The 72,089-nt window shown below is 44.7% G+C and overlaps 3 protein-coding genes across 3 annotated transcripts; 2 read left to right on the forward strand and 1 right to left on the reverse strand.

The window, feature by feature from the left end:
* Positions 1-23,427: 23,427 nt before the first annotated feature.
* LOC123161727 (OVARIAN TUMOR DOMAIN-containing deubiquitinating enzyme 11) lies at positions 23,428-27,528 on the forward strand. The gene is made up of 10 exons (XM_044579533.1): positions 23,428-23,556; positions 24,672-24,911; positions 25,200-25,273; positions 25,422-25,476; positions 25,633-25,707; positions 25,835-25,908; positions 26,009-26,057; positions 26,511-26,595; positions 26,736-26,792; positions 26,957-27,528. Exons 2-10 carry the CDS (start codon positions 24,741-24,743, stop codon positions 26,998-27,000), a joined length of 684 nt encoding a protein of 227 aa, XP_044435468.1. The 5' UTR covers positions 23,428-23,556; positions 24,672-24,740; the 3' UTR covers positions 27,001-27,528.
* A 7,899-nt stretch (positions 27,529-35,427) lies between these two features.
* On the reverse strand, positions 35,428-36,861 carry LOC123162840 (F-box only protein 8-like). The gene has a single exon (XM_044580595.1). It carries the CDS (start codon positions 36,822-36,824, stop codon positions 35,679-35,681), a length of 1,146 nt encoding a protein of 381 aa, XP_044436530.1. The 5' UTR covers positions 36,825-36,861; the 3' UTR covers positions 35,428-35,678.
* A 10,582-nt stretch (positions 36,862-47,443) lies between these two features.
* LOC123156206 (conserved oligomeric Golgi complex subunit 7) lies at positions 47,444-53,233 on the forward strand. The gene is made up of 10 exons (XM_044574364.1): positions 47,444-47,918; positions 49,098-49,187; positions 49,301-49,420; positions 49,502-49,603; positions 49,698-49,945; positions 50,127-50,272; positions 50,390-50,588; positions 50,753-51,419; positions 52,056-52,388; positions 52,725-53,233. The coding sequence occupies exons 1-10, from the start codon at positions 47,631-47,633 to the stop codon at positions 53,001-53,003; spliced, it is 2,472 nt and encodes an 823-aa protein (XP_044430299.1). The 5' UTR covers positions 47,444-47,630; the 3' UTR covers positions 53,004-53,233.
* Positions 53,234-72,089: the final 18,856 nt, after the last annotated feature.

Here is a 72,089-nt window from a genome sequence, read left to right on the forward strand (position 1 = left end):
CAAAGTGTTTATGTGGTTTGTACATAAACAAGTTATCTTAACGAAAGATAATCTGGTTAAGCGAAATTGGACAGAATCTACTAGGTGTAGTTTCTGTGATCGGGATGAAAATATCAAGCACCTCTTCTTTGTTTGCCCGTTGACGAAGGTCTTATGGCGTTCGGTGCAAGTTGCCTTTAACATTCCTCCTCCGCATTCGGTCAGGTCGTTATTTGGAACGTGGCTGGTTGGGATAGAGTCCGAAACAGCTAGACAAATTCGCGTAGGAGTGTGTGCGTTGTTATGGGCAATTTGGAACTGCAGAAATGATTTGGCTTTTAACAGAACAAACAACTATTCATTTTTTGCAGGTTTTATTCCGGGTTACTGCGCTAATCCGTATGTGGTCCTTACTCACTCCGACGGAGGCCAGAGAGCGTTTGGTTACTGGATCTCTCAGGTGGGAGATGGTAGCGCGAGATATCTTCAACCGGTTTGGATGGCGATCATGTAATCGGATAGGCGACTAGTTTACCTATTCATCTTTTGCCAGCCGGTTGTGACTTTTGGGCCTTATTTGCTTTTGTTGCTCTTTGTGAGCCAGCTCTTTTTGGAGCAGACCGCTAGACTCTGTTGAACTTATTTATTTATATAATTGTGGCCGTATGCATCTTTCTGATGCAGAGGCTGGGGAGTCCCCCTTTTCGAAAAAAAAATGATATCAAGTAGCTCCAGTTTCCTCTAAACTTCCTTAGCATGGATACAATCAAACAATTTATACCTAGTATCTTGACGGTGAATCATACATCAAGGACATTGGCTCGACAATGGTATGTGTAATATTTGCCAAACGTTGAAGCATGGAAGAATTCCCTGCAGTTCCTTCCATGAAAAAAACCAACCTTCACGAGAAGCTCCACAAAGTGCTCCATACATGATTAATAGTGTGTCCTTTCACAGTGAACAAACCGGTCCTAGTAAATCGCTATGCTACCAAATCTTCTAGACCATGACTCGATAGAGGGATCGTCAGGATTTTGTTGGCATCCATTGGCTAGAAGATGCCGCGTACTAAGATCTCATCCCATAAGCCAGTAGCAGGATTTCTCAAGTCATACGCCTAGCTCAACAAACACGTACCTTGCGGTGTTATGATCTTAGCTGTGGGGCTGTTTGGGAGCCACCTATCTTCCCAAATATATAATTTCGTTCGGTCTCCGACTCTTCAAATACATCCTCTATTAAAAGTAGCACCCCCAGCTAGTATCTTTGTGCCTAGTGAAAGATGCACCCTTTTTCATCTTTGCATTCAAAAGTTTACTATCTGGATAATATTTCGCCCTAAACACTCTAGCACACATAAATTATGGATTACACAATACCCTCCAAACTTGTCTTGCAAGCATTGCCAGACTAAAACTGCTTGGATCACAAAACTCCAAACTGCCTCGCTTCTCTTGTACACAGATTTTTCAACAGGCAAACCAGTGAATTTTCCTTCCATTAGCATCGTCACCCCACCAGAACTATGAAATTTCATCAGTGATTCCTTTGCACATGTTTTTTGGAAACTTGAGTACAAATATCGTGTAGGACGGTATGGCTTGTGCCACGACTTTCAGAAGCACTTCTTTAGCTCTGGTAGAAAGTATTTTCTCCTTCCATCCACTAGTTACTTTAGTAATTGCTCCAACCAGATGTTTAAAACATTCACTTCTATCCACTCCAATCAACAAGGATAACCCTAGATATTTGTCGGACAATTCCTCCGTGCGAATACAAAAAACAATATAAACCTTCACTATAACACCAACGATGGTATTCAACCTGAATATATACTAGATTTTGCATTACTTACTTCAGGTTAAATTTCGGTCACAATAGCAACTTATAGTGCTTTAGTTTTATCTATATGATGTTAGCTGCATTTTGTGTGACTTCGTCTTTTGGGCTATTGCATGCATCTTGAATTTTTCCAAGAAATCTAATCCAATACCAAGATGATACTGGACGGCCCGATCTTCTCAATGAGTGAGCTCGGATAGCTACTACAATGATGCAAATCTTTCGGCTAGTCTGCCGCCAATGCAACGAACTTGCAACTCAATAGAAATCCGCACGACCACACTCTAGTGTCGCGGCCCGCAGACCACGAGCGGTTTTGCCAACCTTCAATTCCGCGGAACAATAGAAGCTTCGGTTTTCTTTTATTTTTCTTTTTTGCAGAAAAGAGGCTTTAGTTTGTTGGAAATATGCCCTAGAGGCAATAATAAAATGGTTATTATTGTATTTTCTTGTTCATGGTAATTGTCTATTGTTCATGCTATAATTGTATTAACTGGAAACCATAATACATGTGTGAATACATAGACCACAACATGTCCCTAGTGAGCCTCTAGTTGACTAGCTCGTTGATCAATAGATGGTTATGGTTTCCTGACCATGGACATTAGATGTCATTGATAACGGGATCACATCATTAGGAGAATGATGTGATGGACAAGACCCAATACTAAGCATAGCACAAGATCGTGTAGTTCGTTTCCTAAAGCTTTTCTAATGTCAAGTATCATATCCTTAGACCATGAGATTGTGCAACTCCCGGATACCGCAGGAATGCTTTGGGTGTGCCAAACGTCACAACGTAACTGGGTGGCTTTAAAGGTGCACTACGGGTATCTCCGAAAGTGTCTGTTGGGTTGGCACGAATCGAGACTGGGATTTGTCACTCCGTATGACGGAGAGGTATCTCTGGGCCCACTCGGTAATGCATCATCATAATGAGCTCAATGTGACTAAGTAGTTAGTCACGGGATCATGCATTACAGAACGAGTAAAGTGACTTGCCGGTAACGAGATTGAACGAGGTATTGGGATACCGACGATCGAATCTCGGGCAAGTAACATACCGATTGACAAAGGGAATTGCATACGGGGTTGCTTGAATCCTTGACAGCGTGGTTCATCCGATGAGATCATCGTGGAACATGTGGGAGCCAACATGGGTATCTAGATCCCGCTGTTGGTTATTGACCGGAGAACGTCTCGATCATGTCAGCATGGTTCCCGAACCCGTAGAGTCTACACACTTAAGGTTCGGTGATGCTAGAGTTGTTATGGGAAATAGTATGTGGTTACCGAAGGTTGTTCGGAGTCCCGGATGAGATCCCGGACATGACGAGGAGCTCCGGAATGGTCCGGAGGTGAAGATCGGTATATTGGACAAAGGGTATTGGAGTCCGGAATTGTTCCGGGGGTACCAGGTGATAACCAGCGTGTCCGAAAGGGGTTTCGGAGGCCCCGGCAAGCGTTGGGGGGCCTTATGGGCCAAGGGGAGAGGGCACATCAGCCCACTAAGGGGCTGAGCGCCCCTCCCACCCCATCTCACGTAACCAGGAGAGGTGGGGGCGCCATCCCTAGGGCAGCCGCCCCTTCCGGCTTGGGGGGCAAGTTTCCTAGGAGGTGGGGGCGCCCAAACCCATCTAGGGTTTCCCCTGTGGCCGCCGCCCCTCCCCTAGGGAACCCTAGGGCGCCTCCCCCTCCTACCTTCCCCCTATATATAGTGAGGGAGAGAGAGGGCAGCCGCACCCTTCCCCTGGCGCAGCCCCTCCCTCCTCCAACACCTCCTCCTCCTCCGTAGTGCTTGGCGAAGCCCTGCCGGAGAACCATGAGCTCCATCACCACCATGCCGTCATGCTGTCGGAGTTCTCCCTCAACTTCTCCTCTCCCCTTGCTGGATCAAGAAGGAGGAGACGTCCCCGGGTTGTACATGTGTTGAACGCGGAGGCACCGTTGTTCGGTGCTTAGATCGGATTCGGCCACGATCTGAATCGCTTTGTGAACGACTCCACCGACCGCGTTCTTGTAACGCTTCCGCATCACGATCTTCAAGGGTATGAAGATGCACTCCCCTCTCTCTTGTTGCTAGTCTCTCCATAGATTGATCTTGGTGATGCGTAGAAAATTTTGAATTTCTGCTACGTTCCCCAACAGTGGCATCATGAGCTAGGTCTATTGCGTAGATTCTATGTACGAGTAGAACACAAGTTGTTGTGGGCGTTGATTTTGTTCAATATGCTTACCGTTACTGTTGGGGAACGTAGTAATTTAAAAAAATTTCCTACGCACACGCAAGATCATGGTGATGGCATAGCAACGAGACGGGAGAGTGTTGTCCACGTACCCTCGTAGACCGTAAGCGGAAGCGTTATGACAACGCGGTTGATGTAGTCGTACGTCTTCACGATCCGACCGATCCAAGTACCGAACGTACGGCACCTCCGAGTTCAGCACACGTTCAGCTCGATAACGATCCCCGGGCTCCGATCCAGCAAAGCTTCGGGGATGAGTTCCGTCAGCACGACGGCGTGGTGACGATGATGATGCTCTACCGGCGCAGGGCTTCGCCTAAACTCCGCGACGATATGACCGAGGTGGAATATGGTGGAGGGGGGCACCGCACACGGCTAAGGAACGATCCGTAGATCAACTTGTGTGTCATGGGGTGCCCCCCTGCCCCCGTATATAAAGGAGCAAGGGGGAGGGGGCGGCCGGCCAAGGGAGGGCGCGCCAGGGAGGAGTCCTACTCCCACCGGGAGTAGGACTCCCTCCTTTCCTAATCCAACTAGGAGACCTTCCATGTAGTAGGAGTAGGAGAGAAGGAAAGGGAAGAGAGAAGGGAAGGAAGGAGGGGGTGCGGCCCCTCCCCCTAGTCCAATTCGGACTAGGCCTTGGGGGGGCGCGCGGCCTGCCCTAGGCAGCCCCTCTCTCTTTCCCGTATGGCCCAATAAGGCCCAATACTTCTCCTGGCGAATTCCCGTAACTCTCCGGTACTCCGAAAAATACCCGAATCACTCGGAACCTTTCCGAACTCCGAATATAGTCGTCCAATATATCGATCTTTACGTCTCGACCATTTCGAGACTCCTCGTCATGTCCCCGATCTCATCCGGGACTCCGAACTCCTTCGGTACATCAAAACTCATAAACTCATAATATAACTGTCATCGTAACGTTAAGCGTGCGGACCCTACGGGTTCGAGAACTATGTAGACATGACCTAGAACTATTCTCGGTCAATAACCAATAGCGGAACCTGGATGCCCATATTGGTTCCTACATATTCTACGAAGATCTTTATCGGTCAAACCGCATAACAACATACGTTGTTCCCTTTGTCATCGGTATGTTACTTGCCCGAGATTTGATCGTCGGTATCCAATACCTAGTTCAATCTCGTTACCGGCAAGTCTCTTTACTCGTTCCGTAATGCATCATCCGTAACCAACTCATTTGGTCACATTGCTTGCAAGGCTTATAATGATGTGCATTACCGAGAGGGCCCAGAGATACCTCTCCGACAATCGGAGTGACAAAACCTAATCTCGAAATACGCCAACTCAACATGTACCTTCGGAGACACCTGTAGTACTCCTTTATAATCACCCAGTTACGTTGTGACGTTTGGTAGTACCCAAAGTGTTCCTCCGGTAAACGGGAGTTGCATAATCTCATAGTTACAGGAACATGTATAAGTCATGAAGAAAGCAATAGCAACATACTAAACGATCAAGTGCTAGGCTAACGGAATGGGTCATGTCAATCACATCATTCTCCTAATGATGTGATCCCATTAATCAAATGACAACTCTTTTGTCCATGGCTAGGAAACATAACCATCTTTGATAAACGAGCTAGTCAAGTAGAGGCATACTAGTGACACTATGTTTGTCTATGTATTCACACATGTATTATGTTTCCGGTTAATACAATTCTAGCATGAATAATAAACATTTATCATGAAATAAGGAAATAAATAATAACTTTATTATTGCCTCTAGGGCATATTTCCTTCAGTCTCCCACTTGCACTAGAGTCAATAATCTAGTTCACATCGCTATGTGATTTAACACCAATATTCACATCTGCATGTGATTAATACCCATAGTTCACATCATCATGTGATCAACACCCAAAGGGTTTACTAGAGTCAATAATCTAGTTCACATCGCTATGTGATTAACACCCAAAGGGTTTACTAGAGTCAATAATCTAGTTCACATCGCTATGTGATTAACACCCAAAAGAGTACTAAGGTATGATCATGTTTTGCTCGTGAGAGAAGCTTAGTCAACGGGTCTGTCATATTCAGAGCCGTATGTATTTCGCAAATATTCTATGTCCACAATGCTCTGCACGGAGCTACTCTAGCTAATTGCTCCCACTTTCAATATGTATCCAGATTGAGACTTAGAGTCATCTGGATTGGTGTAAAAGCTTGCATCATTGTAACTTTTACGACGGGCTCTTTTATCACCTCCATAATCGAGAAACGTCTCCTTAGTCCTCACTAAGGATATTCTTGACCCATGTCCAGTGATCTACTTATTAGATCAAAATTGTATTCCTTTGCCAAACACAGAGCAAGGTATACAATAGGTCTGGTTCACAGCATAGCATACTTTATAGAACCTATGACTGAGGCATAGGGAATGACTTTTCATTCTCTTTCTATTTTCTGCAATGGTCGGGTCTTGAGTCTTACTCAACTTCACACCTTGTAACACAGGCAAGAACTCCTTCTTTGACTGTTCCATTTTGAACTATTTCAAAAATTTATCAAGGTATGTACTCATTGAAAAATCTTATCAAGCGTCTTGATCTATCTATATAGATCTTGATGCTCAATGTGTAAGCAGCTTCACCGAGGTCTTGCTTTGAAAAACTCTTATTCAAGTATCCTTTCATGCTATCCAGAATTTCCATATCATTTCCAATTAACAATATGTCATCCACATATAATATTAGAAATGCTACAGAGCTCCCACTCACTTTCTTGTAAATACAGGCTTCTTCAAAAGTCTGTATAAAACCATATGCTTTGATCAACTCATCAAAGCGTATATTCCAACTCCGAGATGCTTGCACCAGTCCATTGATGGATTGCTGGAGCTTGCACACTTTGTTAGCATCTTTAGGATTGACAAAAACTTTCTGGTTGCATCATATACAACTCTTCTTTAATAAATCCATTAAGGAATGCAGTTTTGACATCCATTTGCCAGATTTCATAAAATGTGGCAATTGCTAACATGATTCAGACAGACTTAAGCTTCGATACGAGTGAGAAAATCTCATCGTATTCAACACCTTGAACTTGTTGAAAACATTTCGCAACAAGTCGAGCTTAGTAGATAGTAACACTACTATCAATGTCCGTCTTCCTCTTGAAGATCCATTTATTTAACATGGCTTGCTGATCATCGAGCAAGTCAATCAAAGTCCATACTTTGTTCTCATACATGGATCATATCTCAGATTTTATGGCCTCAAGCCATTTCGTGGAATCTGGGCTCATCATCGCTTCCTCATAGTTCGTAGGTTCATCATGGTCTAGTAACATGACTTCCAGAACAGGATTACCGTACCACTCTGGTGCGGATCTTACTCTGGAAGACCTACGAGGTTCTGTAGTAACTTAATTTGAAGTTTCATGATCATCATCATTAACTTCCTCACTAATTGGTGTAGTAGTCACAGGAACAGATTTCTGTGATGAACTACTTTCCAATAAGGGAGCAGGTACAGTTACCTCATCAAGTTCTACTTTCCTCCCACTCACTTCTTTCGAGAGAAACTCCTTCTCTAGAAAGGATCCATTCTTAGCAATGAATAACTTGCCTTCCGATCTGTGATAGAAGGTGTACCCAATAGTTAACTTTGGGTATTCTATGAAGACGCACTTCTCCGATTTGGGTTTGAGCTTATCAGGTTGAAACTTTTTTCATATAAGCATCGCAACTCCAAACTTTAAGAAATGACAGCTTAGGTTTACTGCTAAACCATAGTTCATACGGTGTCGTCTCAACGGATTTAGATGGTGCCCTTTTAAACGTGAATGCAGCTGTCTCTAATGCACAACCCCAAAACGATAGTGGTAAAACCGATAAGAGACATCATAGATCGCACCATATCCAATAAAGTGCGGTTACGACGTTCGGACACACCATAACATTGTGGTGTTCCAGGTGGCGTGAGCTGTGAAACTATTCCACATTGTTTTAACTGAAGACCAAACTCGTAACTCAAATATTCGTCTCCGCGATCAGATCGTAGAAACTTTATTTTCTTGTTACGATGATTTTTCCACTTCACTCTGAAATTCTTTGAACCTTTCAATTATTTCAGACTTATGTTTCATCAAGTAGATATACCCATATCTGCTCAAATCATTTTGTGAAGGTCAGAAAATAACGATACTTGCCACGAGCATCAACACTCATTGGATCGCATACATCGGTATGTATTATTTCCAATAAGTCAGTAGCTTGTTCCATTGTTCCGGAGAACGGAGTTTTTAGTCATCTTGCCCAAAAGGCACGGTTCGCAAGCATCAAATGATTCATAACCAAGTGATTCCGAAAATCCATCTTTATGGAGTTTCTTCATGCGCTTTACACCGATATGACCCAAACGGCAGTGCCACAAATAAGTTGCACTATCATTATTAACTTTTCATCTTTTGGCATCAATATTATGAATATGTGTATCACTACGATCGAGATCCAACAAACTATGTTCATTGGGTGTATGACCATCGAAGGTCTTATTCATGTAAACAGAACAACAATTATTCTCTGACTTTAAATGAATAACCGTATTGCAATAAACATGATCAAATCATATTCATGCTCAACGCAAACACCAAATAACATTTATTTAGGTTCAACACTAATCCCGAAAGTATAGGGAGTGTGCGATGATGATCATATCAATCTTGGAACCACTTCCAACACACATCGTCACATCACCCTCAACTAGTTTCTGTTTATTCTGTAACTCCTGTTTCGAGTTACTAATCTTAGCAACCGAACAAGTATCAAATACTCAGGGGTTACTATAAACACTAGTAAGGTACACATCAATAACATGTATATCAAATATACCCTTGTTCACTTTGCCATCCTTCTTATCCACCAAATATTCAAGGCATTTCCGCTTCTAGTGACCATTTCCTTTGCAGTATAATCACTCAGTTTCAGGCTTTGGTCCAGCTTTGGGCTTCTTCGCGGGACTGACAACTTGCTTGTCATTCTACTTGAAGTTCCCTTTCTTTCCCTTTGCCCTTTTCTTGAAACTAGTGGTCTTGTCAATCATCAACACTTGATGCTCTTTCTTGATTTCTACCTTCGTTGATTTCAACATCACGAAGAGCTCGGAATCGTTTTCGTCATCCCTTGCATACTACAGTTCATCACAAAGTTCTACTAACTTGGTGATGGTGACTAGAGAATTCTGTCAATCACTATCTTATCTGGAAGATTAACTCCCACTTGATTCAAGCGATTGAAGTACTCAGACAATCTGAGCACATGCTCACTAGTTGAGCGATTCTCCTCCATCTTTTAGCAATAGAACTTGTTGGAGACTTCATATCTCTCAACTCGGGTATTTGCTTGAAATATTAACTTCAATTCCTGGAACATCTCATATGGTCCATGACGTTCAAAACATCTTTGAAGTCCCGATTCTAAGCCGTTAAGCATGGTGCACTAAACTATCAAGTAGTCATCATATTGAGCTAGCCAAACGTTCATAACGTCTACATCTGCTCCTGCAATAGGTCTGTCACCTAGCGGTGCATCAAGGACATAATTCTTCTGTGCAGCAATGAGGATAAACCTCAGATCACGGACCAAGTCCGCATCATTGCTACTAACATTTTTCAACATAGTTTTCTCTAGGAACACATATAAAAAACATAGGGAAGCAACAACGCGAGCTATTGATCTATAACACAATTTGCAAAATACTACCAGGACTAAGTTCATGATAAATTCAAGTTCAATTAATCATATTACTTAAGAACTCCCACTTAGACAGACATCTCTCTAGTCATCTAAGTGATCACGTGATCCAAATCAACTAAACCATGTCCGATCATCACGTGAGATGGAGTAGTTTCAATGGTGAACATCATTATGTTGATCATATCTACTATATGATTCACGCTCGACCTTTCGGTCTCCGTGTTCCGAGGCCATATCTGTATATGCTAGGCTCGTCAAGTTTAACCCGAGTATTCCGCGTGTGCAACTGTTTTGCACCCGTTGTATTTGAACGTAGAGCCTATCACACCCGATCATCACGTGGTGTCTCAGCACGAAGAACTTTCGCAACGGTGCATACTCAGGGAGAACACTTCTTGATAATTAGTGAGAGATCATCTTAAAATGCTACCGTCAATCAAAGCAAGATAAGATGCATAAAGGATAAACATCACATGCAATCAATATAAGTGATATGATATGGCCATCATCATCTTGTGCTTGTGATCTCCATCTTCGAAGCACCGTCGTGATCACCATCGTCACCGGCGCGACACCTTGATCTCCATCGTAGCATCGTTGTCGTTACGCCATCTATTGCTTCTACGACTATCGCTACCGCTTAGTGATAAAGTAAAGCAATTACAGGGCGTTTGCATTTCATACAATAAAGCGACAACCATATGGCTCCTGCCAGTTGCCGATAACTTCGGTTACAAAACATGATCATCTCATACAATAAAATATAGCATCACGTCTTGACCATATCACATCACAACATGCCCTGCAAAAACAAGTTAGACGTCCTCTACTTTGTTGTTGCAAAATTTTACGTGGCTGCTACGGGCTTAGCAAGAACCGTTCTTACCTACGCATCAAAACCACAACGATAGTTTGTCAAGTTGGTGCTGTTTTAACCTTCGCAAGGACCGGGCGTAGCCACACTCGGTTCAACTAAAGTGAGAGAGACAGACACCCGCCGGTCACCTTTAAGCAATGAGTGCTCGTAGCGGTAAAACCAGTCTCGCGTAAGCGTACGCGTAATGTCGGTCCGGGCCGCTTCATCTCACAATACCGCCGAACCAAAGTATGACATGCTGGTAAGCAGTATGACTTATATCGCCCACAACTCACTTGTGTTCTACTCGTGCATATAACATCTACGCATAAAACCTAGCTCGGATGCCACTGTTGGGGAACGTAGTAATTTAAAAAAAAATCCTACGCACACGCAAGATCATGGTGATGGCATAGCAACGAGAGGGGAGAGTGTTGTCCATGTACCCTCGTAGACCCTAAGCGGAAGCGTTAACACAACACGGTTGATGTAGTCGTACGTCTTCATGATCCGACCGATCCAAGTACCGAACGTACGGCACCTCCGAGTTCAGCACACGTTCAGCTCGATGACGATCCCCGGGCTCCGATCCAGCAAAGCTTCGGGGATGAGTTCCGTCAGCACGACGGCGTGGTGACGATGATGATGCTCTACCGGCGCAGGGCTTCGCCTAAACTCCGCGACGATATGACCGAGATGGAATATGATGGAGGGGGGCACCGCACACGGCTAAGGAACGATCCGTAGATCAACTTCTGTCTTCTGGGGTGCCCCCCTGCGCCCGTATATAAAGGAGCAAGGGGGAGGGGGCGGCCGGCCAAGGAAGGGCGCGCCAGGGAGGAGTCCTACTCCCACCGGGAGTAGGACTCCCTCCTTTCCTAGTCCAACTAGGAGACCTTCCATATAGTAGGAGTAGGAGAGAAGGGAAGGAAGGAGGGGGTGCGGCCCCTCCCCCTAGTCCAATTCGGACTAGGCCTTGGGGGGGGGGCCTGCCCTAGGCAGCCCCTCTCTCTTTCCCGTATGGCCCAATAAGGCCCAATACTTCTCCCGGCGAATTCCCGTAACTCTCCGGTACTCCGAAAAATACCCGAATCACTCGGAACCTTTCCGAACTCCGAATATAGTCGTCCAATATATCGATCTTTATGTCTCGACCATTTCGAGACTCCTCGTCATGTCCCCGATCTCATCCGGGACTCCGAACTCCTTCGGTACATCAAAACTCATAAACTCATAATATAACTGTCATCGTAACGTTAAGCGTGCGGACCCTACGGGTTCGAGAACTATGTAGACATGACCTAGAACTATTCTAGGTCAATAACCAATAGCGGAACCTGGATGCCCATATTGGTTCCTACATATTCTACGAAGATCTTTATCGGTCAAACCGCATAACAACATACGTTGTTCCCTTTGTCATCGGTATGTTACTTGCCCGAGATTTGATCGTCGGTATCCAATACCTAGTTCAATCTCGTTACCGGCAAGTCTCTTTACTCGTTCCGTAATGCATCATCCCGTAACCAACTCATTTGGTCACATTGCTTGCAAGGCTTATAATGATGTGCATTACCGAGAGGGCCCAGAGATACCTCTCCGACAATCGGAGTGACAAAACCTAATCTCGAAATACGCCAACTCAACATGTACCTTCGGAGACACCTGTAGTACTCCTTTATAATCACCCAGTTATGTTGTGACGTTTGGTAGCACCCAAAGTGTTCCTCCGGTAAACGGGAGTTGCATAATCTCATAGTTACAGGAACATGTATAAGTCATGAAGAAAGCAATAGCAACATACTAAACGATTAAGTGCTAGGCTAACGGAATGGGTCATGTCAATCACATCATTCTCCTAATGATGTGATCCCATTAATCAAATGACAACTCTTTTGTCCATGGCTAGGAAACATAACCATCTTTGATAAACGAGCTAGTCAAGTAGAGGCATACTAGTGACACTATGTTTGTCTATGTATTCACACATGTATTATGTTTCCGGTTAATACAATTCTAGCATGAATAATAAACATTTATCATGAAATAAGGAAATGAATAATAACTTTATTATTGCCTCTAGGGCATATTTCCTTCAGTTACTAGTCCTATCTTGTTTCGACGGTATTGTGGGATGAAGCGGCCCGGACCGACCTTATACGTACACTTACGTGAGACAGGTTCCACCGACTGACATGCACTTGTTGCATAAGGTGGCTAGCGGGTGCCAGTCTCTCCCTCTTTAGTCGGATCGGATTCGATGAAAAGGGTCTTTATGAAGGGTAAATAGCAATTAGCATATCACGTTGTGGTTTTGGCGTAGGTAAGAAACGTTCTTGCTAGAAACCTATAGAAGCCACGTAAAAACTTGCAACAACCATTAGAGGACGTCTAACTTGTTTTTGCAGCATATGTTGTGTGATGTGATATGGCCAAGAAGGATGTGATGAATGAAATATATGTGATGTATGAGATTGATCATATTCTTGTAATAGGAATCACGACTTGCATGTCGATGAGTATGACAACCGGCAGGAGCCCTAGGAGTTGTCTTTATTTATTGTATGACCTGTGTGTCACTGAATAACGCCATGTAATTACTTTACTTCATTGCTAAACCGTTAGCCATAGTAGTAGAAGTAATAAGTTGGCGAGACAACTTCATGGAGACACGATGATGAAGATCATGATGATGGAGATCATGGTGTCATGTCGGTGACGATGATGATCATGGAGCCCCGAAGATGGAGATCAAAAGGAGCAAAATGATATTGGCCATATCATGTCACTATTTGATTGCATGTGATATTTATCATGTTTATGCATCTTATTTGCTTAAAATGACAGTAGTAAATAAGATGATCCCTCATAATAATTTCAAGAAAGTGTTCCCCCTAACTGTGCACCGTTGCGAAAGATCATTGCTTCGAAGCACCACGTGATGATCGGGTGTGATAGATTCTAACCTTCACATACAATGGGTGTAAGCCAGATTTACACACACGAAACACTTAGGTTGACTTGACGAGCCTAGCATGTACAGACATGGTCTCGGAACACAAGAGACCTAAAGGTCGAGCATGAGTCATATAGTAGATACGATCAACATGAAGATGTTCACCGATGATGACTAGTCCGTCTCACGTGATGACCGGACACGGCCTAGTTGACTCGGATCATGTATCACTTAAGATGACTAGAGGGATGTCTATCTGAGTGGGAGTTCATTAGATGAACTTAGTTATCATGAACATAGTCAAAAGGACTTTGCAAACTATGTCATAGCTTGCGCTTTTGTTCTACTGTTTTAGATATGTTCCTAGAGAAAATTTAGTTGAAAGTTGATAGTAGAAATTATGCGGACTGGGTCCGTAAACTGAGGATTGTCCTCATTGCTGCGCAGAAGGCTTATGTCCTTAATGCACCGCTCGGTGTGCTGAACCTCGAACGTCATCTGTGGATGTTGCAAACATCTGACATACACGTTTTGATGACTACATGATAGTTCAGTAATGTTAAACGGTTTAGAATTGTGGCGCCAAAGACGTTTTTGAAACGTCGCAGAACATATGGGATGTTCCAAGGGCTGAAATTGGGATTTCAGGCTAGCGCCCACGTCAAGAGGTATGAGACCTCTGACGAGTTTCTTAGCCTACAAACTAAGGGAGAAAAGCTCAATCGTTGAGCTTGTACTTAGATTGTCTGGGCACAACAATCACTTGAATCGAGTGGGAGTTATTCTTCCAGATGATATAGTGATGTTTCTCCAAAGTCATTACCACCAAGCTACTAGAGCTTCGTGATAAACTATAACATAATATGATGGTCCTTGAAATATTCGCGATGTTTGACACCGCGAAAGTGGAAATCAAGAAGGAGCATCAATTGTTGATGGTTAGTGAAACCACTAGTTTCAAGAAGGGCAAGGGCAAGAAGGGATACTTCATGATATGGCAAATCAGTTGCTGCTCTAGTGAAGAAACCCAAGGTTGAACCCAAATCCGATACTAAATGCTTCTATAATGAGGGGAACGGTCACTGAAGCAGAACTACCCTAGATACTTGGTAGATGAGAAGGCTGGCAAGGTCGACAGAAGTATATTGGATATACATTATATTGATGTGTACTTTACTAGTACTCCTAGTAGCACCATGGTAATAGATACCGGTTCAGTTGCTAAGTGTTAGTAACTCGAAATAAAAGGCTACGGAATAAACAGAGACTAGCTAAAGGTGAGATGACGATATGTGTTGGAAGTGTTTCCAAGCTTGATGTGATCAAGCATCGCATACTCCCTCTACCATCGAGATTGGTGTTAAACCTAAATAATTGTTATTTGGTGTTTGCGTTGAGCATAGACATGATTGGATTATGTCTATCGCAATATGGTTATTCATTTAAGGAGAATAATGGTTACTCTGTTTATTTGAATAATACCTTCAATGGTCTTGCACCTAAAATGAATGGTTTATTGAATCTTGATCGTAGTGATATACATGTTCATGCCAAAAGATATAAGATAGTAATGATAATACCACATACTTGTGGCACTGCCATTTGAGTCATATTGGTATAAAACGCATGAAGAAGATCCATGTTGATGGATCTTTGGACTCACTCGTTTTTGAAAAGATTGAGACATGCGAACCATGTCTATTGGTATATACGCATGAAGAAACTCCATGCAGATGGATCATTTGGACTCACTTGTTTTTGAATCACTTGAGTCATGAAAATCATACCACATGGGCAAGATGACTGAAAGGCCTCGTTTTCATTGAAATGGAACAAGAAAGCAACTTGTTGGAAGTAATACATTTTGATGTGTGCAGTCCAATGAGTGTTGAGGCACGCAGTGGATGTTGTTATGTTCTTACTTCACAGATGATTTGAGTAGATGCTGAGTATATTTACTTGATGAAACACAAGTTTGAATTATTGAAAGGTTCAAGTAATTTCAGAGTGAAGTTGAAGATCATCGTGACAAGAGGATAAAATGTCTATGATATGATCATAGAGATGAATATCTGAGTTATGAGTTTGGTATACAATTAAGACATTGTGGAAATTGTTTCACAACTAATACCGCCTGGAAGACCATAGTGTGATGGTGTGTTCGAACATCATAGATGCACCCTATTGGATATGGGGCATACCATGATGTCTCTTATCGAATTACTACTATCGTTTATGGGTTAGGCATTAGAGACAATCGCATTCACTTCAAATAGTACACCACGTAATTCCGTTGAGATGACAGTGTATGAACTATGGTTTAGAGAAACCTAGGCTGTCGTTTCTTGAAAGTTTGGGGCTGCAATGCTTATGTGAAAAAGTTTCATCCTGATAAGCTCGAACCCAAAGCGGATAAATACATCTTCATAGGACACCCAAAACAGTTGGGTATACCTCCTAATTCAGATCCGGAAGCAAATGTAATTGTTTCTAGAAACGGGTCCTTTCTAGAGAAAAAGTTTCTCTTGAAAGAATTGAGTGGGAGGATGGTGGAGACTTGATGAGGTTACTGAACCATCACTTCAACCAGTGTGTAGCAGGGCACAGGAAGTTGTTCCTGTGGCACCTACACCAATTGAAGTGGAAGTTGATGATAGTGATCATGAAACTTCGGATCAAGTCACTACCAAACCTTGTAGGACAACAAGGACGCGTACTGCTTCAGAGTGGTATGGTAATCCTGTCTTGGAGGTCATGTTGCTAGACAACAATGAACCTACAAGCTATGGAGAAGTGATGGTGGGCCCGGATTTTGACAAATGGCTCGAGGCCATAAAATCCGAGAGAGGATCCATGTATGAAAACAAAGTGTAGACTTTGGAAGAACTACTTGATGGTCGTAAGGCTGTTGGGTACAGATGGATTTTAAAAGGAAGACGGACAATGATGGTAAGTATCACCATTAAGAAAGCTCAACTTGTCGTTAAGATGTTTTCCGACAAGTTCAAGGAGTTGATTATGATGAGACTTTCTCACTCGTAGTGATGCTAAGAGTCTGTTGGAATTATATTAGCAATTACTGCATGATTTATGAAATCTTGCAGATAGGATGTCAAAACATTGTTTCCTCGACGATATTCTTGAGGAAAGGTTGTATGTGATACAACCAGAAGGTTTTGTCAATCCTGAAAGATGCTAACAAGTGCGCAAAGCTCCAACAATCCTTCTAAGGACTGGAGTAAGCATCTCGGAGTTGGAATATACGCTTTGATGAGATGATCAAAGATTTTGGGTTTATACAATGTTTATGAGAAACTTGTATTTCCAAAGAAGTGAGTGGGAGCACTATAGCATTTCTGATGAGTATATGTTGTTGACATATTGTTGATCGAAAATGATGTAGAATTTCTGGAAAGCATAAAGGGTTATTTGAAAAGTGTTTTTCAATGGAAACCCTGGATTAAGCTACTTGAACATTGAGCATCAAGATCTATAAGGATAGATCAACAATGCTTAATAGTACTTTCAAATGAACACATACCATGACAAGATTTCGAAGGAGTTCAAAAATAGATCGGCAAAGAAGGAGTTCCTGGCTGTGTTATAAGGTGTGAGTATTGGGTAAGACTCAAGACATGACCACGGCAGAAGAGAAGAAAGGACGAAGGTCGTCCCCTATGATTCAGACGTAGGCTCTACAGTATGCTATGTTGTGTACGGCACCTGAAGTATGCCTTGCCATGAGTCGGTCAAGGGGTACAAGAGTGATCCAGGAATGGATCACAGGACATTGGTCAAACTTATCCTTAGTAACTAGTGGATTAAGGAATTTTCTCGATTATGGAGGTGGTAAAAGAGTTCGACGTAAAGGGTTACGTCGATGCAAACTTTGATACTAATCTGGATGACTATGAGTAGTAAACCGGATTCATATAGTAGAACAGTTATTTGGAATAGTTCCAAATAGCGCGTGGTAGCTGCATCTACAAGATGACATAGAGATTTGTAAAACACACATGGATCTGAAAGGTTCAGACCCGTTGACTAATAACCTCTCTCACAAGCGAGATATGATCAAACCCCATGGGTGTTCAATTCATTACAATCACATAGTGATGTGAACTAGATTATTGACTCTAGTGCAAGTGGGAGACTGTTGGAAATATGCCCTAGAGGCAATAATAAAATGGCTATTATTGTATTTCCTTGTTCATGGTAATTGTCTATTCTTCATGCTATAATTGTATTGACTAGAAACCGTAATACATGTGTGAATACATAGACCACAACATGTCCCTAGTGAGCCTCTAGTTGACTAGCTCGTTGATCAATAGATGGTTATGGTTTCCTGACCATGGAAATTAGATGTCATTGATAATGGGATCACATCATTAGGAGAATGATGTGATGGACAAGACCCAATACTAAGCATAGCACAAGATCGTGTAGTTCGTTTGCTAAAGCTTTTCTAATGTCAAGTATCATTTCCTTAGACCATGAGATTGTGCAACTCCCGGATACCGTAGGAATGCTTTGGGTGTGCCAAACGTCACAACGTAACTGGGTGGCTATAAAGTTGCACTACGGGTATCTCCGAAAGTGTTTGTTGGGTTGGCACGAATCGAGACTGGGATTTGTCACTCCGTATGACGGAGAGATATCTCTGGGCCCACTCGGTAATGCATCATCATAATGAGCTCAATGTGACTAAGTAGTTAGTCACGAGATCATGCATTATGGAACGAGTAATGTGACTTGCCGGTAACGAGATTGAACGAGGTATTGGGATACCGACGATCGAATCTCGGGCAAGTAACATACCGATTGACAAAGGGAATTGCATACGGGATTGCTTGAATCCTTGACATCGTGGTTCATCCGATGAGATCATCGTGGAACATGTGGGAGCCAACATGGGTATCCAGATCCCGCTGTTGGTTATTGACCGGAGAACGTCTCGGTCATGTCTGCATGGTTCCCGAACCCGTAGGGTCTACACACTTAAGGTTCGGTGACGCTAGAGTTGTTATGGGAAATAGTATGTGGTTACCGAAGGTTGTTCGGAGTCCCGGATGAGATCCCGGACATGACGAGGAGCTCCGGAATGGTCTGGAGGTGAAGATCGGTATATTGGACGAAGGATATTGGAGTCCGGAATTGTTCCGGGGGTACCAGGTGATAACCAGCGTGTCCGAAAGGGGTTTCGGAGGCCCCGGCAAGCGTTGGGGGGCCTTATGGGCCAAGGGAAGAGGGCACATCAGCCCACTAAGGGGCTGAGCGCCCCTCCCACCCAATCTCACGTAACCAGGAGAGGTGGGGGCGCCACCCTTAGGGCAGCCGCCCCTCCCGGCTTGGGGGGCAAGTTTCCTAGGGGGTGGGGGCGCCCAAACCCATCTAGGGTTTCCCCTGTGGCCGCCGCCCATCCCCTAGGGAACCCTAGGGCGCCTCCCCCTCCTCCCTTCCCCCTATATATAGTGAGGGAGAGAGAGGGCAGCCGCACCCTTCCCCTGGCGCAGCCCCTCCCTCCTCCAACACCTCCTCCTCCTCCGTAGTGCTTGGCGAAGCCCTACCGGAGAACCACGAGCTCCATCACCACCATGCCGTCGTGGTGTCGGAGTTCTCCCTCAACTTCTCCTCTCCCCTTGCTGGATCAAGAAGGAGGAGACGTCCCCCCCTGTACATGTGTTGAACGCGGAGGCACCGTTGTTCGGTGCTTAGATCGGATTCGGCCACGATCTGAATCGCTTTGTGAAATTCTCCACCGACCGCGTTCTTGTAACGCTTCCGCATCGCGATCTTCAAGGGTATGAAGATGCACTCCCCTCTCTCTTGTTGCTAGTCTCTCCATAGATTGATCTTGGTGATGCGTATAAAATTTTGAATTTCTGCTACGTTCCCCAACATAGTTTTCAATAGAACGATTCACCTTATTTCAAAGAACTCGGTGTAGAGGAAAACCAGATGGATGCTTGCGCAAGCCCTGGCAATATCCATTCTTATTGCAACATGGTCTGACCTCGAAGCCACAACTTAGAGCATCTCCAGCCGCGCCCCCAGAACGCCCCCCCAGGCGATTTTTCCACGCCGACGCCAGAAAAACGGGCTAGTCGCGCCCCCAGGACATCGAATTCCGCCGGCTCAGCCCGTTTTTGCGCCCGGCGATCGCAGGCCGAACCCGGCGCACTCGAGGGCGCTCGGGGGCACCAGCGCAAGAGAAAAGTGCTCCTGGGGCCACATTAGCAGGCGAAAAGTCAAGCCACCCGTCCAGATTCGCCTCCTACCCCCCACGCTCGGCCGCCACCCTGCGCCATCCTACCGATCCCGGCGCCGTCCACCACCCACCGCAGCTAGGTACACCATCTCCCGCCTGGAAAAAGAAGGGGTTTCGTCGAGGCAGCCTCTTCGCCGCCGTCCAGGCAACTTTTCCAGCGTTCTGGCCGCGCAGGGTCTGTACACCGGCGGGCTTGCGCCCACCTCGCCCGCAAGGTGTTCGCTGAATTGCCCGGCCTAGCGATGGACTCCGAAGATGAGGAGGCGCTCGCGGCGTTGATGGAGGAGGAAGCCGAAGCCGACATCTAGGAGCAGGAGCATCTCATGGTGCTCGCCGCCCTTGTCGGCCTGCTCGCGAGCAGTTAAAAGCCACGGTGAGGTGGCTCGGCGGCTGGGCGGGTGAAAGCAAAGAATCGGCATCGTCTGGAAGGCTACTGCATGCTCTACTCGGACTACTTCGCCGACACTCCATTGCATGATGAGAAAACATTTCGGCACCGTTATCGGATGAGACAAAAGCTTTTCCTCAGGATTGTGAATTCCATCCGGGAGTTCGACAGCTACTTCAAGTGCAAGATGGATTGCACCGGCACACTTGGATTTACCTCGATCCAGAAGTGCACGACAACTATGAGGATGCTTGCATACGGAGCTCCCGGTGATTCACTCGACGACTATGGGTGCATGGCCGAGTCCACCACCATTGAGTGTTTCTACAAGTTCTGCAGGGCAGTGGTGGCAGTGTTTGGACCGCAGTACTTGCGAACACCCAATGCGGAAGACACTGCTCGGATCCTAGCACAGAATGCATGCAGCAAGATGATTCCCTAGGATGCTTGGAAGCATTGACTGCATGCATTGAAAATGGAAGAACTGTCCATTTGCTTGGCAGGGGTTGTACAAAGGCGCCAAAAGCGGTTGCAGTGTGGTACTTGAGGCAGTGGCCACACAGGACCTCTGGATTTGGCACTCTTTCTTTGAGATGCCAGGAACTCACAATGACATCAACGTCTTGCAGTGCTCCCCAGTTTTTGCCAAGCTTGTTGAAGGTCATTCTCCTCCGGTGAACTTCGAGGTCAATGGGTGACCGTACAACAAGGGGTACTATCTAGCTGATGGCATTTATCCGAGATGGTCGACATTTGTGAAGACCATCTCAAACCCTATGCCAAGAGGCAAGAAGGCATGATTTGCGAAGATTCATGAGGCTTGCAGGAAGGATGTCGAGCGGGCATTTGGTGTGCTCCAATCTCGATTTGCTATTGTCCGGTTCCCTGCTCTGACCTGGTCGAAAGATCAAATGTGGGAGATCATGACTTGTTGTGTCATCTTGCACAACATGATCATTGAGAGCAAGCAGGAAGAGCCAATGTTTGACACTGAACCATATTACATGCAGGGTCCTCTTGCCCAAGTTGATCACCAGCTACCGTTAAACTAGACTAACTACCTCAATATGCATCAGGAGATCCGAGACCCACAGGTGCATCAAGAACTGCAACACGATCTGGTGGAGCACCTATGGAGGCTCAATGACGAGGCTGGGAATGACGTGTGATGAAACTTGAGTTTTTATTTGTTCAACTATATAATTTGTATTGAACTATTTGATTTATGTGATGAAACACGCCGAAACACGCCGAACCATGCCGAACTATGTGACGAACTAATTGATTTCTATTTGTATGCAAAAAGTCACGCCGAAACACGCTGAAACACGCCGAATATAGGCCGATTCACGCAGATATCGGGCCGTTTTTGGACATAATTGGGCCGAACATTGGGCCGAAATCGGCACCTGGGGGCGACCTGGGGGGCGACGGCTGGGTGCCGAACCGCTCCCAGCGCCGAGTTTATCGCCAGCTCACCCCCAGGCCGCTCTTTTTCGGCGCCCTGGGGGGCCGAACGGCTGGAGTGCTCTTAAAAGGGTGTATAAGGACTTTTGGACGTCCAACATATCGTTTGAGTTGAAAATAAACCGAACTTGTATTTTTACCAAGCCATTTGATTTTTTTAAGGACCAGCTCATATGATTCAACTTTGGAAGCTCATGGTAAAAACCGTAGTGGTGTTTTGAAGATTTTGACTTAACCCTTTTTCCCAATATGAGGATGGTAACATATAGTTTGGAAATCACACATGCTTAGTTTTCCAAAGTGCAACTTTTATTTGAAGCAAGTATGCGGATTTTACAACCTTTTCAATTCCAGAGCTATGAAGGGCAATCCGAATACAAAAGGGAATATCTCGTGTTTCCATCTTTGTTTCTCCTTACTCGATGACGGTCCCCCCTTCCCACACCTCCCTCGTGCTCAGGGCCGGTCCTGAGATTTGGGGGGCCCGGGGCGAAACTAAAATCTGGGGCCCCTTAATATAAAGATCAAGATAACATATTTTTCATTTACTTTGATACTGCTCTAAGTTGAAATTGTTTACAGCGAAAGAAACATTCGAATGCCTTTAAGATAGAGCTTTTGCAACATCACTATAATACCATGAAATTGATCATTGAGTTAAGCTGATAAGTTCATAAAGATTTGACGCAACTTAGAGGTTAATACTTTTCTGTAGACATCGTCTCATAATCAAGGAACACAAACTATGTACATTATTTGTCTTTCTTTATATTCGGTAGGTGTTATATCCTACCACATTTTCTTGATTTACCCTTTTTTTAGTTTCTGAATTACAAAGTGTACATATGGCCAATTACTCAGAAGTGCATCGGAGGCCGTGGTCTTGCCGTGTTGGGGACTGGAATTGGGCGCTGGCGGCGGTGTGTACAATGGGAAAAACGAGGCGTCGGCGTCTTGCGCTACTATCCGTCAATGATGGTCATGCATGCCGCTGGGCAAGGCCTGGTATCTTGGCGTGATTGATGTCCAGTACTTGCCATCTCAAGGAAAAAGAGGAATGATCGTGTGCTGTTGCGTGCGGGGCTGCCAGCTGACTCCCTGGGCCATGGCCTACCTGCGAACCTGGGCGGGGGCCCCTAGATTTTGGGGGCCTGGGGCGGCCGCCCCCCCTGCCCCTCCCCAGGGCCGGCCCTGCTCGTGCTTTGATCCTTGGCGTTGCCTATCTTCAGCCTCTATGAACAGAAATCGTACACACCATCATTGCCAAACATGTTCTATTGAGAAGGAACAGAATCCTCCTATAACACGCCTTGTTTCACTCGATGCACAGGTCGTGTGCATATCAATCATGCAGAAGTTGGGGTGGGTATGCTCACTGTGCATGTAGTATCTCCTTAATGCTTCACCTTGAGTTAATAAATCCACTGTATTTTGAAGGAAAAAATCACTCAATGATGCAGGGACCGGAAGCAGTTCAAACTTTTTTCTTAAGAAATACTCACTCTGTCCCAAAATATAAAAACGTTTTTAACACTACACTAGCGTCAAACAGCCCGCTCCATTTGGAAGGTAGAATAGTTTGGCACGAAAGCATGGAAGATGTTGGGCTTCGCTGAGAATCTGGCCGACCGAGGGGTGTAAACTCACAAATTCCCCGAATTAAAAACGTCAAAGAAAGTGAAGAAAAGGCGGCGATTTCTATCCCCTCCCCTCGCTCCCCCTTCCGACAGCAAGTGCGAGCTACTGAGCTCTGCTCTGCTCCGCCCCCCCACCCTCCCGTCGCGCGCGCGGCGGCCGCCGCCCTCCCTGATCCGAGCGCCAGAGAAGCCGGTAAGTCCCCTCCCCTCGCCCGATCGTCCCACGCGGCTCGCGAGCTAGGGCTCCGCGCGCTCGATCGCCGCTCCCGCCGCGCGCAGCCGACCTCCGCAGCTCCGCTTGTTCGTTTTATTTATTTATTTTTCTTAAAAGGGAAGCTCTCTTCTCTACCCTCTTGATTGGCTTGATTGTTTCGTGTGGTGTCCTCGTCCTGATTAGTGGGTGTTATCTATCGTCTTTGAGCTCGATTCGAAGAACCCTTGAGGAAAGATCGCCTGTCTACACTGTAGCTGGTCCTGGGCTCTGACAGAAAATGTAGAAAAATGACCCGTTTGGTCTTCAGGTTGACCCATCCAAGATCCGGTTCCGGTCAACTAGTTATTTACCCAGGTGAACTTGTTGGATAGTGTTTTTAATCCTTGTCTGACAGGAGGGATGTAGTCTGCAGCTTATCTGCTGCTACGTGATGTGCTTACTTTACTGATTGGTTCATAGTCTGTTCGACTCCTCTGGAGAACATCCCTTTTGATTGTTCCGGGTTCAGTTCACCCACTGACGACTGCTCTGATCACCTTCAGTGTTGCTTTGGTCTTATAAAAGTATAGCATAATTCTTCAGTTTTGGATAGGGAGAAAAGAGGCACTGGGATCTGCAAGTGTCTGAAATTCTCACTCATCCGAGGCGGAGGAATTACAGCGAGCATATGCACGCTTTGCTATGCTTCTGTGTTGGTGGTTCCTTATCCATCCCCATTATTGCTAGTCGCTCTCATGTGCCATTTGGCTTGTTGGGATTGGTATGCAGTGTCCGGAAGTATCCCACGTGTAGGTATTAACTACGAGAGACAAGGGCTGACGAAATGGAGTAATTAGAAACATTCTCCGGATATCTCCCTACTGGGTGGTTAAGATCTGCATATGCATCTCATAGGGTACGCTATTAAGAGCTAGGAATTTGTGTGTTCCAACATCACTCTCCCCGTAAGGTTTGCTGTATTTCCTAGTACAATCAGGTAAACATCTAATGCTAGTATGCTAGTAAAAGTCATCTTGTTGGTTGCAAAAAGTTGGTATTACATTTCATCTGCTGTTTCTTGCTGTGTTTAAATGCTTGTTCTCTGTTTCTTGCAGTAACTTTCTGTCTTTGAAGCCCATTGGAGGTCCAAGATCTTGTCGATGTTCATCTGGAGATAGCATGTCATGTCTGAACAACAGGATCATGTCAGTAAAAGCTCCAGCTCAAGCATCAGCACCAGCACTCAGGAAAGCGAGGAGGAGGTGTCCGTAACTATCGGTAGCCTCCTCGCTCACGCAAGGAACGACAAAGCACATAGTCTTGGGAGGCGTCTCTTGCATTTGGGTTCAGTCCCGGTAATCAAGAGCCAATCAACATTTGTTACCTTTTAATCTTCTAGTATTATTTGCTTCCTTGGGCTTTACCTATTGCTGAGTCATAGTTACTTTGATGAACTGTCTCTGAAGTCTGAACTGAACATGATTTGTCGGTGTAGTGCTCAATACTGTAATAACTAACATGCAGTGTAAATTTATAATTCTGAATTGCACATTGCCAAATGAAATAATAATTCTGTGAAGTTATTGGCTTTGGTCTTTGCCCATCTTTTATAACAAAACTAGTAACACCCTGTTTTGCGGCAGCACCGTCCTCGAGTTAATGGAGAGATCCCTAATGTTGATAATGCAACCTTGGATCATGAAAGACTGTTGGAAAGGTAAATATGATATTTACCCCTTCCCTCCACTTGAATGTGGAGATCATTTTGTAGGATTGATCTTGCAGCATATATGTGCTGTTGCACCTTCTTCTGAAGTTGCATCTTTTGCATGTAAAGTTCATTTAGCATTACCTTTTATTTGCAGGCTGGGGACTTATGGTCTGGCCGAGTTTCAGATAGAGGGAGATGGAAATTGTCAGGTTTGTTTACATGTTTACCCCCAAAAAGTAAAAAAAAGTGCATGAGGCTTAATAAAAAACACTGTTCCATTTCTTGAAGATAACATGTTAATAAACCTATTGTAGCTTTCAGTATGTTCTCACTTTTTAAACCCTACCAATGACCTATTGTTACAGTTTCGAGCTCTGGCAGACCAGATTTTTCGCAATCCTGAATATCACAAACAAGTGAGGAAGGCAGTCATGAAGCAGGTAGCCTGTTTGTCTCAGTCCATGGACATTCTGTAGTAATCTAAATAAAAGCATTGATCATCTTGCAGACTTGATAATACAATTTCATTGATATGCAACTATGCTGAAGCCTGTCTCTGCTTTTTAGCTAAAGGAATTCAGAAAACGCTATGAAGGCTATGTACCAATGGAATATAAGGTGTACTTGAAGAAAATGAAAAGGTAGCACAGATTGTGCTGCTTAAATGATCATGTTCACTGTTGACAGAGACAGTATACTAGGCTTCAAATATATTCATAGCTTCGTATATACGTCCTGCAGATCAGGGGAATGGGGGGATCATCTGACCTTACAAGCGGCTGCAGACCGGGTAACATGCACCTCTAGTTTGATGATGGTTGAGTGGTTTCTGTAGCAAAACCTTGTAATTGCAGCATTTTGACATTAATGTTCCTGTTGTTTCTAAAACTCTGACTATAGCTCAAAGGCCTGAGGCACAAAAAAAAAGTCCCACTTCGAGTCTATGCAGTAATATGTGTGTCTGATGTCATTGTTCACTATTCATGTAAGTTGATATAGCATTCCCTGTCTAAGATGGCCAAAATAATGTTACCATTAACATCTGTTTGTAGTATTGTGTTGAATCTTATAAAAAAAAAGTTTAGTGATCAATCAGGTTTCTGTCTATATTAATGCTTCTCTTGGAACTGTCATGTTCTTGTCAAGTCATCAACACACACTATCATGGCATTAGCATGTGTCATTACTCATGTTTTTTATCTTCCTGACTCCTTTCTCCCTTTGTATGTCTACTTGCTCACAGTTTGGTGCCAAAATTTGCTTACTGACGTCATTTAGGGACACCTGCTTAATCGAGATAGTCCCCAGGGACCTGACTCCGACAAGAGGTGAGAGCCGGTGCACTAGTATCTCTTATGCTCCTGTGTTAAAATCCTGAATTCTAGAGAGATTCGCCTTTTCCACGGCGCCCCGCGAAGATTTCGCTGGAAACATGCTAACTAATATGTTTCCTTGGCATGTGTTTCAGAGCTTTGGCTTAGCTTCTGGTGTGAAGTACACTACAATTCCTTGTATGCGACTGACGGTGAGCGTTTGTTTTGCTTAGACATGCTGATTTGGGGAACTACCAATGTTCATTTGCATCATTACAGGCCATTAAAATTTTAACAATCCATTCCAGTTACTGCATTATCCGGTCATTGATCAGTTCTATCTTCTAAAAATGAGCTCCTGTTGTGCGCACTGCAGATCTCCTGACTCGCAAAACTAAGAAGAAGCATTGGTTGTTCTAGGGCGGTACCGACTTCCGGGAGAGAGGAGCTTCTCTTTGCTGCAGCTGTTCTTCTCCCTTGAGCTTAGCAGGGTCTGCAATACTTTACTAGCGCTTACTGTTACTTTGTAAAATCCAAGTTGAGACTGTTTTAGCACGCAGGAATTTTACGGGAACACATCCGCAAAAATATCGAAGCGTGGCCCAGGTTTGTGTAGGATTATGAGGCAATGTACAGTAAACTTCGATGTACTCCCTCCGTCCGAAAATACTTGTCATCAAAATGAATAAAAGGGGATGTATCTAGATGTATTTTAGTTCTAGATACATCCCCTTTTGTTTATTTTGATGACAAGTATTTTCGGACGGAGGGAGTAGTATTTAGCAAGGAAAAAACACATGGAATGTCCAACTCTCAGCTCCACGAGTCTTATGTTCTACAGTGGCAACTGTGTTTCCTTTTTCTTTTTTCTTTGCGGTGTTATCAGTCAATGATCATTAATTTGTTGGTCAATGATATTTCCATGCCGTAAAATATATATTTGAATCATGACTGTGATTGTGGAGTGTCAAATCTTTCACTGTTCTACGTTGGCACTGAGAAAATTATATACTCCATGTGTCTCAAAATAAGTGTCGTGGCTTTAGTACAAATTTGTTCAAAACGGAAAACAAACAACAGAGTGTAATTAGTACAAATTTGTTCAAAACGGAAAACAAACAACAGAGTGTAATTACAAATCAGTATCATGCTTTTAAGAGCAAGTAGAATAACTAATCAGTATCATGCTTCTAAGAGCAAGTACAAGTGTAATTACTAATCAGTATCATGCTTTTAAGAGCAAGTAGAATAACTAATCAGTATCATGCTTCTAAGAGCAAGTACAATAAGGTGACATAAGCGGGCTATAAGACTTAGAATAATATATTTTTGCTGACGGGGTGTAAGACTTAAAATAGTATATTTTTGTTGACGGGCTGTAAGACTTAAAATAGTATATTTTTGCCGAATTGGAAGAGAGAGAAGAGAAATGGGCTACAAACTAACAGCGGCTGTAGCAGACACTCCTACAGACTTTGCGAGAGAGGAAGGTGGACCATGTATCAATAAAATAGTACTTATTTACATCTAACTATTGTACCTGCCGGCTATAAGCTTGACTATAAATAACGTGGCAACATCATATTAACCATGCTCGAATAAAAGGCCGATGACCATACGGTGGCTTTATTCTTTGCTTACGTCCGATATCCACAGCCTGCAAATGCTTTTGTTGTTACTGCACAGGCTGCATTGTATTTGTAGACACATTTTCCTTTTTCTTTTCCTTTAATATTCCCTTTTCCTTTTCCTTTTTCTTTTCTTTTTTCTTTCTGAAATTACCCAGGTCATGAGATTTTTTGGGGCTCGGAGTGAAACTAGAATCAGGGCCCCTTTGATATAAGCATGGGCTATTTTACAAATTTATGTCCATTGCGAAAAAACCATAAAAGAATAGAGCATAGGCTACGGGAAAATACACAAAAGCTCCTGGATGCTCCACCCCCCTATAAAATACCAGGAAAATTAGAAAGTACTGGAATTGGGATATCAAACATGGGTTCTCATTCTACTCACGCTGTTTATTTTCGTTAAGAAATGGCATTCGTGGCTAATAAAATACACAATGACCTACGATCCATCCAAACAATCCTTTTATACATAGGATTTTTACCTTCTTTACCGAGGATATCAGAATGTTCTTTTTTCAGGAAACTTCACATGGTTGTAGATTGGGCACCCAAGTTTGGTATTTCAAAATTTCAGTTTTTTAAATAAAACTGCTTTTTAATTTATAATATTCTTAATAGGGGGTGGAGCACCGAGAGCTACAAATCCTCTTCCATAGGCATATAGGAAAATAGAGACATACCTTCTCCCCAAAGACGAACCTATGAACAAAATAGAGGGTGGCACACTCCAAAAGAAAACATTCCACCTAATCCAAGTGTCATTTAATGTATGGCAACAGAATAACATAAAAACCTCAATCAAGTATCGCAACATTAGTGTTCAGAAAATGTATTTCGAATTTGTGAAATTACAATACAAATAGTCTTACATGAAAGATATAGAAATTGAAGATTACAATACTAGCTAACTATAGACCGGTTCCGCTAGAAAATCATTTCTCTCCAACTTTGAAGAGATTTAGCTGTGAACTTCAACTTTCCACAGAGCCTGATTAGAAGGTTCGAAATGGAACAAAGACATAGTATAAAACACTACCTCTATATATATAAGTTTTTTTTTTGCACTTCAAATTTGAGCTGCATAAACGTCTTATATCGATCATGGGACGGAGAGAGTATATTTGATCTCCATTCCTATATACTTACACAGTCCTCCTGCATATGCGTAGATATTGTTGCCTAATACGAGTATGTTCGTGGACGGATCAAGCTTTCATGGCAGAGCGCCGGAGCAAACCTCATGCCCTGCAGGTGTTCTCCAACACAGTAGACGGTCTGCAACGCCCGTGCCTCGGGGTCGTAGTATCCCAACGCTCTCCCCGTGCTGAGAAGCAGCCTCCCGTCCTTGGGGTCAACAGCCAACAGCCTAGTCTCCTCCGACGGGTACATCCGCCGGAACTCCCCGAGCTCGACACGGCGCGGCCATGCCGACCAAGAGCCGCCTTCCAGCCGCTTCCAGACGTCGATGGCGTTGGCGCGCGTGTCCGAGCACAGGACGCACACGCCACCTTGGAGCTCGACGACGGACGTGATCCGGCCGCGGCCGCACGGGGGCCCTGGCAGCACCTCGAACTCCCCCGTGCCGACGTCGAGCGCCAGCAGCTCGCACCTCGAATCGTCGTCGTTGTCGTCGTCTACCATCCAGTAGAGCTTGCCGTCGGCGTAGGCGGGCTGCACGTCGACCGCCGGCGGCCTTGGCGGAGGGCTGATCGGGATCCACGCCGTGGCGCCTACGAGCTGCACGTGGCACTTGACCTTGACCGGCTGGCCATGTCGACGGCTCTTGCCACGACGGACGACGACGAGGCGTGCCAGCACGTGCTTGTTCGTCCGCGAATCGTACCCCAGCCCCATCGCGGCAGCTGCAGAATCATGGGGATCGTCGTCGTCGTCCAACATATCCGTTCTTATAAGGCTGCCGTACGCCATGCTAGGGTTGCAAATGAAATCGACGACGACTGAGCCGGCCTGCTGCGTGTAGCTGACGAGGACGAGGCCGTGGCAGGGCGTGGAGCACACCGCCCTAGACTCGCGGTGCTCGTACAGGAACGGCATCATGTCGTCGTGCTCCACCTGCAACCTCTGGCAGAGCTCCAGCGGGTACAAGTCGAGCACGTGGCTGAAGAGCCGGCCCTGGACGAGCATGACCCCCGGGCTCCTGCCCAGGTTCGCGTGGAGCGCGTGCGTCCGGACGAACCGGTCGGTCTCGGCCACCGCGCGCCACTCCCTGCACACGCACCTCAGGGCGGCGACCGACTGCGCCGGCAACCACTTGAGGACGTCCGACCACGCTTTCCTCCACGGGGACGAGAAGATCACCTCCTCGCTCGTGCGGCCTACGGGCACGAGGCTCTCCTCCAGCAACCCCACGGTGCCGCGGGTGATCGTGGCTGTAGAAAACTAGGCTTAAGCGTATGCTTTGCGCAGGGACGCGTGCGTGTTGATATAGGGCTCGAGGCCAGGAGATTACAGGAGTTGGTTAGGCTAGGATTGATCTCCAAGTAACCTAACAGAATATGGGATCATATCTCTAAGCCTAACCGGATTACAACAGACACGCACGCACACGTTACAACACATTACAATGTTTAACACTCCCCCTCAATCACAACTTTCTAAGTTGAGATTGTGCCTAAAAGCTTCTAACTGTCGCAAGGTGTGAGGTTTAGTAAATCCATCTACCACCTGATCACCTGTAGGTATGAATCTGATATTCAGCAGTTTATCAGCCACTCTTTCTCGGACAAAGTGGTAGTCAATTTCAATATGCTTCGTCCTGGCATGGAAGATAGGATTAGCAGACAAATAGGTTGCACCAAGATTATCACACCAAAGTGATGCTGCTCTTGGATGAGAAACACCCAACTCTGTTAGCAAATTCTGAACCCAGATAACCTCTGCAGTAGCATTAGCTAAGGCCTTGTACTCAGCTTCTGTACTTGACCTGGATACAGTTGGCTGTTTACGAGCACTCCAAGAAACCAAATTACTTCCAAGAAACACTGCAAAGCCTCCTGTTGATCTTCTATCATCAGGACAACCTGCCCAATCTGCATCTGAAAAAGCACTTACAAGCATAGAATCTGACTTTCCAATTTTCAGTCCATGACTCTGTGTCCCTTGAAGATATCTAAGTATCCTCTTTACTGCTGTCCAATGTGCACTAGTAGGAGCATGTAAGAACTGACACACTTTATTTACTGAATATGAGATATCTGGTCTAGTTAATGTCAAATACTGTAATGCTCCTACAATACTTCTGTACCTGGTGGAGTCCTCTGCTCCAAGGATCTCTCCAACATGAAGAGACATTTTCTCAGAGGCAGACAAAGGTGTAGATGACGGCTTACATCCTTTCATGCCCATCCTCTGAAGTATTTCCTGCACATATTTTCCTTGTGACAACACAATTCCATCTTTTGCATTTTTTACCTCAATTCCAAGGAAGAAATGAAGACTGCCAAGATCTTTAAGTGCAAACTCCTTGCTCAAGTCCATAAGAAGAGCCTCAACTGCCTTAGATGATGAACTAGTGACAACTATATCATCAACATAAATAAGCATAAAAATGGTTATCCCATGTCGGTGATAGAAAAACAATGAGGTATCTCCCTTTGAGGGAGTAAATCCAAGTGATTGTAACTTAGAGGAGAGCCGAGAGTACCAAGCTCTAGGTGCTTGTTTTAGTCCATACAGTGCCTTATCAAGTTTGCAAATATGATGTGGTGCATTTGGATTCTCATACCCAGGAGGTTGCCTCATGAACACTTCCTCTTCCAGAACACCATGCAAGAACGTGTTCTTTACATCTAGTTGTCTTATGCACCAACCTCTAGATACTGCAACTGAAAGAATCAATCTAATAGTAGCAGCTTTTGCCACTGGACTAAACGTATCCTCATAGTCAATCCCATACCTCTGTTTAAATCCTTTAGCAACCAGACGTGCCTTGTACCTGTCAATGGTGCCATCAGATTTCCTCTTTACCTTATAGACCCACTTACAGTCAATTATATTTCTGCCTCTGACTGGTGGAACTAGACGCCAAGTTTTGTTCTTCATTAAAGCAGCATACTCTTCATCCATTGCCTCCCTCCAACGAGGTTCACCCAATGCTTCTCCAAAATTTTGCGGTTCACCTGTTGCACAAAACGAGCCCCAACGTACACAGCCATCTTTATATATTTTAGGTTTAACAATACCACTTTGTGACCTGGTGTTGGAGCGCACAGGAGGTGGCGGAGCCGGTCGTTCAAGTTGCTGTAGAAGACGATTTGAAGAAGATGACACAGCTGCACCGGAATCAGCCGCAGAATATCCCGGAGAGGGCTCCTGTAGCGGATCCAGATCGAGAGACGGGATCGCCTCTCCAGAACTGCCACTTGGCGCGCCTGGGCTGGCATGCAGCGTCCGGTCGGGCGCATTCCCGCCCGCGTGACGTGGAACCCGCTCGTCCACACCCGGGAGCCGACCACCCGCATGTGGGAGTGGGCCACCAGGCCCCGCCAAGGCTGGCTGTCGGACGACGCGACGGACCGCGGGCCCGCCAGGCTGATCTGTCACCGAATCAGGGAACGACGCGGATCCCGCCGGGGATTCTCCTGCGCCTGCGCCAACTGACGCATCTGGCGCCACGGATCCCGAGTGATTCGCCCCGGGATTGACGTCTGGCTCTTCTGTAGCCTCCTGTGTCGTTTCTGCATGCATAAAATCATGTGAATTTTCGCCAAAAGCTTCTTCATTTTCCTGCACACTTGCATCAGTGTTTTGATCAAAGGTATCATTAGACATAGACAGGTGGTCAGCAGCATCTACTACTCCCCCTTGATCAAAACGAGGTGAAGGCAGAAGATGAACAGGTAAAAGGGTGAGCTCTTTTCGAAGTTGAGCACCAGCATTCGGATGGAGTGTGGCGAAGGGAAACACATGTTCATCAAAAACGACGTCCCTAGAAATATAGACACGACCAGAGGCTACATCGAGGCACTTGTATCCCTTGTGTAGGCTGCTATACCCCAAGAAGGCACATTGTTTTGACCGAAATTCAAGTTTGTGCTTATTGAAAGGACGCAGATTAGGCCACACGGCACACCCAAAAATGCGGAGAAAAGTATAGTCAGGTTTCTTGCCAAAGAGACATTCAAGTGGGGTTTGGTTTTTGATAACCCTACTAGGGACACGGTTGATAAGGTACACAGCGGTAAGAAACACCTCATCCCAAAATTTTAAGGGCATAAAGGCATGGGCAAGAAGGGACAGGCCAACTTCCACAATGTGTCGGTGCTTTCGTTCTGCAGATCCATTCTGCTGGTGAGCATGTGGACATGAGACGTAATGAGTGATGCCAATGCGTTCAAAGAAGGAATTGAGTTTTTGGTACTCACACCCCCCCCCAATCCGTTTGCATAGCAAGAATTTTGCGATCAAAGAGACGTTCAACATGCTATTGAAAGAGATGAAATTTCTCAAACACGTCAGACTTATTTTTGAGCAAATAAATCCAACTAAACTTGCTAAAATCATCAATAAAGCTCACATAATATTTTTGTCTGCCTACAGAGACGGGTCCAGGACCCCACACGTCCGAAAAAATAAGCTCTAAAGGAGCTTTTGACACACTAAAAGACTTGGGATATGGAAGTTGATGGCTCTTGGCCATCTGGCAAGCATCACAAACTAGCAAATGATCTTGTTTATTTGACACAGGAAGACTAAAATCTCGAAGAATTTTCTGGACCACCAGTAATGCAGGATGTCCTAAGCGCTTGTGCCACCGTGAAGTAGATGGTTTGATCACACTTAGGACTTGTGGAGAAGGAGCATCTTGCCGGCCAGAAACAGGAAACAAGCCACCCCTACTCTCGTTTTGAAGAATGGTCCTCCGAGTGGCCCGATCCTTAACAAAAAAGGTTTCAGGGTAAATCTCAAGAAAAGCATGATTATCTTTGATGAGTTGATAGGCAGAAAGTAAACTTTTGTCAGCATGCGGAGAGTGAAGTATGTTCTTGAGATCTAAGGAGCCATGAGGAGTAGATAGAACTGAATGACCAACATGTGCAATGTCCATACCTTGACCACTTGCGGTGTGGATTTGCTCCGAGCCGGTGTAGCGATCATGAACAACAAGCTTCTCCAGCTCACCAGTCACGTGGTTGGTTGCGCCGGAGTCGAGATACCAATTGGTATCAACTCCATACGAGTGGACGGCGTTGGCAGAACGGCTCCCACCGCCGCCACCACCACCTCCACCACTAGCAGGGTTCCGCACATTGTTGTTGAAGTTGCGGTCGTAGCGCTTCTTGCAGCGCCATGCACCATGCCCCTCGTTCTTGCAGATTTGACACTTCTCGCGATCACCACGGTCACCGCGGTCACCACCCTGGCGAGGCGCTCCGCCAGAGCCGCCACCACCAGAGTAGTTGTCGAAGAAGCGGGCGCCCGTGTTGTTGTTGTTGTTGTAGCCACGGGAGCCGCTGTTGCCGCCGCCACGAGAGCCTCCCTGGCTGGAGTTGCCACGGCCTCCGCCTTTTGCAGCAAGGTTGGCGGAGTAGGCGGAGGTCTGTGCGGCGATGCGTGACTCAGCAACGAGCAGTAGCGAGAATAGCTCGCCGAGGCCGATGGGCTGGTCGGTGATGGTGCGCGTGGAGACAGCGGAGACGAAGCCGCTGTACTCCGGCTCGTGCATGAGCCCCTGGATGATGTGAGAGACAACATCGTCCTCATCCAGTGGCCTCCCGGCGGCTGCAAGTTCGTCAGCGAGTCCCTTCATCTTGGTGAAGTAGGCGGCCACAGTCATGTCGCCCTTCTTGGTGTGGCCGATCTGATCGCGAAGCTGGATGATGCGGGCGCGGGATTGCGAGGAGAAGCTCTGGAGGAGAGCGCTCCAAATGGCGGCGGCTGTCGTGCAGTTGCTGACCTGCAGGAGCACTTCGCGGGAAAGAGATGCGATCAGAAACGAGAGCACCTGCTGGTCCTGAGTAACCCAGATGGCGTGCTCTGGGTTGGCGGTGACGGTGACCTCCTTCTTGCCAGCGTTGTCCCGCTCCGTGCGGATCTCAGCAGCAGGTTCCTTCTGGGAACCGTCGAGGAACCCCATCATGCCCGCCGCGCGAACATGCGGTAGTACCTGCGCCCTCCAGACAAGGAAATTCTCACGGTTTAGTTTCTCTGTGATGGTATGGCCGAGGGAAGCGAGGGAAGGTACGGTCATGGCGGAGGAGGACGACGAGGACATCTAGATGCGATGGAAGAGTTTAGGCTCTGTATACCATGTAGAAAACTAGGCTTAAGCGTATGCTTTGCGCAGGGACGCGTGCGTGTTGATATAGGGCTCGAGGCCAGGAGATTACAGGAGTTGGTTAGGCTAGGATTGATCTCCAAGTAACCTAACAGAATATGGGATCATATCTCTAAGCCTAACCGGATTACAACAGACACGCACGCACACGTTACAACACATTACAATGTTTAACAGTGGCTTCTTCGTCGTCGCCGGCGGAAACGAGCTCCGTCGGCGACCAGCACCTCCGGGACCGGGACGCCGCCGCCCTCGAGGTCGAACGCCAGCACGCCCTCCTCCGTGGCGAACATGATCTTCGTCCGTCCGTTGCCCGCGAGGTAGGTTTCGAGGGGAGAGACCCAGTGTACCCGCAGCAGGTCGAGCTCGGGCCTAAGGGTCTGATGGTGCAGCACGCGGTAGAGCTTCTCCCAGTACCCGGACTCCCGGCAGGCCAGGCGCCAGATGCAGTAAGGGTCGGCGTCGCTGCGAGTGGGAGGTCGACGCTCATGGAAGACGCACAGGCACAGGCGTCCGCCCAGCACCGTCAGCTCGGGCGGACTGTCGTCGTCTTGCACCGACGGAGGCGTGCTCAGTGAACCGAAGGTCTCGTCGCCGACGTCGAAGGTGAGGATGCTGCCGCCATGTTTTCGTCGTACCTGGAGGAAGTGCAGGTACCCGTCGCACAACACGGCCGGGTCACCTCGCACGGCGGCGCGCGAGGGGGGAGACCGCCGAGCTACCGCTCTCCAGTGCGCCGACACGTCGAGCGAGAAGACCTCGCAGCAGGGGGTGGAGCGGAAGGAGGAGAAGAGCCGCACCACCTTGTGCTCCTTGGTGACCGGGCTGTAGCCCAGGCCGTAGGACTCGCCGTTGCGCCGCCGGCAGTTGTAGCTGTCGGGGAGGGGCAGGAGCGCGCCGGTGCTCGGGTTGCAGACGAAGTGGCGGCGGTGGGGCGGGCGGCGGATCAGGACGAGGCCATGGCAGGGCTTGGTGAGGACCTCGTCGAGGTGCCATCTGTTGTCTGGGTGCGCCGTGGTGAAGAAGAGCTTGGGGGTCGGCTGCTGGTGACGGTTGGCCTCGCGGAGGTGGAGGTCCACGAACGGGTCCGACTTGAGCGTGGCGGCCCACGAGCGCGACACGCAGCGCAGGCGGCCGACCGACTTGGCCGGCAGCCGGGCGAAGATCTCCAAGAGGGCGTCGTCCGGTAGCGTCGTCGACGGCGCGCCATGGCTCCGCGCGCGCTTGGTACTCCTCGCGGTCGCCGGTGTCCGCAGCAGAATGGTGCCGTGGTCGAAGACGGGGCACGGCAGCGACGGCGTCGTCGTCGTGACCATGCGTGTATGCGCAGATCGATCCCGGTTTGTTGCCCGTTCGTCGCGTGGCGCGCCTCACCTGATCGCCGTCGTGCGTCTTATATAGGCCCGTCCCGCCGTCGATCGAATTCGATGCGGAGTCGGTGCGTCTCGGGCCGCCGACTGCAGGTTACACCGCCGGATACTCAAATTCGGATTCAGACGAAAAGGGCTTGCATTTTGTTTTGTCTTTTCTTTTTCAGTTTCGCTAAAGCACGCCTTGATGTGTCATAAGTATTACACATCTAAATTTCACATCAATGATCTTACGTGAAGATTCATTTCTTTTTTGAGTTAATAACATTTTTAGTACATAAAGTTGCACGGTACATACAAATTCATACATAAAGTTGAAAAATGACACAAAGTAGTCCAACAACTTGTGTTTGAAGTGAGTAAATTACTGAAAGCCACCACATTTGTGGCACGAATACTGCAAAACCACCACTTTTGCCAATTTTTTTTAAAAACCATCACTTCCTCGGCAAGTGAGTAACAAAAAGCACTAAACGTGTTGTGAGCCGCGACTAACTGAGAATCTGACTTATCGGGCCCACCTGTCGGAGCCACGTGGCAAAGGGGAAACAGAATAGCGGAAACGGCCATTAGGACCCCGCTAGTTAAGCCCTGGGCGCCGGCCCTGGTGCTCTCATTCCCCTCCCTCTCTTCTCTGTTGTGCGCGCAACCATGGCAAGTACTCCCTTCGGCGATGTCGAGGGTGGTGACGACGGCGGCTCCAGATCCGGACGGAGTCGCGGGCGGGACCTGCTTGGGGTCGACTATGAGTCGTCCTCCTCAGAGGGCAGCCCGCTATCGCCGTGGCGCGGGCAGAGGGCGGGGGCGGCGGCGCCGCCTGCTGCTCCATTTGGATCCAGATCCATTCAAGCTGAAGGAGCGGGAGACCAACCCGATGAGGATGAGCCGCCATCTTCTTGCCGTGCAGGCAAGGCTTCCGCTGCGGCGCGGTCGCCGTCGGCTGCAGCAGTCGTCCCTACTAACGCCGGCGACGACACGTACGACCTCTATGCCCTTCTCCTTCTGCTTTCGTTTTATGATTTGATTCGTTCTTGAGGTTCAGTTTGATCTAGGGTTTTGTATTGCCTCTGAATTTAGTCCTGATTAGGGTTTGAGTACATATTAGAACCTACAATTATTTTGTTCTACAAATTTTGTGAATATTTACATTGTTAGGATTGGAGTGTACTTGTGTTGTACAATTTAGGTAATTACACTGTTAGGATTACATTCCAGTTGTACTATGTGTTGTTCAAATTTATGTTATAGTAACTTGTATGTTTTAATTGGTATTGTAGGTCGAGCTATGAGCATGGGACATGCATATTGATTTTGAAGGGATTAAATACATCAGGAAAAAGTTCTTTAAGAAAGACATAAGATATTACAATCTTATGTATGTGATGCTTGACAATGGGTATAGTTTTTCAGACTGCCTCTATTACATGAGCTGTGGTGGAATAGGATTGGATGGTTTTAAACTGCTTGACAGTCAGATTAAGGTGGATGAAATGCTTAGGCAAAACCAGGACATCAGGAGGATCACATTGTCAGTTACTAAGGGCAAGAGGCAGCAGGCAATTGTTGTGTCTCCAGCAAAGAAGGGAAAGAGAAAGGCAGCAAAATTAGTTCAGATATCTAATGAAGAATATAGCAGTGATCCTGATATAGTGTTTGCAGTCAGTGAAGATGGTGTGGCCCATAAGTAATTTGCTGATTATGTTGGTTAAAGTTCAGGCAGAGGCACAGATGAGTTTTTGTTCCTGGGCACACAACAGAGTGTAAATTACCAGCCCATCCAAACTATGCCACCTCCCCATAACTCTCAGATAGAAGACAATGCCAATTATGCAGACATGGATCTGGATTCAGAAAGTGAGGAGGAAAATAGCTCTAATGAAGATAGTGCTGACCTGCAGTCAACTGCAGCAGATATGAAGAAGGCAACACTGCACTTTGAGGGTGACACAGAACCAGAGGACATTTATGATGTTCCTGAGGAGCAGGAAGAGGAAGAGCACACTGAACAAGTTGCAAATGTAGCTGAAAAAGAACATTTCACTGAAGATGGAGTACTGCAGCCGCCTGTGCTTAAGATTGGAAAGAGAGTGGGGCCAACAACAAGAACACACTCATCAGCCAATGATCCAATTGAGCCTGACTGGCTTCCCTCGGGTGATGAGGATGAAAATCTTGGTTTTTTGGACTCAGAGGATGATAATGGCAATGAGCCTATGTCTTTTGTTATTCCCTCAGGAAGGAAAACAAGAGTAGAGAAGGCAAAGCCAAGAAAATGGTATGATGAAAGCAAACTCAACCCAGAGCAGCAATTTTGTTTGAAGCTATGTTTCAAAGATGTGTACCAATTTAGGAGTGCTCTACTTAACTTTCACATCAAGCAGCTGAGGTCTTTCAGATATCACAGGAACTGCAAAGACAGGGTCATTGCTTGGTGTGACCACAAGGACAAAGGATGTCCTTTTTATATTGTTGCTTCTCAGATCAAGAATGAGCAAACATTCTGTGTAAAGAAGTTTAGAGCAGAACATACTTGCCCAACTAGTGACAAACATAGTAAAGTGAGTTCAAAGTGGCTAGGAAGCACTATCTTAGAGACAATTAGATCAGACCCAAACACAACTGTGCCAGCATTGGTAGACAAGGCAAAGAGGAAATTTGGAATTGAAGTTCCAAAGATGATGGCATGGAGAGCTAAAAAAGGCAGCAAAGGAAATTGTCCTAGGAGATCATAAGAAGCAGTACCATAGGTTGACTGATTATATTGAAACAGTTAAAATATGCAATCCAGGATCTAGATGCATTGTCACAATTGTCACTCCAAAAAGCATAAATGAAAACCCACATCCAGGTCCCAGATTCCATGGTCTTTTCTTTTGTCTCAATGCACCTAGGGGGGGTTTTCTAAATGGATGTAGTCCTTTCATTGGTTTGGAGATGCTTCACAAAGCTTACAACTGGAGCACAAATCCTAGCAGCTACTGGTAGGGATGCCAACAACAACATGTATCCCATTGCTTTTGGAATTGTAGGAGTGGAGGACACACCCAGTTGGAGCTGGTTTCTCACCCAACTTAAGTATACTCTGGGAGGCACAGAAGAGGGAAAGTTTGGCAAATACACCATCATGTCAGATAGGCAGAAGGTCAGTGATCTATTTTCTCTTTCAAACCTAGTTACTTTCTCACCCAACCTAACTATGCTCTAATTGTTTATTAGTTAGTGATTGTTTGAACTTAAGATTGAAACCTAGTTATTTTTTTTAAATCAGGGCCTGCTTAATGTTGTCAATGCTGTATTTCCAAACTGCCCACAAAGATTTTGTTTAAGGCACATTTATGCAAATTTTCAAAGAGTTGGATTTAGAGGTGAAGATCTGAAAAAAATGCATGGACAGTGCTAGCTATTCCTACACAAAGCATGGTTTTGATTTAGCCATGGCTAATTTGAAGAATGAGTGTGAGGATGCATGGAGGTGGTTATCTGGTATTCCAGTGCACACATGGGCTAGGCATGAAATGGACACAATTTGCAAAACAGACCTGGTAGTCAATACCATAAGTGAGGTCTTCAATAAATATATCTTGGATGTTAGAAACAAACCAATAGTGACAATGATTAATGGAATCAAAGATAAGTTGCTAGTCAGGTTTGATGGAAAAAGAGAAAGTGCAACAACTTCTAGATGGGAAATAGCTCCAACATATGCAGAGAAGCTGGAGATGAGCAATAAATATCAAAGAGATTGCAAAGCAATTAGGGCAGGGACTAACCTGTGGCAAGTAAGTAGTGGGCCAACGACCTATGCTGTGAACCTTGAGGAGCACACTTTTGGATGCAGGAAGTGGGACATGTCAGGGTTGCCATGCAACCATGGTTGCAGTGCAATTTACAAGGCCAAGATGCAACCTGAGGATTTTGTAAGTCCTTTCTTGAGGAAAGCAATGTATTTGGAGGCATACAAACCAATAGTGTATCCAGTTCCTGGAGAAGATGCTTGGGTCAAGTCAGGAAAACCTGATATTGAGCCTCATGTATTCCACAAAGAGGACCAGAGTGGAAGAAAAGAAGAAAGATGAAGAAGGGAAGGTTTGAAGTGCCTAAACCAAAAGATACCTCTACGATGGCTACAATCAGATGTGGCAACTATAGGTTAATGGGCCACAGGTTTACAGGTTTACTAATTGTGGACAACCTTTGAGGCCTGATCTCCAGCTGAGGAAAAATAGAAGCATGGTACATATTTTTAATCATTGTATCTGATTTAGCTTATGTAGATTTTAATTGTTGTTTGTTTTAAAAACTGCAGGAAAAGAGAAGACAAAAGGCAGAATCCTACACCCCACCTGATGCTACTGCTGCTCCTATGGCACCAAGAGCTGCTCCTAGGACACCAAGAGCTGCTAGTAGGGCACCAAGGGCTGCTTTCTCAGCACCAAGGCCAGCACCTAGGCCTCCATGTGGAGAAGGGACTTCTTCTGCTGTTGGTACTTCTACATCTACATCAACTGTTGTTGCTGCTGCTAAAAAACAGAGGTCAGTGAGAGGTGGAAGAGTTGGTGGAGCATCTAATGCTGCAATAGGTTCCAGGAAGAAACCTCAAAAATATGGAAGACTGAAGAGCTACTTCACAGCAAGTGGAAATGTGTGATCTTTGATATCTGCCAATGCTTGCAACTTTTGGGGCTAGAACCCTTGTATTTGTCCAAAGAACCTTGGATGTGTGATGATTTGAGTCCTTTGAACCTGTGTTTGAATTGGGGTCATGTGAACCTGTGTAATTTGAGTCCTCTGGACCTATGTGGTAATTTCAGTCCTGTGAACCTATGTGGTATTTATGTTATGTGAACCTATGTTATGTGTGATCAAGCCTTCATGCTGTTGTGGAGTTATTTTGATCTAGCAGAATTATTGTTGGTTTTTGGTGAAGCCTAAATGTTGTTATTGTAGTAGAATTATTGTTGGTTTTTGGTGAAGCCTAAATGTTGTTACTGTAGTAGAATTATTGTTGGTTTTGAGTGCAGCCTAAATGTTGTTATTGTAGCAGAATTATTGTGGGTTTTTGGTCAAACAAAATGTTTTGGGTGATTTTGGTCAAGCTAGAATAGGGGTCATCGAAGCATCGACAACAACCTAAACTACCGTACCCTATAATAGGGTTCATCGAAGCCTCGACGACAACCTAAACTACCTTACCCTAGAATAGGGGTCATCGAACCATCAACGACAACCTAAACTACCTTACCCTAGAATAGGGGTCATTGAAGCCTCAACGACAACCTAAACTACCTTACCCTAGAATAGGGGTCATCGAAGCCTCGACAACAACGTAAACTACCTTACCCTGGAATAGGGGTCATCGAAGCCTCGACGACAACCTAAACTACCTTACCTTAGAATAGGGGTCATCGAACCATCGACGACAACCTAAACTACCTTATCCTAGAATAGGGGTCATTGAAGCCTCGACGACAACCTAAACTATCTTACCCTAGAATACGGGTCATCAAACCATCGACGACAACTTAAACTACCTTACCCTAGAATAGGGGTCATCGAAGCCTCGACGACAACCTAAACTACCCATCCCTAGAATAGGGGTCATTGAAGCCTCGACGACAACCTAAACTACCCTACCCTAGAATAGGGGTCATCGAACCATCGACGACAACCTAAACGGCCTACTCCTTAAACAAAAATTGGTACTTCTACTTATACATCTACATCTACATCATCTGCTGATGATGCTAAAATACCTCATAAATATGGAAGATCTAGAGTACATCTACATCAATAGGTTCAACAAAAATGTGGCAGAAATAGCATTATCCAACAACACAAGTTAATTCAGCAACACAAATTAATAGCATTATCCAGCAACTCAAATTAATCCAGCAACACAAATTAATAGCATTATCCAGCAACACAAATTAATCCAACTTAAATTCAGTACAAATGTCTTGCACTTTTAGTGACACAGATTGCAGATAGAGTACTCTAGCACATACAACTACAATAACATCGAATCATTCATCAACTATCTCTTTGATCTTTCTGATCTTCCCCTTGGTGGCATTCTTCTCTTTGAACAGATCACCTATAGTGTACTCAGGTGCCTTTTCTCTTGCTTCCACTTCTCCTTCTCCTCCAACAACATGGACCTCTCCTGCTTGATCTTGTCCATCTCCTGCACAAGCTTCACCTTCTCTTCCTTCTCTTGATCCCTCTCTTTCTCTGCTTTGGCCCTCAGCACTTGATGAATGTTAGTGTCTGACTTGTCAGCCAAGTTCTTTGTCTCAATTTGTTCCTTCAGGTCACTAATAACCAACCTTGCATTGCCTAACTGGGTAATTGCATCCTCCTTGTCAGCCACCATTTTGGCAAAGTCAACTTTAAAAAACCTCAGGTCATTTTCCATCTTCCTCTTCTCTTCCATTGCCTTCACTACTTTTTCAGCATTAAGTACATTCTACCTCAACCTATTGGCCGTCTCCTCCTCATACATAGTCCAGATGGTATTTAAAGCTTGCTTCAATAGGACTGACCACTCAGGGTCAATCCAGTCCACAAAGTTGAACTTTGGTACATCCTATGAATGTGTGAAGAAAGGAAATATAATTAAACCAATTTCTAAAAACATTATTGATAAAAATAAAAAAATCCATTAATTAGTCATGTATCTACTACTGCATTGCCTACTATTGGAAAGAAAATATACAGCTAAAATAATTTCAAAAAACAATGGCCACAACATTTAAGAAATTGGAAACTGCCTAATTTCAGACTTATTGTATAGAACTATTCCACTGCCTACTCATGCACTTTGTACAGCTGTTGTATAAAGATTTATGGCCAGAGATATATACTTTAAACTGCCTAATTTTAGACTTATTGTATCAGTCAACTGAGCAATTCAGTTGATTCACATATTACAGACCAATTCTATCAGTAATGAATTCACATGTTTCACAAAATCAATTCAACACTTTAAGAAAATCACCTTTTTTGCACACCCCAGGAACCTCCTGCCACTATCAGTCCATTCAAAGGCAACAAACTTCTCACAGGGGGCACGATGCTCACAACATGCAGGATGATTCAAAGAAATGCCGCCCCAGTCCGTGGACTCCATTTTGGCAGGTACCTAACCAGAGGGAAAATGAATTCACATGCTATCGGAAAGAAATTCCCCTTTCTCCCTAACCCTAACCCTAGATGCACCTGAGCAGAAACTTACCCGGCTCACATCGTTAGAGGAAGAGTCGGAACAGTCGGAAGGCTCAGACCAAGAAATCATGTCTCCCCTCCCGACAGCGGTGCGAAGCTGCTCGCGACGGCAGCGGCGGCCGCGGTGCGAGAAAGGAACGAGCAGAGCAGAGAAGAAAGCGGTTGGGGAGGAATGCCCTAACGCGCGCGCGCCCTGGGCTTAACTAGCGGGGTCCTAACGGCCGTTTCCACTATTCCGTTTCCCATTTGCCATGTGGCTCCGACAGGTGGGCCCGATAAGTCAGATTCTCAGTTAGTCGCGGCTCATAGCACGTTTAGTGCTTTTTTTACTCACTTGCCGAGGAAGTGGTGGTTTTTTGAAATTTTCGACAAAAGTGGTGGTTTTGCAGTATTCGTGCCACAAATGTGGTGGCTTTTAGCAATTTACTCGTTTGAAGTACATCTACATACATTTCCGTCCCTGGTCGTTATCTCCATGTTAACTCTGTGTGGTCTCTAAGTGTAGGGCCCACCAGTAAACGGGAAAAGAGGAAAAAAAGAGAAAGAAACCTTGCGCGTTGCTCTCCCGCAGGACTCGAACTCGAGAGTTCGCTGCAAGTGCGTGACCGGCTAGCAAGTGAGTTGCAAATGTATATAGGTCCTGTTTGTTTAGGCTTTTGCTTATGCTTTTGCAGCTTTTTTGCTTTGACTAAAAAGTCATAAAAGCTTCTAAATAGGTGCTTTTGGAGCTTTTACGGCTTTTGATGAATCAATATAACAATATTTAGCTCCAGAAGCCATAAAAGCTCCAAAAGCACCTATCTAGGAGCTTTTATGGCTTTTTGGTCAAAGTGAAAAAGCTGCAAAAGCAGAAGCAAAAGCCCAAACAAACAGGGCCATAGTCCTTTTATATATCTTTCAGAAGGAGAATTGATCTGAACAAAAAACCTATACACTGTACGCGAGCGACACTTTACCTTCAAGAAATTGTTTGGCTCACTGGCCAACTAAACCAGACGTGTTTTTTTACAAACCGGGGGTAAAAACCAAGCTGTCGAAGGATATTTACAAAGTTTACCGATTTCCATGCCGAATCCATTAGTGAACTAGAAGTAATGACCAAAAGAATCAAAAACTGGCTCAGACATTTCATCAAACACGTAGAGCGTGGGGTGAAAATATGAGGGGAGTTTGACGTACCCGGAAGCCGTCGGGTGGCAAAGCCCTGAGTTGGGATGGCCGCGGAGCACCTATACAGGCGGAAGTTCGGTGACGACAATGCGGAGAAGGGTGAACAGAGAAGAGAAGAGTGTTGCCCAAGCAAGGAGAGGGGAGGCGGATATGACCAAATTGCCGCGGACACCGTCAGTCCTACATGGTGGGCGGGCCCAGCCACATCCGGGACTCCCCACATCTATCCCATATATGGCCGGATATGGGGAGTGCCGAACAGTCCAGGCGTTTAGGCCGGATATGGGTACCCCGGTTAGGTGACCTTTTTTGGTCCGGATAGTGACAGGGCAACCCGTCCGGGGGTTTAGGGCAGGTATGGAAGGTCTGGTTATAGACGCTTTTAGTAAAGAAAATACTCCCTTTGTCCGCGAATAAGTGTACTTCTATTTTTGTCATAAGTCAAAATTTATATTTTTGACCAACTTTATAGAAAATAGTTGTAACATATAATACTAATTTGGTGCCATAAATGTTGTTATATTTTTTCTATAAAGTTGGTCAAAGTTTTAAAACCTTGCCTTAGGTCAAAAGCTAGACACATGTACCTATTCGCGGACCGAGGGAGTGCATCCTAATCTATAGTGCCTAAAAAACCAGCTGATGAACCAGTAGACGGGCAGTAAGGCCATAACAATCTGACGTTTGGTTTCAAAAATTATGTGGAGAAAGAACAAGAACAAGAACGGTTCTGACAATCATATAACAGGGAAACTATGACTAACTAGAGAATACCCCGCGCGTTGCTGCGGGAACCGATTGCAATATATTTCAGTGATTTGTTTGTATGAAGCTTCCATTGTTGAATTACTAATATAAACTAAGCTAAAATAAATATTATATATTATGATTGATTATTGTGTTGAATATAAGTGTCGTAATATAATGGAAAACTTTTTTCATGCATGTTGAGGTGAAAAGTGTGCATGAGATCAACTAATAATGGAAAAAAAATTCTTATGCATATAGTGGTGGGCCTTTGAGGAGGTAGCGTGTATGCATGTTGAGATAAATAGGATAGTGGGGATCAACTTCTTATGTATATAGGATTAAACAGCAAGTAACGGTTGGTGGACTTGCTAGCCTCTCTAGGTCAGTGTTGTGCGGTCTTTGGTTCAATTTCTGTCGGCTTCCCTCGATATTTTATTTTTCACTTTATTTCTCTATCATCACTTATAGGCAGGGTCTGCACTTAAGAGAGTGCGGGCCTAGTCTCGCTGGCTTGCCAAGTAAATAGAGTTAATAGAGATAATGGCCTGGAACGAAAATGTATGTAAATGTACCTCAAACGCAAGTTGTTGTACTATTTTGTGACATTTTTTAACCTTGTGTATGAATTTATACCTGTTGTGCAAGTTCATGTATTAAAAGTGTAATTAACTCTTTTTTTTCAAGGAAACAGCAGGAGCTCTGCCTTTGCATTAAGAAGAAGAGAATTGACCAGTTTATAAGAAAACTAGCCGAAAAGTGATACATCGACACACACCAGCCCCGGGGCTGCAAACCTAACGAGCCGACTACCCTGTCGCCCACACGACCAGAGTTGCCACCCCACCACATGACCCGGAGCCGCCACTCCGGCTGACAAACCACTTAAAACTCACACACGTCGTCCCCGAGGCCGCACTCCACACGAGTCGACGACTCTGCCGTCCACGCGACCAGAACCGACACTCCACAGCACAGAGGTGCTCTTCGGAGCCGCCGCTCTGACTTCCCCGCCGGCCCCGAGGCCGCGCTCCACCTGAGCCGACGACGCTGCCGCCCACGCGACCAGATCCGACACTTGGCTCCGACTCTTTTATTTTCCTTTCTATGCTTGCTTGTGTAACTTAGATGTGCAATAACTAAGGTATATCTAGACATTTAAAAGCTGTCGAAATATATTCAAGACTGGTCTTGCTTCAAAGTCTTTGTCACCAGGAACACAAATCTGCAAACGGATCATAATGGAATTTTTGTCACCATAGTGAAGATTTTTGGTTATCCAAAAAATATCCTTTCCAGTCTCTACCAGATTGTCGTTTCTCGCTTTCCCAAGAGGAAAACGGAATAAACAATGCTGCGAATAGTTTCGCACAAGACGTTTAATCTGGAAGACGTTTTCCCGTGACCTCCAACAAAGTGACTTTGCCCCCGTGCCCATGGTGGTCGTTACTTCGGTGGCAAAGTGAGGAGACGCGGAGGCAAGCAGCAGCCTCGAAGCCCCGAGGCACCACGCGCCCCGTCCGATTCTCCGGCGAGCCGAGGCCGCCGCGGAGGAGGAGGAGGAAGGGCAGAGGGGGAGGCCCTCGCGGGGCGCGGCGGCGGCGGAGGAAAATGGTGGTGGTGGACGCGGCGGAGTTCGGGGCGGAGGGGTTCGACCCGAAGCGGTGGATCAACGCGGCGCTGGACGCGCGGCACCCGTCCGAGCCGCTCGACCGCTTCCTCGCCGACGCCGAGGAGCGGCTCCGCGCCGCGGCCGACGACGCCGGGGCGGCCCTCGAGCGGGACAGCGCCGACGCGCTCCGCCGCGTCCCGCTCGCCTGCCGCGACGCGCTCAGGCTCCGCGACGACGCCCTCGCGCTCCGCTCCCACCTCGCCTCCGTCCTCCAGTCCCTCTCCCAGGCAGGTGCCCCCCGCCCTTCCCGCACCCCTCTGTCGTCCCCTGTCGGATCTGGATCTCGCGCGCGGCTACGCCCGGCATGTATGTATTGTTGCGAAATCGAGAGTCGTTTTAATGTGGTGTTTTGGAGTAGGCTATCGGCGAAAATGTGCTAATTCGCATACTGCAATTCAGTCTGGGAACGATTTAGGTATGATTCAGTTTGAGCATGTATGGCTCGTTCATGCTTACAGTTCGGACTCTACTGTCGCTACCATGTTTTCAATTGGATCTGGATCTCAAATTCCGAGGCCATGCCACATGTATCTGTGTGGTCTTTGCCTTTTTTGACATAGCATTTTGTTTCTAAGATAATAAGATTATTATGCTATGTTCATAACATAATGTTAGATAGGACTATCCAAAATAGTACCAAATTCACAATGTAAGCTTTGATTTGATCTGTTTGGCCTTCGGACGCACTGTCTCCTTTGTTGTTATGTGGAATTTGATCCCTCAATTTTCCCGGGCTTAGTAAGACCCTGCTAGATTTTGGTACTTGAGTTAGAAAAATAAGGAAGAAGAACATATTAGTTTGGGATGCTACCATGTTTTGTACTTATATACACCATAATTATGCACACAGAAAACTCTTGAGCATACTGTATAAAGTACATAGAAACTCACAAAATTCAGAGCTGATGTCCATGTAAACTGTGTCTATTGCCATAAAATACTGAGACCTATAGTTCTAGTTAATTACATGTTCAGAATCTTCTTGAAAGAGCTGCAGCAGTAGCATTTTTTTCCCAGTGTGACTGAGTGTGTACTTCTGACTGCACTGTAACTGTCTAATACAATTGTATGACTACAGCAACATTTTGTATGGCTTTTTTTGCGGAATACAATTGGATTTAATTTATGCTAGATTATTTGGAATTATTGATCCCTTATTCTAGTGCAATGGGAACATTGAGAAGTACTCCTTCCGTCCCAAAATAAGTGACTCAACTTTGTACTAACTTTAGTACAAAGTTAATACAAACTTGAGTCACTTATTTTGGGACGGAGGGAGTATATATTAGTGAAGTTAAAGCACACATGCCACCTGCATGTATCACAAACAAATTTGGCACACATTTTCAGCTTTATTTTGTAAATGTGTCTGTTAACCAAGTACTTATGATAATTTCTCCAACCAGGCTGAGGGCTCATCTGCTGAGTCAATAACTGCGCTAGCACGGATTGATACTGTGAAACAACGCATGGAAGCTGCATACACGACATTGCAGGTATGTTTTAATAGTATCTACCATGGCACGACACATGTCACTAGAGTACCTGCTTTACTCAAGTGGTAAGTTCTTATCTAATAATTGTGAGAGTCTGTTGGCTGGAATTGCAGGATGCAGCTGGACTAGCTCAGTTGAGCCAAAGTGTTGAGGATGTGTTTTCGAGTGGCGATCTTCCAAAAGCCGCAGAAACCCTGGCAACCATGAGACATTGCTTGTCAGCAGTTGGGGAGGTACTTTACTCTCCCTTCTCTCTTTCTCACCAAGCATCTATGCAGGGTCTTTTCGTTTAGCTTGTTAAATGTTGCTTTCAGGTTGCAGAGTTTGCTAATGTGAGAAAGCAGCTTGAAGTATTGGAAGAAAGGCTGGACGAAATGGTTCAGCCCCGTTTATTGGATGCCCTTTCTAACCGCAAGGTTTCTGTCTCAAAATTAGCTCATTGTTAATGCTCCATGAAACATCTTTATTTATTTTATTTTGAACCTCTTCCTGTGCAATTTTGTTTGAAAGATTGATGCTGTGCAAGATCTTCGTGGTATATTGACACGTATTGGGAGGTTCAAGTCACTAGAGGTGCAATACACTAAGATTCATATCAAGCCTCTGAAGAAACTATGGGAAGATTTTGACCTAAAGCAAAGGGCCAGCAGGGCAGAGGTGGAGAAGCGTGGTGGTGAAATCACTAGTGTCTCATTCTCAAGCTGGCTGCCAAGTTTCTATGATGAGACACTACTTTACCTTGAACAAGAATGGAAGTGGTATGTCCATGTGATCCTGTTTTCTTTTATTCTGTTTTGACAAATACTTGTGGTTCTAAATTAAGTCAACACACAAGGTGGCCCATGGCAGCAGTTTGTAACTATCTTTGGGCCACATGAAAAATGTTTGCCCCACCGACTATCTATAAACTGTAGTGTTCTAAAATGCTAATACCTGCAGGTGCTTGACTGCATTCCCTGAAGAATACAGATCACTAGTCCCAAAAGTACTTGTGGAGACCATGAATGAGCTGAATTCAAGCTTTGTCTCTCGTGTTAATGTAGCAACTGGGGATGCTGTTCCTGAAACCAGATCTGTTGCAAAAGGTATACTTCACATATTTGTTTTTTTATTGGCAAGTTATTAGTTGTTTTTTCTTGTTTGTTGTGGAAGAGCACTTAGTTTTGTTCCTTAATTAGTTGATTTATTTTCTCTATCTCCAGGTGTACTGGATGTTATATCAGGTGACTTGCCAAAAAGCATCAAATTGCAGAATAAACATCTTGCTGCACTAATCGAATTGCACAACATGACTGGCACTTTTGCTCGGAACATTCAGCACTTATTTTCAGAATCAGATCTTGGAGTTGTGCTGAGTACATTGAAAGCTATTTATTCCCCATATGAAACCTTTAAGATGAGGTAAGCATTAAAAGTCGTTTTATCTGATAAAAGCAAAGGAAATAAGAAAAAAAAACTTATGTTGCATCTTGTTACCGCCTGTATTTACAACAAGTTGTAGTTATCAATGCATAACACTAAGCAGTTAGTTCTGTATAGTGTATACTAAGTTTCATGTCATGTAGGTATGGGCAGATGGAGCGCGCTGTGCTTTCTGCTGCAATGGCCGGTATAGATATCCGTGGAGCCATCTCCCGTGGTTTAGGTGCACAAGGTATAGAGCTAAGTGAAACTGTCCGTAGGATGGAGGAATCCATCCCACAGATGATAGTACTTCTTGAAGCAGCTGTTGAGAGATGCATTAGTCTCACTGGTGGATCAGAGGCAGATGAACTGGTACTGGCTCTTGATGACGTCATGCTGCAATACATATCTAATCTACAAGAAACTTTGAAGTCCCTGAGGATGGTATGTGGGTTGGATAATACCACACATACTGATGCCTTGAAAAAAGATGCAGGGTTAGAGAAAAAGGAAGCGCCACGATTGGTGGATGTGTCTGAAGAGGAAGAATGGTCAATTGTCCAGGGTGCTTTGCAGGTTCTTACAGTTGCCGATTGCTTAACTAGCAGGACCTCAGTTTTCGAAGCTTCTTTAAGGGCTACTCTTGCCAGGATTGGAACAAACTTTTCTCTTTCCGGATTTGGTTCTAGCATGGATAAATTATCTGCTGGTACCGCTGATGACAACTCGGGAGCACCTCTGGGTGGGAGGGCAGCACTTGATATAGCAACCATTCGACTCACCAATCTACCAGACAAGTCTAAGAAACTCCTCACTGTGCTAGAACAGGTAAGTTATATGCTTCTAAAATGTCTTGCATTTAGTGTTACAACGCAGGGGTCAACTGTAAATCTGAACAATTAGCTAGTGACTGAACTTGCAAATGATGCATGTTAACCCTTCTCTTATTTAAGTAGCAATTGAAGTCCCGAGTTATTTGACTTTTGATCTGATGGTTCAGACCGCAGACTGCATTTTCTTATTGGGCTGAGTCAGCAAATGTCTATTCTCTATCAAATGATGGATTTCTGTGTTTGGTAAAATATGTATGCTTGATCATGTGATAATATGCTCTTTACATGGTAGCTCAAGATTGCTGATCATGAGCGAGTCCACATATTTACTTTAAACAGAACATATGGAGTAAAACTGTTGGGTTTGATTTGATTATAATCTCTTTGCTCCACATGAAATTTAGCAGCAACTTTCTTTTGTACTCCCTCTGTTCCTAAATATATGACGTGTTGGTAGTTCAATTTAAACTACCAAAACGTCATATATTTAGGAACGGAGGAAGTATTACATTAAGTTATTACTATTCAACTCTGGCATAGAACCTATTCATATACCTCTTGATTCTTGCACATAGAATTTATTTGCCCTTCATCCTCTGTTCATTAAAAGGAACTTGTTTCTGTTGTACAGTCAAAAGATCCAAGGTTCCACGCTCTTCCCGTCACGTCACAAAGAGTTGCGGCTTTCTCAGACAAAGTAAACGAGCTTGTATATGATGTGCTCATTTCCAAAGTCCGGCAGCGTCTCAGTGAGATTGCTCGCCTCCCAATCTGGTCGTCCGTGGAGGAGCAGGGTGGTCTTCCTCTTCCAAGCTTCAGTGCGTACCCACAGGCATACGTGACCAGTGTCGGGGAGTATCTCCTCACTTTGCCACAGCAGTTGGAGCCTCTGGCTGAAGGCATCTCAGGCAGTGAGGCTGGCAACGATGAGGCTCAGTTCTTTGCTACAGAGTGGATATTCAAGGTAAGTGATACCACATTCGAAGTCACATAATCTGGACTTAGCATCTTCAATAAGAGTGTCCATTACCCTGTTTACTTGTAAAATATGCTGTCAACAAAATCAACCATGCTCCAATGCTTATTTTGTTTTATGTTGCAAATTATGTAGGGAACTGTGCGTTATACATATTGAAAATATGTGCATCACAATTGAGCAGAACAATACACTAAATCCCCTCAACAGTCTTGTCATATGTATATAGGAACAAATAAGAAAAAACACGAAATCAAATGCTTTGAAATGAAACCATGCCGAAAACTATAGTATGTTTTCTTGACCTTCGTTTCCATGTCTCAGGTTGCCGAGGGTGCCACCGCCCTGTTCATGGAGCAGCTGCGCGGGATCCACTACATCACGGACCGGGGCGCCCAGCAGCTAGCGGCGGACATCGAGTACCTGAACAACGTCCTCTCGGCGCTGTCGATGCCGATCCCTCCGTTCCTGTCCACCTTCCATGCCTGCATCTCGACCCCGAGGGACCAGGTCCGTGACCTGATAAAATCGGACGGCGGAACCCAGCTGGACCTCCCCACCGCCCATCTGGTCTCCAAGATCCGGCGCATCTCGCTAGAGTAGTGAAACAATGTTGATCGCTGTGGTATATTTGCAAATCGAAGTTAATGTAAAGGCATGCAACTTTTCTTCTTTCCAACTTTTTGTTGACGGTGAGCTTTTACCTTGTAAGTTGTAACTGCACTGCCTTCAGATATAAGTATAGAATAACGAACTGTATTACAGAAGAATTTAGCGCTTGCGGTGTATCAGTAAGTCGACCAAGAAAAAAAAAGGAAAATTGTTAGTCGGCAGGTGCCAGTGTTTCTGTTTTGTGGTTGTTACGGGATCTCTTACTAACTCCAGTGAAATTTTACACCCAAACAGATAACCAGAAGTCATACATGTGCTATGGAGACATATTAGTGCAAACATGAGTAAAAAACCTGCACATGGGGTCCACCTTAACCTTAAGATCCAAAACCAAATCTTATACAGTGGGATTTCAAGCCGAAAATGCCAAATGAAAGCCGAGCTCCATGGAGGCCGAAACTGAAATATTCAAAATTCATAGAGAGATAATGTACATGTGTGTAATTTTCCAGGATGAAATACGATATGAGAGCTACACACATACACACAAAAAAAAACAAATCTGTTGATTTTTAGTACATGCACTATTTATCCTCAAAGTTCATGATTTGTTTTTGCACAACTCCCATTTCAAGGTATTTCATCCTGAAATTTTACACACATACACATCACATCCTCGTATACTTGTATTTGTTTTCAGATTTTTCCAAAACTTACAAGTTTGAATTTTGATTTTTTCAAAATTTGCAGCCTCCAAAACGCCCTACTCAGTTTAAGCCAGCTATAACAAATGTGGTGGATCTATCACAAGACCAACTTAAGGCATAAGATTGGAGACGTAGGTGTTTTATATTCATCCAAAACAGATAAGACACCTAAGTCTCCAATCTTACACCGATATATACACAAGCATAGAGTTCTCCAATTTTGAATAGACATCTACTCCCTCCGTTTCAAAATAGATGACTCAATTTGTACTAACTTTAGTACAAAGTTGGGTCATCTATTTTGGAATGGAGGGAGTACATCTCATAAAATTGCAAAATATTACCCATCGATGCCACTCATAAGTGATAAAAAACGTTTCACGCAGGGAATCCCTGCTTGGGCCGGCCCATACCCTCTATACTACGGTCTGCGCGTTGGGAGACGCACAGCGTGCCTGTTTGGGCCGGCCCATGTCCGTTGGCCTGTTTTTTAAATTTCATTTTTTATTTTTGATTTCCTTTTCCGTCTTTGATTTTACACTTTAAATAATTTGGGACTAAAAAAAGTTTCCTAATTTTTTTAAAAAGTGAATTTTGAAATAAATTATTTAATAATTTATAAATGTTTGTGGATTCAGAAAATGTTTGTGATTTTTAAAAAAATGTTCGCAATATTGAAAACAAATGTTAGGGAAATAAAAAATATTCATCAATTTAAAAAAAGTTCGTGTATTAAAAAATGTTAATGAAATTGAACAAAATTTTGCCAATTCAAAAATGTTCATGAATTGAATAATATCCTAAAAATTCAAAAATTGTCTGTGACTTACAAAATAGTTTAATGATTCATAGTATGTTCGTGGATTTTAATCATGCATTTAAGAAATGTTTGTTAAATCAAAAAATGTGTGTGAATTTCAAAAATTGTACCGCCAATTTAGAAAAGAAATGTTCGCCTATTCAAGTAAAATGTTTAAAAAAATGCTCACAATTTTTTAAAAAATATTTGCAAGTAGTATGAAATGTTCACAAATTCAATTTTTTTCATGATTTTACAAAATGTTTGAAAATATGTGAAAGTGTTCACGAATTTGAAAAATGTTCATGATTTCAGATATGTTCACAAGTTTGGAAATGTTCATGATCACCAAAACTTGTTCACGATTTCACGAAAATAAGAGTGATACTGTATCTTTGGTGATGCGGCAAAATGTGGTCATGACCATCGAAGATTACGATTTTTTTTCTTTCACTGCAATGCACGGGCCGTTTTGCTAGTCTTACTTATGCTAACGCTAACATGCAAGAGAGTCAGTCTTTGCTCTGATGTGTGTAGTTTGATTCCATGAAGATTCTCGGGTTTTGCGCCAGGAATCGAGGGCGTGCACGCGAACCAGCTCTGGCTTCCACAATTTGAATGTGACTCGTTTAATGAAGATAGCACTCTTGAGGCCACAAAGGCCGCCCGGGAGAGAGCAGTCAGGACAGACCCCCAGTTGTTACCTTGGTTGCGATTATGATCGCATTTGTTTTTGCATTGAAATGTTTTACATAATTTCAGTGTATGGTTTAATTAGATGCTCTATAGAGCTATATGTTGTTCAATGAGAACTATGTATGTACTTTGGTTTTAATGTGATGATAAACTTCTATTAATTTTGTCACTTATCTATTCATGAGAGGGTTGTAAATTTATGATGTGGCTTTGAATGATGCATTTTGAACACAGAAAAATGAAATCCCTTTGTAACAGACGAGTTTCCGTATGAAACCCTGATACTTCGAAGGAGATTGTCTGTTTTGTGCATGAAATGCATCCAGTTTTTGCCGTAACCCTCTGTACTTTCTTGTACATGCTATGTGGGTGAAATGATGATACCATGCCAACTTGGAACCTTTTCAGAGTTCATTTCAAATGCTTTTCAATTTCATGGTCTTATAGCTCAAAATAATCAGTAAATGCATGAAAAATAACAAATGAAGTCAGAAAGGGTTGTAAATTGATGATGTGGCTTTGAATGGTGCATTTTGAACACAGAAAAACTATGGAGTTCAAATAAGTTAAAAAAATGAAATCCCTTTGTAACAGACGAGTTTTCGTATGAAACCCTGATACTTCGAAGGAGATTGTCTGTTTTGTACACGAAGTGCATCCAGTTTTTGCCGTAACCCTCTGTACTTTCTTGCACATGCTGTGGGTGAAATGATGATACCATGCCAACTTGGAACTTTTTCAGAGTTCATTTCAAATGCTTTTCAATTTCATGGTCTTATAACTCAAAATAATCAGTAAATGCATGAAAAATAACAAATGAAGTCAGAAAGGGTTGTAAATTGATGATGTGGCTTTGAGTGGTGCATTTTGAACATAGAAAACTATGGAGTTCAAATAAGTTCAAAAAAAATGAAATCCCTTTGTAACAGATGAGTTTCCATATGAAACCTTGATACTTCGAAGGAGATTGTCTGTTTTGTACATGAAGTGCATCCAGTTTTTGCCATAACCCTTTGTACTTTCTTCCACATGCTATGTGGGTGAAATGATGATACCATGCCAACTTGGAACCTTTTCAGAGTTCATTTCAAATGCTTTTCAGTTTCATGGTCTTATAGCTCAAAATAATCAGTAAATGCATGAAAAATAACAAATGAAGTCAGAAAGGGTTGTAAATTGATGATGTGGCTTTGAATGGTGCATTTTGAACACAGAAAAACTATGGAGTTCAAATAAGTTCAAAAAAATAAAATCCCTTTGTAACAGACGAGTTTCCGTATGAAACCATGATACTTTGAAGGAGATTGTCTGTTTTGTACACGAAGTGCACCCAGTTTTTGCCGAAACCCTCTGTACTTTCTTGCACATGCTATGTGGGTGAAATGATGATAACATGCCAACTTGGAACCTTTTCAGAGTTCATTTCTAATGCTTTTCAATTTCATGGTCTTATAGCTCAAAATAATCAGCAAATGCATGAAAAATAATAAATGAAGTCAGAAAGGGTTGTAAATTGATGATGTGGCTTTGAATGGTGCATTTTGAACACAGAAAAACTATGAAGTTCAACTAAATTCAAAAAAAATGAAATCCCTTTGTAACAGACGAGTTTCTGTATGAAACCCTGATACTTCGAAGGAGATTGTCTGTTTTGTACACGAAGTGCATCCAGTTTTTGCCGTAACCTTGTGTACTTTCTTGCACATGCTATGTGGGTGAAATGATGATACAATGCCAACTTGGAACCTTTTCAGAGTTCATTTCAAATGCTTTTCAATTTCATGGTCTTATAACTCTAAATAATCAGTAAATGCATGAAAAATAACAAATGAAGTCAGAAACAAAATAAAATAAAATAAATAAGTAATCTAAAACAAAATAATATAAACTTTAATAAAATAGATAAGTAGAAACAAAATAATAATAAAACTAAACTTTAATAACATAAATAAAATTTATGAAACTAAAATTATATAAAATTGATGCAACTAAAATTATCAAAGTATTTTATGTTCGAAATCATCAAAAGCAAAAATAATTTTCATAAAGAACTTCTTTTGTTAGAAACTTTAATAGCAAATGGAATTATCATAAAATAAAATTAATAAGTAATTATAAATAAAATAAAATAAAATAAATAAGTATTTTTTTGTAAGTAGAAACAAAACAAAATAAATAAAGCAAAAAAGAAAACAAAAACACTGGGAAAAAATAAAAAATTGCCACCAACTGGGCCACCACGGCCTGAATACGACTAGAAACCCATCCATGGGCCATGATTCAGGCCCGCAGAAGGCCCAAAAGGCCCATCAGGCATAGTAGTAACAATTAGGCCTGTAAGCCTGGAATGGAGAGGAGCTCGAGAGGGGTGCGACAGTGGGGCTTATAAACCACTGCGTGCCCCTCTCAACTAGCGAGGTGGGACTAAACTTTGGCCGCGACGCGGGCAGCACAGGGGAATTGGTCCCGGTTGGTGGCACCAACCGGGGCCAAAGGCCTCTGCTTCCCGCCCTTTGGGCTGCTGAAAAGTGACCACCAACCGGGACTAAAGGCCTCTGCTTCCCGCCCTTTGGGCTGCTGAAAAGTGACCTTTGGTCCCGGTTGGTGGCACCAACCGGCACTAAAGGGGGCATTGGTACCGGTTGGTGCCACGAACCGGTACCAATGCCCTTGGTATATAAGTAGCACTTGTGAAATTTTTAGATTTCCCCATCGTTAGTTGCCCCACCCCACCCGACGAGCCGAGCTCATCGACGCCGCGAGGCTGCCCCGACGCCGTCCGCCGCCCCTGCCGTCGCCCCCAAGCGCGCCGTCGCCGTTGCCCGTGCCTCGTCGTCCCCGAGCCTGCGTGCCCCTGCCCCCGCCCCCGAGTGCGCCGTTGCCGTCCGTCGCCCCCGAGCCTGCTCCTTGTCGCTGACGCGTCCTCGCTGTGAGCGCCGCTCCTATCCCCTCCTCCTCCCTGTACTGGCCGCCGTTGCCGCCGCGCGCTGCCGCCGCGCCTGCCCTTCGTTGCCGCCGCGCACCGCCCCTGTCCTGCGCGGCCGCCGCCCCTGCCCTGCGCTGGCGTCCTGCGCCGCCCCGCCGCCCCTGCCCTGCATTTTTTTCATAGCATTTTTTTCATAAATGTATTTTTTTGTATATGTGTGTGTATGTGTATATATGTGTGTACATGTTCATAATATTTTTTTGTGTATATGTGTGTGTATGTTTATATATGTGTGTACATGTTCATAGTAGTTTTTTTCATAAATGTATTTTTTTTGTCAATTTATGTATATGTTCATATATATAGATTATTTTAGTTTGTGTTTAGTTTAGTATTAAGATTAGGAAAATTTCAGATGTGTAATTATATTTATTTATATGTGTAGTTAATTTAGATGTTGTAATTTGTTCATAAAAATTGTGCACTTTTGTATAGAAACTTTATTTTTTTTTTCATATGTACGAAAATGTAGAGTGAAAACGAAAACAAATATATAAGAAAAAACAAAGGAAAAAATGAAGAAGGAAACGAAAACCGCCCGGCTCGGCCACCACCGCATTTTCATAAAGTGTTTCCACCGCATTTACATGAGGGGGGATGTCGGAAAAAATAAGAAGAGGAAGAAGAAGAAAAAAAGAGGAGAAGAAGAAGGAATAGAGGAGTGGAAGACTTTTTTCTTCTACTCCTGTATTCCTTCTTCTTCTCCTCTTTTTTTTCTTCTTCCTTTTTATTGCAAACTAGGCCAGAGGGTCGAGGGTCGGGAACTAGGGCAGAGGGTCGAGGGTCACCCTCTCGACCATGATAACTTATACCACGGGAGCACCCTCGGCCCTCTCACTCAACCAAAACTCTCGAGGACACCCAAACCCTAGAAAAAAACGATGTCGGTCTCCTACCCCCTCCCGCCGCGCCCCGACCCGACAAACTCTCTCGAGGCCACCAAAATCTACCAAGTTAAAAGAGCGTTGTCGTCGAGGCCACCCCAAACCATTGAAGCGTTGTCAAGGCCACCCCAAACCCTTGAAGCATTGCCGAGGCCACCCCAAACCCTAGAGAAGCAGTGTCGAGGCCACTAATATGATTCCTTATTGTGATTAGCTAGCTAGTTCTACATTTTCCACTAATATATCCATCTGTCATGTTTGAATAATAATTGCCATGTTGTAAATATTTGCAGAAACTATGGAGCACCCCCGAGACGAAGCAACAAAAGTGATGTTGGGGGACATAATCGCAAAAGGAAGTGATGTCGTTGCATCGTTTCTCAACGACACCGATGGTCTGGAAGGACGGGGTAGTGAAGAAGAAGGCTATGATTATGATGGCTCCGGTGACCCATTAATGCCGGTACAAGAAGAAGGCTATGATTATCATGGCTCCGGTGACCCAATGCAGGTACAAGAAGGAGACCGCGATTACGGCTCCGGTGACCGAACCGAGTCCGACCAGGTATATATATTAGTTAAGCCCGTGCTGACTAGCTAATTGATGCATTCATTGTTTTCATATGTACACATATTAATTAAATCTCATCTTTCTTCTTTTCTCTAGCCCTCCGGATCGAGCACAACTTCGGTAAAGAAACAAGGCCCGAAGAAAAAGTTGCGCTCGGATGAAAGGTTTGAGATCACAGCAATCACGCGAGATGACAAGCCGATTGAACCCATCCGGACAAGGGATGCATTTCGCGCTTAGTGCGGGGTTCTTGTTAGGGACAAGATCCCGATCAGTATCCACCAATGGTTAAAGCCTTAGAAAGAAGACCCTGAGGTGTCTTATGTCTCTGATATGCAGAAAGAAGATCTTTGGACCATGCTTAAGGAAAATTTCACCCTACCGCCAGAGGAGGATCCGGAGAAGCCAGTTAAAAACAATTGATAAAGTCTCATGCTCTTAAGAAGATGGCAAAACTATTCAGGAGGTGGAAGAATGAGCTGAAAACAGAGTTTGTCGACGAAGAACTGACACCAGAATTCACCGGAAAGTATGAGAAGATCAGAGATCACTGGACCGCATTTGTGGCCCACAAGACATCGGAAAAGAGTAAGAAGATGTCAGCGACAAACATGAAAAATGCTGCGAAGAAGAAGCATCACCATCGCACGGGGTCAGGTGGCTACGTCAAATCCCAACCTTTGTGGGACAAGGCTGAGAATGACCTGATTGCTAAAGGGGTCGAACCAGAGACATTGAACTGGCCAGACCGTTGCCGGACTTGGTTCTTCGGGGTTGGCGGAACCTTGGACCCTATATCAGGGAAGTGCGTTTGGACGGAAGAGCAACTGCGAATACTTGTCAGGAGGCTTCAGGAGTATATCGAGAAAGCGCAGCAAGGGACGTTCGTTCCAGACAGAGAGAACAACGAGCTCACAATGGCCCTCGGGAACCCTGAGCACCCGCTAGGCTCCCTTCCGTGGAAGGCTGGGTTTTCGGACGCAGGGGGTTACAAAAGCCAGGAGAGGAGGAAGAAAGTGGAGCATAGCCAACTGCAGGCGCTGCACGAAAGGGTACAAGGGCTAGAGGAATGAGAAGCAAATCGCAACGAACGACCTGCCGAAGCTTCCCTTGAAGCTACCCCGCCATCTCAGCGGAGAAGCAGCATGGCTTCCACTGAGCAGACTCAGCAGCTGGTGCCTGTCTTCACGGCTCCTGCTAGCTACCCCGTTGAAAGTGCAACTATCCCTAGGTCGTTTTGGTAATTCCTAACAACATATAGCTCATTGAGCTAATACTATTCCAAGATAAATATTTCAGGAAAGCTCAATGATTGGCATGACATGGATGAGAAAAGTGGACCCCTCAAAATGCTAAGGACAAAAGGATTGGCTCAAGCTGAAAGCTCAAGACTCTACATTTTATATTTTAGTGATCCAAGATCACATTGAGTCTATAGGAAAAGCCAATACTATTAAGGAGGGATGAGGTGTTGCTTAATGAGGTTCTTGCTCAAAGTGCTTAGTGATATGCTCAAAAACCCTCAACTACTTTCTCACATCCACATATGACCTAAACCAAAAGTCAAACTTGGCCCCACCGATTCTTTCTATCCGGCGCCATCGATTTCAGATGTCATAGCCACTGCCACAAACCCTAGGCAAATCGGTCTCACCGATAGGGATCTCGGTCTCACCGAGATGGGATTGTAATATCTCTGTTTCCCTTCGTAACGTTTCAGTCCCACCGAGATGAGCGATCGGTCCCACCGAGATTGCAATGTAAACTCTCTGTTTCCCTTTCGTAACATTTTGGTCCAACCGAGATGAGCGAATCGGTCCCACCGAGTTTACCTGACCAACTCTCTGGTTAGCTTATTACCAAAATCGGTCTCACCGAGTTTGTGTAATCGGTCTCACCAAAATTACGTTATGCCCTAACCCTAACCATATCAGTCCTACCGAGTTGCATGTCGGTCCCACCAAAAATCCTAACGGTCACTAGATTTACTGAATCGGTCTGACCGAGTTTCTCAATTTGGTCCCACCGAGATTGGTAAGTTGTGTGTAACGGTTAGAATTTGTGTGGAGGCTATATATACCCCTCCACCTCCTCTTCATTCGTGGAGAGAGCCATCAGAACAAACCTACACTTCCAACTTACATTTTCTGAGAGAGAACCACCTACACTTGTGTTGAGGTCAAGATATTCCAATCCTACCATATGAATCTTTATCTCTAGCCTTCCCCAAGTTGCTTTCCACTCAAACCTTCTTTCCTCCAAATCCAAATCATGTGAGAGAGAGTTGAGTGTTGGGGAGACTATCATTTGAAGCACAAGAGCAAGGAGTTCATCATCAACACACCATTTGTTACTTCTTGGAGACTGGTGTCTCCTAGATTGGCTAGGTGTCACTTGGGAGCCTCCGACAAGATTGTGGAGTTGAACCAAGGAGTTTGTATGGGCAAGGAGATCACCTAGTTCATGAAGATCTACCGCTAGTGAGGCAAGTCCTTCGTGGGCGACGGCCATGGTGGATAGACAAGGTTGCTTCTTCGTGGACCCTTCTTGGGTGGAGCCCTCCGTGGACTCGCGCAGCTGTTACCCTTCGTGGGTTGAAGTCTCCATCAACGTGGATGTACGATAGCACCACCTATCGGAACCACGACAAAAACATCCGTGTCTCCTATTGCGTTTGCACTCTCCAAACCCTTCCCTTTACATTCTTACAAGTTGCATGCTTTACTTTCCGCTGCTCATATACTCTTTGCATGCTTGCTTGAATTGTGTTAAAATTGCTTGATTTGTCTATCTTTGATAAAATCTGCCAAGAACTAAAATTGGGAAAAGGATAAGCCTTTCTTTGGTCAAGTAGTCTAATCACCCCCCCTCTAGACATACTTTCGATCCTACAAGTGGTATCAGAGCTTTGGTCTCCATTTGCTTTGATTTCCATAGCTTTTGGTGGTCATAGCCTTGGTTTCACAACCTAGGAGAGTATGGCGTCTAGCGAGGGAAATTATCACCGTAGAGGTCCTTACTTTGATGGTACTAATTTTGCTAGTTGGAAGCATAAGATGAAAATGCATATTCTTGGACATAACCCTGCCGTATGGGCTATTGTATGTATTGGCTTGCAAGGTGAATTCTTTGATGGGAGAGAACCGAACCGTGAAGCTAGCGCGGAAGAGTTGAAGATGCTGCAATACAACGCTCAAGCTTGTGATATCCTCTTCAACGGATTGTGCCCCGAAGAATTCAACAAAATCAGCCGTCTTGAGAATGCAAAGGAAATTTGGGACACTTTGATTGACATGCACGAAGGTACCGACTCCGTCAAGGAATCCAAATTGGATGTGCTTCAAAGTCAACTTGACAAGTTCAAGATGAAGGATGGTGAAGGCGTCGCTGAAATGTACTCTAGGCTTGCTCTCATCACAAATGAGATTGCCGGCTTAGGAAGTGAAGAGATGACCGACAAATTCATCATCAAGAAGATCCTAAGAGCCTTGGATGGAAAATATGATACCGTGTGCACATTGATCCAAATGATGCCCAATTACAAGAATCTCAAGCCAACGGAGGTCATTGGAAGAATTGTTGCTCATGAGATGTCACTCAAGGATAAGGAAGAGCTCCATAACAAGTCAAGTGGTGCTTACAAAGCCTCATGTGAAGCTCCCACATCATCAAGTGAGAAACAAGCCTTCAATGAAGAATTGAGCCTAATGGTGAAGAACTTCAACAAGTTCTACAAGAGTAGAAGCAAGGAAAGAAGTTCCAAGTCAAGGTCCTACAATGACAAAAGATCTTCTAGTCGAGAGCGTAATTGCTACAATTGTGGAAGACACGGACACTATTCCAATGAGTGTACGGCTCCCTACAAGAGAAGATAAGAGTCACCTAAGAGAAGAAGTAGAAGAGTAGAATCACCACCAAGAGAGAGAAGGAGTAGAGATGATCGTTATGAACGAAGAACATCCCGGAGGAGCAAGGATTTGGAAAGAAAGGACAAATCATCAAAGAGCTACACAAAACAAAGACATCAAGCTCATGTTGGTGAATGGGTATCTGGCTCTGACTCCGAACATCACTCCGAGAGAAGCTATCACTCTGACTCAGAACATACTCAAGATGAAGGTGTTGCCGGTCTAGCACTTGTGTCAACCAACTCCTACGACATATTTGATTCACCAAATGAAGGACTTGGAAGATGCTTCATGGATAAAGGCCCTAAGGTATTACACCCCGAGTATGTTGACTTTAATAGTGATGAAGATGACTTGTTAGGTGATGATGATTTACTTGTTGACAACTCTAGTGATGAATACTATGATGAAACGTCAATTAATCATGCTAATCAAGATAAAACGAATGACAATGATAAGGAAAAGATTGAGCTTCTAACTAAAGAACTAAACACTCTTAAGTTAGCTCATGAAACTATCTTAGAAGATCATCGAGAACTTTTAAGGACTCATGAGAAATTGCATTTTGAAAAGCTCAACCTTGAGCAAGAACATGAGTTTTTAAAAGCTATCAATGATGATCTTCGCAAGAAAAGTTCTTCTTACATTGCCAAGCGTTTACTCTTATCTACTTACATGCCTCAAGTCAAGTCTAGTAACAAGAACAAGAAAGATTCTTCCTCTAGTAGTAACAACAATCATCATGCTAAATCCAATGTTGTTGCTTCTAGTAGTTCTCTTGATTCCACTAATGATTCTCTTAGCCAAGTTACACTTGAGCAAGAAAACAACTTATTGAAGGGAATTATAGAGAAAGGTGTTTACAAGAGCCTTGCCGGAAGTAAGCAATTCGAAGAAATTGTACGCAAGCAAGGAAGGCACCGGAAGAACCAGGGTGTTGGTTTTGAACGAAAGTTCAATGCCAATGGAGTTGAGTGGGAAGAAGATCAATACCCCAAGACGGAGTTTGTTCCTCAACAAGAGAAGTATGATCCTACTTCTTTCAAAGGACACAAGCACAAGATGATCTTCCACCACAAGACCACAAGCATAAAGGCAAGGACAAGCTTCAAGAGGATATTGATGCATTTAAAGAAGCTCCTAAAGCCTTGGTCAAGTGGGTTCCCAAGACTACGTCAAGTTCTACTTCATCAAGTACGACTACAACTCCAAGGATTCCCATCAAGATGGTGTGGATCCCGAAGAAGAAGAACTAGAGAGTTCTTGAGGGTGACTCCGCCAACATACTTCACTCTTATCATTTTGGCGAGGACAAGTGCAATAAACTTCCACATCTTGCACTAGTTCATGGAGTCACAAACCCTCTTGTTGGTAAGACAAGGGACAAGGTAACCTAATGCTTTCATGGACATCATTTTGTGTGTGCATCACTCTATGTCTATGTATATCCTTGTTTGTTCCTTGTGGGACTAACCCGTGTAGGTATTGAAAGTGCAACTCACTCCAAAGGATTGCTCCAAAAGATCTACATCAACATAGAGCATCCACATCTTCAACACCTACATGAAGTCAACATCGACAAAACCCAAGGTTAGTTCATCCCTCTCTGGGGGATTTCACATCTAGGGGGAGCTTTACTCTAAGAATTGAGCTAAAGCAACTCTAATGATGTGAACACATCAATGCATTATGTAAAAGTGGCAACCCCACTTGAGCTTAAACGATGAGTATGACCTATGATCAAATGTTCTCATTTGACTCCTAAGTCAAATACTCATATATAGATGACCTAGTCATCGCCAATTGCTTGATAGATGCTAGAATTGGTTGTGCATGCTTTGTCACATATTTTATCTGCCATTTTATTGTGTGAGCATGTCGTTTGCATATTTTACTCATTCGAGGACATCCACTTGTAGTTTTGCTTGTTTGGCTTCTTTTCTTTTTGCCAAGTGGATGGACAAGAATGCCTAAGAACCTTCTCTAGCTATTTATGCTATTCTTGTCTCAAACTCTATTCATGCTACATCACAAAGTTTGATCAAGTCAGATTCGAACCACTCTGTGTGAGGAGCACTCCAAGTCCCTGATTCGTCATAGATTTAAACTTCCAAAACTTCTTTGTGCGTTTCGGTCTGACCGATTCATCCTTTTCGGTCATACCGAGATCACTAAGTCGATCTAGGTTTTCAATCTCGGTGTAACCGATTTGAACTTTTTGGTCATACCGAGTTGCAGCAACTGCTTGCAGTTATGCATCTCGGTGCCACCGAGTCGTTCCACTCGGTCACACCGACAGGGTCAGGCTATTTATACCCCCGGGCCAAAATTTGGAAATTTCTCCGAATCACTTCGCCTGCGCTCAGCCTGCTCTGCCTCCCTGGGTCTCTGGATCGTCCTCCTCGTCACCAGCCGCCTCCCGCCGCTGGTCTCCGCCGCTGTCAACGGAAATCGTCTCCACCGTTGCCGCTGTAACAAGTCCACCGCCGAACTTAGGGTATGGACTTGATCCTTGTGCTATCTCATTCTGATTCCTAGCACATTGCCTTGCCATGTATCTTGCCACAGTTGAGATCGTCCTATCCAGCGAAATTGATTAATTTCGATTAAGAATTTAGGGTTAGGTTTCCGCCGAAATCATCTCGGACTGATCGAGTTGTAGAAATCGGTTCCGCCGATTTGGCTTAGGCCATTGCACATGTGATTCTCGGTCTGACCGAGAATTGCAAATCAGTGTGACCGAGTTTAGGACTTTGTGAAACCCTAGCAGTATCGGTGCCACCGAACTGTGACTCAGTCTGACCGAGTTCACTAGTTTAGGTTCCAAAAGCTGCTTCGGTCTCACCGAGTTTACAAATCGGTAGATCCGAAATGCTTTCTATGGAAAACTAAAACTAAGTTTTTAATTCATTCTTTTGCAAAAACCTCTGTGCTTTGTGATGCTCATCCCCTCTATCTCATCTATATCTATTCACATGGTATGTTGTCAGTGTTTGCACTATGTCAGATCAGAGTGACAGCCAGAACTGAGATGAATAGCAAGTTCACTTGAGTGAGGGCACTAGTCCCTACAGTTCCTCAGATGAAGCAGCAGGAGCACTCCTAGCAACTTGCCTAAAGCTGCCACCAGGGCCAGAAAGAAGAGAACCTCAGATTCTGAGGATGAGGATTATGTGGCAGAAGAGGATGAAGCCACCTCCAGGAAGGTGCTGAAGAAAGAATATGGCACAACTGCTGCCACCAAGCCTGGCTTGAACAGGAAAGGTCCAGCCAAGAGGACTCCTATGCTGAAGGTCAGAGGATGAACTCAAGAGACTATGAGATCTGAACCCAAAGAGCCAGAAGTGACTGAAAAGAAAAGGAAATAAAGATCTAAGAAAACTATGGCCAGAGTAGTTGGAAAACCCTCTATGATGGAAGAAGAGGAAGAGGCTGCTGCACCAGCACCTAAAGCTCAAAAGCTTATGGGAGATGCAATCAGATCAGGGGCTGCTCCATCTAAGCCCAAAGATGCTCCCAAGCCAAGACTGCACCCAAGAGGAACACTAGGAGCATACCAGCTGCAGAGAAGAACATGGCCCCAGTGCCTGAAGATGCTGAAGAAGAAGATGATGATGAGTCACATGTCTTGAGGAAGTTGAAGCCCAAAATTCTAGATCACAATGATGCTCACCCAGTAGCTGAGGATATGAAGCTCAGGAAGGATGCATGACTCAGACAATGGAGATTGACAAATCCCTATGCTGACAGGAGAAGGACTGCTGTGGACTACAGGTTCCATATATACAAAGGAACAACGAGACTTCTACGAGACAGTGCTACTTGATAAGAAGCCAATTGTTTGTGATATGAGATGGGTGAACTGGGAGTACATCAGGAAGAATGAAGAACACTATCCTGGAGTCTTTGACAGCTTCAAGTCTTGTGGGGTAGATGACTTTGTTGGGCAAAAGCTCACAAGGTGGAATGATGAGCTTATTATGCAGTTCTACTCCACAACTCACTTCTACCCAGATGGAAGGATTATCTGGATGTCTGATGGTACTAGGTACCAATCAACAGTTGAAGAGTGGGCAGAGTTGATCAATGCTCCTAAGGAAAATGAAGATGACTTGGATGTCTATGCCAAGAAGAAGAAGGATCACAACTCCATGGCACATATGTACAGAGAGATCCCAGATGCTGCTGTTGAGACTCACAAGTTTGGATCAGTACATTACCTTCTGTCAGGTTTGCCAACAATCAACTGGATCCTCAGGCACACTCTATTGCCAAAGTCAGGTGATCACAAGATGATCAGAGGCCATGCAATTAATTTGCTTCACATATTTGATGTGCCTCAGAAGTTCAAGGTCATGAGCTTAATTGTTGAGACTATCAAGAGAACTGCTACTGACCAGAAGAGAAGTTGTGGGTATGCCCCACAGATTCAGGAGCTCATCAACTCCAAGATGGGCATAGGCACATATCTCTTGGACAAGGATCACATGCCTATCTACCCAGACTTTGAGGACAACACTATAGTGATGGATGAAAATGAACCATCTTCTGTGTAAGCACAAGCAAAGAAGGAGAAGGCAAGGACTGAAAAGGCTACAAAGATGCCAACTGCTGAAGAGGCATCTCAGTACTTCCTGAAGAGCAAGCAAGATCAGCTTGTCTAATTGATTGCCTCCACTCTGAGGATTGAGAAGGGGTTGGCCACCCTGACACAAAACCAGGAGAGCTTGGAGAGGATCATGGAGCAGAAGTTCTATGACTTAGATGTGAAGGTCACTGAGATACAGTCAGTTGTTGAGCAACTTCAGGATGAAGTGCAGGAGAGGAAGGGCAAGACTACCACTGATGCATTTGCTAGAGTGCCCAGAAGTCAAAGATCAGCTGCAGTGCCAGTGACAGACACCAGAGCAACTTCATCAGCACCAGCAACAACTTTAGTGCCACCAGCTCCAGTAGCCACTCCACCAGCTCCATCATCCTCAACTGATGCCTTCTTCCTTGGAGTCATTACTACACCACCACATCAAGACCAAGCCCGAGAGTCGATAGCACTATGCATTATTTATGAACTTTTTGGTAACTTGTTGCCAAAGGGGAAAAAATGTATAGATCATAGGCTTCGAGAGAGAGTGTTGCTTTTGTTCTCTCTTGTTTTGGTGGTTGAACTTTATTTGTTTGCTTGTTTGAGATACATTCTATGCGTTTGTGTGATACTTGGATGATCATGTGTTTGATCATATACAGTGCTACCTTAATGCTTGTTGGATGACATTATCCTTTTATCTCCATATGATCATTCGCTTTGCTTGGTGATGAGTGCATGTATTTAATTATTATCATTTTGATCGCTCCACCAAGATGTATGTGACATATAAGAGTAACCCATGATCCTAATTCATTGTGCATTTGCATTCCAAAGCAAATCTCAAACTATGCACAAATTTAGGGGGAGCTCTTGTTTTCCACATACTTCTCAAAGCGACAATGTTTTCAATGTTATTATCATTTGTCGAAGCTTTGATCTATATGTTGTCATCAATTACGAAAAAGGGGGAGATTGAAAGTGCAACTATCCCTAGGTGGTTTTGGTAATTCCTAACAACATATAGCTCATTGAGCTAATACTATTCCAAGATAAATATTTCTAGAAAGCTCAATGATTGGCATGGCATGGATGAGAAAAGTGGACCCCTCAAAATGCTAAGGACAAAAGGATTGGCTCAAGCTCAAAGCTCAAGACTCTACATTTTATATTTTAGTGATCCAAGATCACATTGAGTCTATAGGAAAAGCCAATACTATTAAGGAGGGATGATGTGTTGCTTAATGAGGTTCTTGCTCAAAGTGCTTAGTGATATGCTCAAAAGCCCTCAACTACTTTCTCACATCCACATATGACCTAAACCAAAAGTCAAACTCGTCCCCACTGATTCTTTCTATCCGGCGCCACCGAGTTCAGATGTCATAGCCACTGCCACAAACCCTAGGTAAATCGGTCTCACCGATAGGGATCTCGATCTCACCGAGATGGGATTGTAATCTCTCTGTTTCCCTTCGTAATGTTTCGGTCCCACCGAGATGAGCGATCGGTCCCACCGAGATTGCAATGTAAACTCTTTGTTTCCCTTTCATAACGTTTCGGTCCAACCGAGATGAGCGAATCGGTCCCACCGAGTTTACTTGACCAATTCTCTGGTTAGCTTATTACCAAAATCAGTCTCACCGAGTTTGTGTAATCGGTCTCACCGAAATTACGTTATGCCCTAACCCTAACCATATCAGTCCTACCGAGTTGCATGTCGGTCCCACCGAAAATCCTAACGGTCACTAGATTTACTGAATCGGTCTGACCGAGTTTCTCAATTTGGTCCCACCAAGATTGGTAAGTTGTGTGTAACAGTTAGAATTTGTGTGGAGGCTATATATACCCCTCCACCTGCTCTTCATTCGTGGAGAGAGCCATCAGAACAAACCTACACTTCCAACTTACATTTTTTGAGAGAGAACCACCTACACTTGTGTTGAGGTCAAGATATTCCAATCCTACCATATGAATCTTGATCTCTAGCCTTCCCCAAGTTGCTTTCCACTCAAACCTTCTTTCCTCCAAATCCAAATCCTGTGAGAGAGAGTTGAGTGTTGGGGAGACTATCATTTGAAGCACAAGAGCAAGGAGTTCATCATCAACACACCATTTGTTACTTCTTGGAAAGTGGTGTCTCCTAGATTGGCTAGGTGTCACTTGGGAGCCTCCGACAAGATTGTGGAGTTGAACCAAGGAGTTTTTACGGGCAAGGAGACCGCCTACTTCGTGAAGATCTACCACTAGTGAGGCAAGTCCTTCATGGGCGACGGCCATGGTGGGATAGACAAGGTTGCTTCTTCGTGGACCCTTCTTGGGTGGAGCCCTCCGTGGACTCGCGCAGCCGTTACCCTTCGTGGGTTGAAGTCTCCATCAACGTGGATGTACGATAGCACCACCTATCGAAACCACGACAAAAACATCCGTGTCTCCTATTGTGTTTGCACTCTCCAAACCCTTCCCTTTACATTCTTGCAAGTTGCATGCTTTACTTTCCGCTGCTCATATACTCTTTACATGCTTGCTTGAATTGTGTTAAGATTGCTTGTTTTGTCTATCTTTGATAAAATCTGCCAAGAACTAAAATTGGGAAAAGGATAAGCCTTTATTTGGTCAAGTAGTCTAATCACCCCCCCCTCTAGACATACTTTTGATCCTACACCCGTGGATGACGGAGTCTCAACATTGCCACCTTATGGCGCGATGGATGACATTGAAAGTCAAGGCGGCTGTTGGCTCTGTTTTACCTACTGAACCTGGCACAACCTACCACGGCCGGTCGATTCCAGAAGGATATGCTAGGGTGATGGTGGATCAAATAACTGACGGATTTGAGGACCTTGAGCTTGACCACCCTACGGGTGAAGGGGAGATTCGGCTGGGTTCTTCTCTGAAGACTCCATGCCTATGGCGGAAGGGGCTAATCAACCTTCCGAACTGGACGCCTCCGCCGCCTCCACCTCCTCCGGCGAGTTAGGGCACTCCGCCTCCTCCTCCACCTCCTCCTCCGGCGAGTTAGGGCACTCCGCCTCCTCCTCCGCCTCCTCCTCCGGCGAGTGATCAGGGCACCCAGCCTCCTTCTCCGGCGCGTGGCGGCACTCCGCCTCCTTCTCCGCCTGTGCCGGTGCGCCCGAGCAGCCAGCCTCCTCCTTCTCCGCCTCGTGAACAAGGGCGGAAGAGACCCGCCGCCGCTCCGGCTGCTCCGGCGCGTCGTCCTTCTCCTCCGCCTCGTAAGAAAGGAAAGACAGCCGCATCCGCTCCGTCTGCTCCGGCATCTAGCAGTATAGCCAGAGGCAGGCAATACAGATATGGTCCTTCTCTGAAGACTCTAGAGAAGTTACCATACGAGAGGAGCCAGGAGGAAAACACGAAGATCATGCAAGCCGAAGTGACCAACTTCTTTGAAGGGGTGAAAGCAAAGAAAAACCCACCTCCGGAGGAGAAGATAGATCAGGTAAAAGCGAAGCTTACTCTGGCTGCCCTGAAGAAACCACCAAAGTCTCCGGTGAAAGACAACTATGAGCGCATTCTTACAAAGTCATTTATCGAAGCGGAGCGGTCGGGAAGTACGGTCAGTGGTCAAAGGTTAGCAGAACGACGAGCTGGGAAAAAAGTTGCCCAGCTCGGCGAACAAGCGAACCAATCGTTCCCCCCCGCTCCAGGTGTCTAGCATCGTCGCTAATCGTCTTGGCGGGACAATGGTGCCCGGTTATAACGATCTTGGAGATTACCTGCCCGACAATGCACATTTTGATATAATGGAGGTGGACGAACACAAATACGAGTACGGGAAGCCTCTCGTCAAAGATGAAAGATCTCTAACAACGACGATGTGAAGATTCCATGATTGGTATATGAAAACCTACAGAGAGTCTGAGGGGAGGAATATTTTGACGCTGAGAGTTAGAGAGTAGCATGACCTCGTTGGAATTGAACCGTTGAAC

This window comes from Triticum aestivum, chromosome 7B (genome assembly GCF_018294505.1).
Source record: "Triticum aestivum cultivar Chinese Spring chromosome 7B, IWGSC CS RefSeq v2.1, whole genome shotgun sequence".
Lineage (NCBI taxonomy): Eukaryota > Viridiplantae > Streptophyta > Magnoliopsida > Poales > Poaceae > Triticum > Triticum aestivum.

Bases quoted from the DNA above. Each gene is read 5' to 3' on its own strand.
- LOC123161727 (XM_044579533.1), top strand. From the start codon at position 24,741: ATGTCTGAACAACAGGATCATGTCAGTAAAAGCTCCAGCTCAAGCATC. The intron at 24,912-25,199 runs GTAATCAAGAGC...GTTTTGCGGCAG, and splicing joins TGCATTTGGGTTCAGTCCCG to CACCGTCCTCGAGTTAATGG. The intron at 25,274-25,421 runs GTAAATATGATA...TTTTATTTGCAG, and splicing joins CATGAAAGACTGTTGGAAAG to GCTGGGGACTTATGGTCTGG.
- LOC123162840 (XM_044580595.1), bottom strand. From the start codon at position 36,824: ATGGTCACGACGACGACGCCGTCGCTGCCGTGCCCCGTCTTCGACCAC.
- LOC123156206 (XM_044574364.1), top strand. From the start codon at position 47,631: ATGGTGGTGGTGGACGCGGCGGAGTTCGGGGCGGAGGGGTTCGACCCG. The intron at 49,188-49,300 runs GTATGTTTTAAT...CTGGAATTGCAG, and splicing joins CTGCATACACGACATTGCAG to GATGCAGCTGGACTAGCTCA. The intron at 49,421-49,501 runs GTACTTTACTCT...TGTTGCTTTCAG, and splicing joins GCTTGTCAGCAGTTGGGGAG to GTTGCAGAGTTTGCTAATGT.